This window comes from Helianthus annuus, chromosome 16, assembly GCF_002127325.2.
Source record: "Helianthus annuus cultivar XRQ/B chromosome 16, HanXRQr2.0-SUNRISE, whole genome shotgun sequence".
Lineage (NCBI taxonomy): Eukaryota > Viridiplantae > Streptophyta > Magnoliopsida > Asterales > Asteraceae > Helianthus > Helianthus annuus.
This window is the reverse complement of record NC_035448.2, coordinates 191,380,441-191,441,388: the sequence shown is the minus strand read 5'-3', so window position 1 is coordinate 191,441,388 and position 60,948 is coordinate 191,380,441. Positions and strand designations below refer to the sequence as shown.

Here is a 60,948-nt window from a genome sequence, read left to right as displayed (position 1 = left end):
TCGCTGGACACGGCCCCGTGGTGGGCAATGGAAGCTTCTACCAGTTTGTCTTTTATGCTGCTTCTTGGGCACGGCCCCGTGCTGGCTGAGCACGGGGCGTGTTCAGGCTTCTGTTTTCTCTTCTTTGCTTTGGAGGATGCCGTTGAGGGTCCGGGTAGTCTTCTTTTATTCCTTTCCTTGTATTTATGCTAGAATTAGTTGTCTTTTTGCTTCTTTTGTGAATTTGAGCTCATTTCATCCTGAAAATATAAAAGGAAGACAAAAACACTCTTTTTCCAACATTAGTACTTAAAAAGGGTTAGTTTTATGCCTTAATTGATGCGATTTATATGTTGCATTTTACACACATCACCCTCAAGGCCAACCAGCAGCTCAAGCACCCGCGGTCAATGCTTGAGTCTGCTTTGCATGTGGTGATCCTAACCACTTTGCAAACAGGTGCCCAAACAGGGAGGTTAAACAAGAACCCCAACAGCCTCAGCAACAGCAGCAGCCTCAACAACAGCAGCAAGTAGCCCATGCCCGAACCTTCAACATCAATGCCCGTCAGGCTCAGGCAGACAACAACGTGGTCAATGGTACGTTCCTTGTGAATGGTATTTATGCATCGTGTTTGTTTGATACTGGAGCCGATAACTGCTTTGTGTCGTTTGAATTCGAGAAGCTCCTTAGTCGTAAGCGCTCTTATCTTTTGTCGTCATTCGAAGTCGAAGTTGCTACGGGAAGAACTGTCGCCGTTAATTCTGTGCTCCGTGATTGTACCCTCGAGCTCAACAATCACATCTTCCCAATCGACCTTATTCCGATGCAACTCGGAAGTTTCGACGTCATAGTAGGCATGGACTTTCTTCGCGAAAACCATGCTGAAGTTGTGTGTTTTGATAAGATGATTCGATTCTCGCTCGCAAATGGTGATCTTCTATGTGTGTACGGCGAAATAGCGTCGAAAGGTCTCAAGCTTATGTCGTGTATTCAAGCCAGCAAGTATCTCCGCAAGGAATACCGAGCTTTCTTGGCCAACATTGTAGTACAGGAGAAGGAAAAGAAAAAGAAAGTTGAAGTCAAAGATGTACCAGTGGTCCGTGAGTTTCCTCAGGTGTTCCCTGATGATCTCCCTGGATTACCGCCAAGTCGTGATATCGACTTTCGTATTGACCTCATTCCTGGAGCTAACCCGGTTGCCAAAGCTCCTTATCGTCTCGCTCCATCCGAAATGCGGGAACTCTCGAACCAACTCCAGGAATTGCTTGAAAAAGGCTTTATTCGCCCGAGCACTTCTCCTTGGGGCGCACCAGTCCTTTCGTCAAAAAGAAGGATGGGTCGTTCCGAATGTGCATCGATTATCGGGAGTTGAATAAGCTAACAATCAAGAACCGATACCCTCTGCCCCGAATCGACGACTTATTTGACTAGCTGCAAGGTGCCCAGTGTTTCTCGAAGATCGATCTGCATTCTGGTTATCATCAATTGCGGATTCAAGAGGAAGACATCCCCAAAACCGCTTTTCGAACCCGGTATGACCACTATGAGTTCGTTGTTATGCCTTTTGGTCTAACTAACGCACCCGCGGTGGATCTAATGAATCGCGTGTGTAAGCCCTTCTTAGACCGTTTCGTCATTGTGTTCATCTACGACGTCTTGATGTATTCCAAATCGAAATCCGAACACACGCAACATCTACGTTTGGTTCTCGAGTTACTTCAGGGGAACCAACTCTATGCCAAATTCTCCAAGTGTGAATTCTGGTTGGAGGAAGTTCAGTTTCTGGGTCACATCGTAAATAGTCAAGGTATACACGTCGATCCCGCGAAGATTGAAGCCGTCAAAAGTTGGATTACGCCTAACAACCCATCTGAAGTTCGTTCTTTTCTCGGACTAGCGGGCTATTATCGACGATTTATTGAAGGATTCTCCAAAATCGCTGTTCCGCTTACCGCTCTCACCCATAAAGACAAACCTTTTGTATGGGGAACCGCACAAGAGACTGCCTTTCAAACCCTCAAGCACATGCTGTGCAACGCTCCAATTCCTACGCTGCCCGACGGAAGCAACAACTTCATTGTCTACTGTGATGCTTCTAACCTTGGCCTTGGCTGTGTCCTTATGCAACGGGACAAGGTTATAACTTACGCATCTCGTCAGCTCAAGATCCACGAGAAGAACTATACAACCCATGACCTCGAGCTAGGCGCAGTTGTCTTTGCATTAAAGATTTAGCGATACTACCTGTATGGTACCAAGTGTACGATCTTCACCGATCACAGGAGTTTACAACATATCTTCAACCAGAGAGAACTTAATATGCGTCAATGCCGATGGGTAGAACTCCTCAACGATTACGACTGTGAGATTCTTTATCACCCAGGCAAGGCAAACGTTGTTGCCGACGCGCTCAGCAGAAAGAGCTATGTGCTCAGCATCCGAAATGTTCAAGCCCAGCATAACCTCGAATCCCTCATCCACGAAGCTCAACATGCTTGCTTCAATGAGTGTACATTGAAGAGAGAGAGAATCTATCACGATGGAGCTCAGCTCGTAAGCAAATCCGATGGGATCTTCTATTTTCTCGACCGAATTTGGATCCCTAAGCGGACCGATTTGCGAAAGATTATCATGAATGAAGCCCACAAATCCCGATACTCCATTCATCCCGGTGCCGACAAAATGTACCAGGACCTTCGTTACAAGTACTGGTGGCCGGGCATGAAGCGAGATATCGCCCTCTATGTTGGAAGTTGTTTAACTTGCGCAAGAGTTAAGGCTGAACATCAAAGACCTTCCGGCTTACTCGAACAACCGCTGATACCTATATGGAAGTGGGAGAGTATAGCTATGGATTTCATAACTAAGCTCTCGACCACGCCATCAGGTCACGACAGTATTTGGGTCATAGTTGATCGTCTGACGAAATCAGCCCACTTTTTGCCAATACGAGAAGACTACAAGGTGGAACGACTAGCCCAAATCTACACCGACGAGATCATTTGTAATCATGGTACGCCTCGTGACATTATCTCAGACCGTGACGCTCGGTTTACATCGAGATTATGGGAAACGTTTCAAGCAGCGCTTGGCACGTCGCTTAATCTGAGTACTGCATTCCATCCACAAACCGATGGACAGACTGAAAGAACGATCCGTACTCTTGAAGACATGCTCCGTGCGTGTGTCATAGATTTTGGTGGTAGTTGGAACAAACATCTGCCATTACTCGAGTTCTCGTATAACAATAGCTATCATGCCAGCATCCAAATGGCACCATTCGAGGCCTTATATGGTAGGAGATGTCGTTCGCCTATTGTGTGACACGAGATCGGTCATTCTCAATTAACCAGTCCCGAGATCCTGCAAGAAACGACAGACAAAATCCACCAGATTCGAGACAACTTGGTGAAAGCTCGGAACAGACAGAAAAGTTACGCCAATAAAAGACGCAAGCCCCTTGAATTTGAAGTTGGCGACTACGTACTCCTAAAGGTGTCACCTTGGAAGGGTGTAGTCCGATTCGGCAAGAAAGGGAAACTCGCGCCTCGATATGTTGGACCTTTTAGGATTCTGGAAAGAATCGGAAAAGTCGCCTACAGACTCGAACTACCGGAGGAACTTAGTAACGTCCACCCGACTTTCCATGTGTCAAACCTCCGAAAGTGCCTAGCTGACCATGATTTAATCGTACCGCTCGACGATCTTCAGGTCAACGAAATGTTACACTTCGTGGAAAAGCCCGTCGAAATCATGGATCGCCAAACCAAACAACTCAGGCGCTCTCGCATCCCTATCGTGAAAGTCCGATGGGAAGGCAAACGAGGCGTGGAGTTTACTTGGGAACTCGAAAGCGACATGAAGGCCAAGTACCCGCAGTTATTTAGATAGATCTGAAGCATCAAATGGGTAAAATCATGGTGATGTACAGCTTTCAGCCTAATTTCAGGACGAAATTTCCTAAACAAGGGGAGGCCGTAACACCCTATATTTTCGAATGTCAAAGTCAAAGTTAAAGTTTGACTTTTATCTGTAATTAGTCTATTTTAATTTTTGTATTATGTGGAGTAAGTGTTGTCTAATCTAAATAATCGAATGTTAATCGAATGATAATCGAAATGTGAATCGTTAATCGACTTCGAATAGTAGGAAGTATCAATGCGATAAAGTTAATTAATCGAAAATCAAGCCAATCGAATCGATCATCAAACTCGAACCTTGAATTATGCGAACTTTGGTATTGTTATACGTGTGTGTGTGCCTTATGTGTTATTTGTGCGTGTTTACTTTACGTTGATATGTGTGGTGATCAATCAAATCGAATCGAAACTCGAAAAGCAATCGAACTCAATCGAAACCGAAACCGAAATGTGAAACTAGGATGCTTATGTTAGATATAGTAGTTGAGACTGAAAGTAATTTGATTAGGAAACTGTACCATACTCGAATCCTCGTTCATCGAAATCGAAATATCAAAAATCGTCGCAAAGCACTTGCTGATCGAACAGGACATCCTGATCGAACAGGCCAGCCGATCGAACATGCTGTTCGATCGAGCAGCCCATTCGATCAGTAAGCCTGGTCGATCGGTTACCACTTTCCTCTTTTGGAAGCCTATAAATAGGGCTGTCATTGTCTTCATTTCCACTTTTGGAAAGCTCTGACCGAACCAGTCCTTGTTCTTCACCTTTTCTCAGATTTCTCTCAACTCCGGTAAGTTTTCACCCTAAATCTTATACGTTCTTAATCATTACACGATTCTACACCTTTCTATCTTTCAAAACTTGGATTCTAACCGTGAAATCACCAAGATCTAAGTGTTCTTGGATGATGTCATCATGGTGTTCTTGAAGAACCTCATACTTTGGCCTCATTCAACCGTGAATAGCTTAGATCTAACCGATTTCCACATTAACAAACTAAAATCTATCATAGATCTTAACATTTCACGGTGTGGAAGGTTGAAAGACGGATTTTCCGACTTTCTTTCAACTCTTTTACACTCAACACCTTAGAACCGGTAGAAACGGAGCTTGAACCAGCTCACTAATCATTCTAACAACCACGTGGTTCAAGGTTCAGATTCTAAATACGAGGTTCACCGATTTCGGGTTAAACGTTAAACTACCGTTCCGAACAGTTCACTGGCCGGACTTGGGTGATTCCTGCCCGAACCAGTGAAACAAGTAAGAACCCATGTTCTATGGTTCAACTCGTTGTCAAAATACCTCAAAATCATATCAAAACAAACCAAAACAGCCAAGTGTTAGACGAAAGGCCGACCAGGTCAGAAATGCTAGCCGAACGGCTAGGCTGTTCGAGCGAACAGTCCAGCCAATCGGACCTACCAGCCGATCGACCGGGCCAGCTGATCGGCTAGCACATGGCCCCACACTTTTCCAACTTCATGAAGTATAATATTGACGATGTGATGTCCGATCGAATATGCTACACGATTGATAAACATTACTCTTCGGATCATGAGATATTATGCTTCAACACTAAATCACTTTTTAACTCGTCTGACGCATTGGAGTGCCACCCGATCGAACATACCGTCCGATCGAGTGACACCCTGCTAAGGACCATATCGTGAAGTACCTAACTGATCGGTGGGACTAACCGATCGAACGAACCGTTTGATCGACCGACCTGAAAGGTAAGGATACTTCAATGTTTCCAAATAATGCTGCAAAAACTTCAAAAGTTTAAACCATCAAACACAAACACGTCCTTCTCAAAGGAAGAAACAATCCACTTGAACTGTCCAAGCCGATCGAGCCTCCCGGCCGATCGAACAGACTAACCGAACGGTTACACCAACCGAACGGATAGTGCTGTTCGATCAAACATGCTATTCGATCGACCAGACCGTTCGATCCACTTACACTTGTTTGCAATTCCGCGTTACTCATCGTTATACTGTCGAACTATTCAGGCTAACCTACTATCAGCGCTCCCTTCAATCCATAATCAATCACTGTGAGTATACTCGATCCCTTTTTGCTTTAGCACTTTTGGGTGTTACATACGTTACTTATCAAATCACAATCAAACACAAACTATTTGAACGCTAACCGATTGCATGTATTACGTGACTGAATGAATGCTTGTTTATTATGTTTACACATGGAATGTTGTCTACCTGCCTTAGCAACATAGTACTATAGTTTGGACTCAGCACCCGTTCACACGGGGGTTGTTAAGGACAATTACTTGCATGGATTACGGTGGTAATCATGTATTGCGAACTGTCTTGGACAGTCAACCCGCAGTCGTTGGTACCGATGGTCCCATGTCGATAATTAACATGCTTCGTTTTCCTCTGTGTACGTGTTGGTTATGCGTAAACTATTCGAACTCTATATGCTATTATCAAACTTGTGTACTCACCTTTACATTGTATGTATTGACTTTATTCTAACGTATGTGACAGGTGTTTAAGGTGTATGCTTGCGAGGGAAAGCGAGGCTAGAATAAAGCTCTAGGCCCCCAACAAATAGTTGTCTGAGCAAGTGTCTAGGGCATAGCTGTCTGTAGATCTTATCCAGATGGGTCTTAGAACAATTGAACAATATTTTATGTATTTGGTTTTGTAATAATTAAAATCTGAGTTGTCGAGACAAGATTTAATTGTTTGGATGTTATCTGTAATAACTTGTTATATATTCGGGATACGGTATGGGACGTATCATTTTAAACTGAATTTGTATTGATAGTTGTTGTGGAAAACTTCTGGACAATCTGTTTCACTCAGTGCCGCGCCCCGATGATTCCGCCATCGGTTGGGGTGTGACAGGTCATCCTTCTATCAAGGTTCTAAAGACACTTGGAAAGATTATAGGATGTGATAAATCCACTTGTTATTCAAAGTTTCATTGTGAATCTTGCTCAATAAACAAAAGTCATAAACGTCCATTTCAAATAACTCTTTTGTCACCACAAAACCATTGCAACTTGTCTATAGTGATGTTTGGGGACCGACTCGTAAATCTATTGATGGCTATTGCTATTATGTAATATTTGTCGATTATCACACCAAATATGTGTGGATTTATCCCATGCGCCACAAATCAGATGTCTCCGCCTTCTTCCCACAATTTAAATTAATGGTTGAAAAATATTTCCAAACACCACTAATATCTATCTTTTCGGACAATGGTGGAGAATATCAAGCTCTCATTCCCCTTTTTCAATCATTAGGGATCTCTCATTTTACCACACCCCCCCCCACACACACCCGAACAAAACGGTACCGCCAAAGAAGACATCAACACATTCTGGAGACCGGCTTGGCCCTCTTAAGCTATGCGTGCATGCCTTACAATATTGGTCTTACGCCTTTCAAACCGCGGTCTACCTAATTAACCGACTACCCACACCCATTCTTGGAAACACTTCACCATTTCAAAAATTACACACAACTTCTCCCAACTATACTAAAATCAAACCGTTTGGGTGCTTATGCTACCCATGGCTTCTTCCCTACTCTCATTCAAAACTTCATCCACGATCCTCTCGTTGCGTATTTCTTGGATACTCCACCTCAAAATCTGCATATATGTGTCTCGATTTATCTACAAAACGGCTTTATCACTCTCGGCACGTGCAATTTGTGGAGTATATCTTTCCCTTTCGTGACACCCACACAACACCCCCAATCGTCATCCCTATCACGGATTTCCTACCCACTCATCGTACTGTACAGTACACTCCACCACCCACACCTTCCTCATCTCCAACCAATGTCTTACCCACACCAAATTTACTTCACTTACATACCCATACAACTCCATCGCCTATTTTCCAACCCCCTTCCCATGCACACCAACCTGTTTCAACAAACCAAACATCATCTACCAATGGATCCACGACCAACCACTTCTCTCCCCCCTTACATCAACACCCAACATCACCTACACCATCCATGAACCCTTCAGAGAAAACGAAACTCCAACCTCACCTCTCTCGGCTTCTACCACTCCCATAGTCGACCTCCCCACCTTTGCTCACACACCCCACGCACCAACTGATCCCACTACTTCATCACCTTTAACCTCATTCTCTACAACAACCAACCCCACTTGACCTAGACCAGCTAGGGAGAGAAAAGCCAACCCAAAATATTTTGGTAGCAACTTTGTAAACCACACCACCTCCCACCCTCTACCTCCAAACCTTGAACCAACCACGATCTCTCAAGCTCTAAAAACCCACTCTGGAGATCGGCAATGGATGAAGAGTTTAATGCGCTACTTCATAACGGTACATGGGAACTTGTACCTGCATCCTCCCACTCTCCTATTGGCTGCAAATGGGTATTCCGAGATATATCTGGTTGTTCTTTCTCCTCCTCCTTCTCTATGTTCCTTACCTTCCACCTACAAAAGCAAGAATGCAATCTCGAGTATGTCCCTCTTATCAACGTAAACCCGACGGCTCTATTGATCGGTACAAAGCTCGTTTAGTGGCCAAGGGCTTTCATCAACAACCGGGCAAAGACTACTTCGAAACATTTAGCCCGGTCACTAAACCCGTCACCATACGATTAATTTTGTCACTTGCTCTTTCAAAGAATTGGTCCTTACGTCAACTTGACGTTAATAACGCCTTCCTGCATGGTACACTTCAAGAAGATGTTTACATGGTTCAACCACCGGGGTATACCAACAAGGACCTTCCAAATCATTTATGCAAACTTCGAAAATCATTGTATGGTCTTAAGCAAGCACCTCGAGCGTGGTACTTAGAACTCACCAACTTCCTTCTACGTCACGGCTTCAAAAAATCCCAATAGGATGCATCGCTCTTTATTTATAATCATAACGGTGTAACCTTATATTTTTTGGTCTATGTAGATGACATTGTTTTGACAGGGAACTGCTGAAAATCCATAGAACAATTTGTGGACACTCTATCAAAACGTTTTTCGATCAAAGATCTCGGGCCACTTCATCAATTTCTGGGAGTTGAAGTGATAACCACCAACCAGGGCTTGTTTTTATCTCAACACAGACATATCTCGGACCTACTCAAAACTGTCCACATGGAAGCTGCAAAAGATGTGGCCACTCCCCTTAGTGCATCCGAGCCCCTTTCACCTAATGACGGCTCGGCACCCACTGATCCAACACCATACCGCAAAATTCTTGGCTCGCTTCAATATTTGTCGTTCACTCGACCGGATGTGAGTTTTGCGGTTAACAAGTTGTCACAATACATGCATGCCCCAACGACAAAACACATGCAAGCACTCAAAAGAGTTCTACGTTATCTTAAAGGTACAATCCACTATGGGTTATTCTTTCAACGAAACACTCCGCTTGTTATCAATGCCTTTGCCGATTCAGACTGGGGCGACATCAATGATGGAGGTCGATCAACATCAGCTTATCTTCTATACCTGGGTAAGAACATAATCTCGTGGAAATCCACACGGCAGAAAACCGTATCCCGATCCTCCACCGAAGCCGAATACAAGGCTCTCGCCAATGCAGCGGCGGAAGTTGCTTGGGTTCAGAACCTTCTTCATGAGCTTAATATAACCGTTTCCGAACCACCCAAGCTTTTTGCGACAATTCCGGAGCTACTTATTTGTGTGCTAATCCGGTGTATCATTCGTGCATGAAACATGTAGCCCTTGATTACCACTTTGTTCGAGAGAAAGTAGCTGCCGGGTCCTTGCGGGTTTTTCACATTAACACAGCTGATCAACCTGCTGACACCCTAACAAAACCACTCACAAAAGGTCCGTTTCAAAAATTCAGGTCCAAGATTGGCGTCTCAAACGGCGACTCCATCTTGCGGGGGCGTATCACGAATAATCCTCCTTGATGATATCTACATCCACAAATCTCGCCATCTGCATTATTGTGTGGTCAATCATTGTGGTCATCATTACCTTTTTCATATTTAACATCCTTGAAATCCTATTTCTACATGTATATATATATATATATATATATATTATTGTAAATTGTCTTGTATGACACATTGAAATATAGAAGGAATAACCTTGATACCATACCCGTTAGCTTGAAGGGGGGTGACAACCACTAGAAAGGAATGTATTCAAATTTTGAATTAGGTTGACTAGTGTTTACTGTTAGAATAGAATTTATATTTTTGTAAATGAGTGTATTACTCCTAATTTTACGTAATCCATGTGTATATATGGGGTGAATATTGTGAATGACAAAACACATCTTTTGACTTCCTCAATTTACAACCCCTAATTTCAACGCTCAAAATTCTTTACCTTCTCGGAAAAGGGTTCTTCACACATAAGACGAAATTTCTTAATTAATTATTTTCCATTGCCTCCGACTTTGAGTCCGTGTTTTTGTTTCTTTAAAATACATCCTTAGAGCATTCACATCCATCCCACCATATTTTCACCTTAAATTACATTCACCACCTTATTTTTCTTTATGCAAATGGACGGACCTCCATCGCTTACGTCACACTCTGATGTAGCTTGCCGTCATAAGTCTCATAAAGGTGAATCCTATGAGATACAATTACTTATCTTCATTGGCTTGGTTGTTGTCATAAACTGTTAGAATCATTTTTTATCATTCTAGGTGCACTTTAAAAGATTAAATGATTTTTTTGGCAATGTAATAATAAAATTATTATTAATCTGGTTGATCCGCTAGGTTAACTACTAGATTACCAAGATTCAAAACACTTTCATTTATCTATAGTTTGTCAAAGAAAAAAAAAAAAAAAAAGCTGATGGATGTTAAATTTTCTTTATCAAGGTCTCCTTGGATCGTCCTTCAACCGCATGCTCTCGTCTGCCATCTCTATAATCTGGCGTCGCAACAAGAACAAATCTCCAAACCTTGAAGGACGTCTCGACCCTGGTGTGACTGTGTTCTCTTACAAGGAGCTTATAAAGGCCACCAAAAATTTCAGCCCTTCTCGCAGACTAGGGGAAGGCGGTTTTGCAGCCGTTTACTATGGTGAGAACTTAACGAACTTGTTCTTGTTCTTGTTCTAGGTGCTTTAGAATTATAAACATTGTTTGTAGCTGATTTTATACATAATCTTTTTTATCAAGGTAAACTCAAAGACATGCGAGAAGTTGCAGTGAAGAGACTACATAAGAAAAACCACGAAATAGTCGAACAATTCATGAATGAAGTTAATATCTTGGGACATTTACGACATCCAAACCTTGTTCTATTCTACGGTTGCACCTCTCAAGAAAGTCGAGAGCTTCTCCTTGTTTATGAGTACATTCCCAATGGCACCATTACCGACCACCTGCATGGGAAACAAGCAATTCCAGGCCGGCTAACATGGCCCATACGTTTGAAAATTGCCATTGAAACCGCCAGTGCACTAGTGTATCTCCATGCCCGTGATATCATACACCAAGATGTCAAGACAAACAACATTCTTCTTGATAACAATTTCAATGTCAAAGTAGCAGATTTTGGTCTCTCAAGGCTCTTTCCGGTTAATGTTAATTTTAATATTGTGTTAGCAGATCCTCAGGGAACCCCAGGATACGTGGCTCCTGAATATTACGAATCATTTCAATTAAGTGATAAAAGTGATGTTTACAGCTTTGGTGTAGTCTTGATTGAACTAATATCATCAATGGCGGCAGTCGATAAACTTCGGCCCAGAGAAGATATTTATTTGGCAAATCTCGCTCGAAACAGGATCCAAAGATGTGAAATTGATCAATTAATCGACCCGGCATTAGTATCTGATTCGAATCCTGAAATCAAGGTCATGATCACATCAGCAGCAGAGTTGGCGTATCAATGTTTACAGTTTGATTTAGAGATGAGGCCTACAATGAATGAGGTGTTGGATTTGTTGATGGAAATTCAAGCCGGGAGAAGAATGGATGTTGGCGATTTGGAAAGCGTGAATCCACCACCCCTATCTGAAATCAATGATTCAGTTGTTTTGTTGAAAGAGTTCCCGCCTTCACCGATCTCTATGTCAAAGTGATAACGTTCAGCGAACAGTTCGTGAAAACAAACCATTTTCATTAAAATATTTTTTTGTTTCTAGGGCTGCAAACGAACCGAACGTTCAGCGAACAGTTCGTGAACCGTTCGGCGAGAAGTTCGTTTATGTTCGTTCGTTTAATAAACGAACGAACATGAACAAGAAATTCCGTTCGATTAGTTAAATGAACGAACATGGACAAAGGTCTCGTTCGTTCAATTGTGTTCGTGAACGTTCGGTAAGGTGTTCGTGAACATTCGTTCATTTGCGTTAGTTTATGTTCGTATGTTCGTGTTTTAATTAAAGATTTTTATACTTTCATATATTTTATCTATACTTTTTATAATATTAAACTTTTATTTATATCATTGCCCTAACAATTAAACTAGAAAACCCTCTTTCACCTTGTTTATGCACCATTTCCCTTTCTTTTCTCATTATTTACATCGACGAATATGATCTACCTCTGTTCCACAATTAGGGATTTAAGTTCTAGTGCTACTCTCTGGGCCATCCACCTTTATCCTTCATCGCATTCGCCAAATTTATTTGTGTTCGCTTGTGTTCGTGAACCGTTCGTGAACTTGCTCATTTCCTTAATGAACGAACACGAACATAAAATCTCGTTCGGTAAGTGTTCATGAACCGTTTGTGAACACTTTTATTTCCTTAATGAACGAACACGAACAAGGCCTCGTTCGTATTCATTCAGTTCGTTTACAGCCCTAGATGCAACTAGTTTGACCCATTTCATATTAAGGCATGTTAATAGGTTTGTTCAAACTTTCAACTGGTTGGGCTCATTTGACACATTTCCCTTCGAGCTAAATTTCGCAGTTTTATGAAACATGAAATAAATAACCCAAATCGACCCATTGATGATTAAACGAGTCAAAGTTGCTACCTTAAAGTCTATAAAGGTTAATTTGTTTCTGCAACAAAGCTGGTAGTTCATTGATTCTTATGGAACAATCACAAACAACCAACAATGTTGCAAACACTGTTTGTTATTCCTGTGATTGTAGTTGTCTAATATCTCAATGAGTCAAAGGAGGTAAGTTGTCAAGAAACGCAAGTTTAAGCATGCTCGTCCAACAAGATGATCCTTATCGATAACCATACTAGAAATTAGGGATGGGTTTTTTTTCCCAAATACCCGTACTCGTACATGTACCGTACCCGTACCGATTTTAGGTATTTGGTACATGTATCGGTACCCAGTTTTATTGATTTTGGTATTCGGTACTTTCGGTATTAGTACGAGTACGGGTACGGGTAAAAACGGTACTGGTACCGAATTTTATGTAGATCTTTAAAAGTTCTTTTATGTTATATTTTATTTCGTATTATTGTATTTATAGTACTCGTATTGATTTTACCTATATGGTACCCGTGTCGTATTGATACCCGTACCAATTTTACCTATTTGATACTCGTATTATATTGGTACTCATGTCAATTTTACCTATTTAGTACTCGTACAAGTGCTCAAAAACTAAATAAAAACAAAATGGTACCAAAGCGGGTACTGTACCGAAAATATCCGTACCAGTACCCGTACCGTACCTATATATTTGGTACGGTATATGGTACCCAGTTTTGTTCAAATTCTATACTGGTATTTTCGGTACCGGTATGGGTACGGGTACTGTACCAATCCCATCCCTACTAGAAATAGTCAACAAACATGCTATGGTTATTCTCTTATGTGAACATGATGTAGTTATAGACCATGCCAGATTCAAACTAAAAGGAAGTCACAGTTTCATAAGTAAATACACATAACATAGTTTGATTAACCTCTACGGGTTAAACAGTCAATTTTACACTATGCGATGACAATCCTTAATCCTAACCAAGGATATTAAGTAGCATTATAAAAATACCAGCCTTCATAAAGACGTTTATGGGCGTACAAATATTAGCTTTGCAGAAGGTGATGCTCGCGGAAATGGGAGTAGAAGCATGTCTTTAAGCATCTTCAGTTCTTCATCAACGGAAACATTGTCATTAAGCTCAATCCGTACCTTCTTTAGCACAGGGGACATGGCCATGACGAGTTTCACAAATTCCATCTCAAGAGGTAAGTTATTAAACATTTTCATCTCTAACGTCTCAAGATGATCCAATTTCAAATCCGAGTAGTCTTTGGAATCAAAAAAGTTGCTGGAAGTTTGTTGAACCGGCAGCTTCTCGTTATCACACATCTGATCAGAAAAAGAATGTCAATAAAATCATTCAGAGCCATTATCATAAGTAAAAAAACTAATTAACTACCAGAAAAACAATTTTCTCTAACACCGGGGAGCTCCTGATCATACAGATGGCGGAAGATATTTCGATTTGTTCCATAAAGCACACATCCAGATGTAGATGTTTGAGATGGGCTAGTGAAGTTGGAAGCTTGTCTGGCATACCACCTGCAGTCAAATACTTTGACCAAATACCAAAGCCAAAATTAGCAAACAAACACGATATTCTTACATTACGTATCAATATATAATCTTTAACCTAAATACTACCTTCATATAATACTTTGAGACCTCCAAAGTCTTAAGCAGAGGCACACACCGAAGAAGATCAACAAATGTCAACTTGTTTCCTCCTGATGCAAAGTCAACGCTTTCTTGATACCCATTCTGCATTAACAATTTAACGTACGTTTATAATAACATGAATAATTGAAGGAGCTTCATAAATGGCTGGACTTTAGGGGTGTAAACGAGCCGAGTGGCTCACGAGCTACTCGAGATCGGCTCGAGAAAAAAGTCAAAACGAGCCGAGCTTTATCGAGCCCGAGCCGAGCTTGAGCCTATAATAAAGCTCGTTTGGTTATCGAGCCCGTGCTCGAGCCTGACATGTGAAGCTCGTTGAGCCTTGTCGAGTCTTAGTGTAATATTATTTTTTTTATCAATATTGAATAACATTTACCCCTTTATTTAACGTTGTCTAATAAACGAGCCGAGCCGAGCTTACTTAAACTTGTTTACGAGCCGAGCCCAAACCTAAAAATAACCATGTTTAGTAAAGGAGCCTGAGCCCGAGCTTCACTTATCGAGCTCGCAAGCCTAAAAGAGTATTATTTATATTATTTTTATTTAATATATTATTAACATATAATAAACAAGCCGAGCATGAGCTTGAGATATTACCAACGAGCCGAGCTCGAGCTCTGATAAGTAAATCGAGCTCGAGCTCGGGTTCGACTCGGCTCGTTTGCACCCCTATGGTTGGTTGTAAGGACCTTACCAAAATGACTTCATCGAGTAGCGGGCAATGGGAGAGGAACTCTTGAAGCATTTCAGCAGAAACCTCGACATTCGTAAACAATATCCTCCTCAGCCTACTAAACCCATAAAACGTTAACGGGAGTTCAAAACCACAGTTTTGTAGATGTATGCGTTCTAATCCTTGCAGTGAAAAGAACGAAAAGGGTAGGTTGTAGCATCCGTCTTTAATAATAAAGATGACTTCTTTCACAACATTTTGCCTTGAAAGACATCGTATTATTATCTGGTCAAAGTCAGAAAACAATTTCAATTGACCAACAGAAAAATTGAGCTCGAGTATTGTGGGACCGTTGTGGCGAGTCAAGACGTGGCGGATGGCCCTGGTAACCTTAAGTCTCTTCTCGACGACTTCACCGAGATAACTAGATGGCCCTTCAGCCAGATTGTCTGTAAATGCAAGTTTAGGCACTTTCTCCCAACTGTACCGCCATTTCTTTGACAAAACACTCGTTCGTAGTGCGTCTCGGAGTGGCATTAGACATAGAATATATTCAATTATGTTTTGAGGAAGGGTGCTGATGATATCCGAATTTAGGCAGTGAGTTCTTGTTGGGTTTTGATACTCCATAATGATACTGATGCTGCTGCAACAAGGTAGAATGCAAAAAATTAAACAAAATCCTAAATTTGTTACTTTATAACAACAGTTTATCAACGCATTACCTCTTTATCCTCCAAAGTAGGTTGACCTAAGGTAGGGGTGTTCAAAACGCCCGCGGCTCGAGGCTTGCTCGAAAAAAACTCGTTCGAAAAAAACTCGTTCGAAAAAAGCTCGTTTTGTTATCGAGCTGTGCCAAGACAGCTCCTTTTGTAATCGAGCCGAGCTCGAGCCAAGGGTGCTCGGCTTGTGACTCGACTCGTGGCTCGGCTCGATGGCTCGACTCGTGGCTCGTAAGTGTGTATATATACTAGAAATGTGTGTTAATTTTTTTATTTTTATTTGCTATGTTATCAATATTTGTAAAAAAAAAATTAACAAAAACTTTAAAAGAAATTAACGAGCCGGCTTGATCGTACTTGGCTCGAAGTATTTACAAGCCAAGAACAAACAAACCAGCCGAGCTGGCTGGTTTAAGTTTGAGTTCGAGCTCGAGCCCAGCCTGGCTCGGCTCGGCTCGATTGCAGCCCTAACCTAACCTAACCTAAGGACACGAGAACCGTGTTAATGGGTCAAAAATCTTTTTTTTTCTACTCTCTAATCAGATTAATGGCAACTGGGGTGCTGAATATGAAGAAAAACTTACTAAAACAAATTAGTAGGTACTCGATTATCAAATTGTTGAACTGAATTTAACAAGTTGTACAATTTGGAAGAAAGAGTGAATATGAATTACGTACCTCTGGTCTAGGGTTGAAGCGAAAGAATCAGCAAGCGATCTGAGAACAACTTGAAGAATTCCCGATTTGGGGGTTCATCGTCATTTCTCGAGTGTGTCATCAAGATTACATTTGGAGATTTCAGCTTTCAGTACTGAGTGGTCCACTAGCCATGGAGCAGACCCATGTGCCATCTTAACAGCGTGGTGGGTTTCTTTTTGGTACATTATTTTCATTTACCTTTTTGTTTATTTTTTAATGAGCTCTTAGTAGTTCATGCATTTTACTCGTTTAGCTTTTAATGGTTTAGACATTTGTCTCTGAGAGTATGTTTGGCTAAGCTTTTCCAACCAACTTATTGACTTAATCGATAAGCCAATAAGGAGTTTTAGGTGCTGTTTGTTTTTGCTTATATTGTCTGAAAAGAGCTTATGTCTGCGGGCGGGCAGACATAAGCTCTTGAAGACTGTTTGTTTAAAAAAAAAAAGAAGATCTTAAAATAGCTTTTGTTTGCTTAAAAAAAAAGCTATGAATCATTGCTTCAAGATCTTCACACACATCTTCACACACCATCTTCACACACCACCAACCCTTCTTCTTCTTCCTGCCACCTCCACCTCCGCCACCACCACCGCACCACCTCCGCCACCACCTCCACCACCACCATCGTCAAAACCCACCACCAATTTAGGGCTGTGAGAGATTGGGCGAGAGAGAGAGAGATCTGTGAGAGAGAGAGAGATCTGTGAGAGAGAGAGAGCTGTGAGAGAAAGAGAGCTGTGAGGGAGAGAGACCGTAGTGGTGTGATGCAAGCTGGCGACCAGAACAAGAGGGCGGCGGTGATGGCGGAGGGCGGCGGTTCCGGCGGTGATGATGAAGAATCGCGGCGACAGGTGGTTCTGTGACGGTGGTGCACCGTTTTCAGTCAATAAGAGGGCGGCGGTGATGGCGGAGGTGGTGCGGTGGTGGTGGCAGAGGTGGTGCGGTGGTGGTGGTGGTTGTAGAGAGAGAGTTTCTAGAGAGAGAGAGCAGAGAGAGAGTTGTGTGTGTTGTGTCTTGTGGTGTGTGAAGTTGTTTTTGAAGGAAAAAAAACAAACCCTCTTCTCCTTGCAGACTGCAGACATTTGGGCCACATCTTCTCTTGCAGATGCCTGCAGATGTGGTTCGCAGACTACAGACATTTTACATCTGAAAAAACAAACAGCACCTTAGTGTTTGGCTAACATAAAAGTCCTTTTTAAAATGACTTTTTGAAAAAAAATGAAAAAGAGTTTTTGAGAAGTTAACATGTTATGACTTCTTGATCAACTTATAACTTTTTAAACATCAAATTACCAAATTACCCCTTATTTTAACACCCTTATATGAAAGAATATCCTTTTTAGTCATTTTACATCAATAAACTAAGCCAAAAACTTTTTAAAAAACAACTTATTGACTTATTTTCCACTCCATAAGCTAATCCAAACACATTTTTTAAAAACTCATTTTCAAAAAGTCATAAGTTAATAAGTCCTTTTCCCAAAAGTCCTTTTTAACTTATATAAGTTTAGCCAAACATGCCCTGAATGGTTAAGACCTATAATCTGAATTGGTCAGATATTTACCTCTAAATGATTAAGCATTATACAGACTCTTAATGATTCAAATCTCTTGTTGGTTCAACACTTAATGGTTTAGATTTTTTATTGATTCACCACTTAATTTGAAACAAGCCCTTGCAATTTTTTTCTTAAATCTCCAATCTCTAACGCTGAGTAGTGTACTCTAAAACATGTTTTAACTATATTAAAAAAATAAATAAATAATACAAAATCCTCGTTGGGACTTGGAACACAATGGCATTTTCAAATATCTTGCAAGTATATAATTTTATAATTTTGTAAAAGAGAGAGATTGAGATAATGTAGGTAAAAAGGAGAAATAATTCGATAGAAAGCGTTAGATAGATAAAAGCATTCATAATGAATTCTTTTTTTCTATCCATATAATTATACTAAATATTTGTATTTTTTTATTCTTTTCAATTAAATAATATTTTTATATTTTTATTATTACATTAATATTCTTCTTCACTGACAACCACTTTCAAAAATATTAAAAAAGTTATAAAAGGTGAACAGTGTTACCATATATTGACAGATGAACAGTAATATTTTCTCTCTTCTTCACATACAACCACTCGCAAGTCGCAAGCATTCTTTATAACATAACTAACTCACTCATATAAATTTAAGAAATTCATTGTGAATGCTCTAATCTAGGTAAAAAAAATAGAGAGAAATAGATAGATAATATAGGTAAAAAAAAGAAACAAATAATTTAATGTTACTATTTCACCAAGTCACGGATTGAATTAATTTTATTAAGTGTTCACGAAGCTATAGAAACCATTAATATGTTTAATGGGTATGTAAATACTTTCTTCTCAAGTCAAATAAGTTTGAGTGTAAAACTTTTACATCCAATGTTAAATTGGTCATGCATTATCCTACTAACTTGTGACTTCTAACTTTTAGTGAGAATCGTCCAAATCTCTCATATTGCCAAAATACATCAGTTTTTTTTTTCTCTCTTCTTCATTACATCAACTTTTTTCATGATTTTGCCTTTAAGAAAAATGTACATATGTGCCAACTACCGGTGGTGAAGCTTGAGATGTCCGACCGGGGGTCGAAAACGTATATACCTAAAAAATTCTATACGAAAACTACATACTGGGCACTATTGAGCGAAAGGTTCGAAGGGCCGGGCGCCCCCACTATGCTGCGCCCCTGCCAACTACGGATTTATGTTGCAAAACAGACATGAACCTGCCTTGTCGATGGATATGGGATGCAAGATAATCAAATGCTGAAAAAATCTCAGAAACAATATTAGGCCATCTTAGATCTACAAAATAGTCCATAAAAGCACAATGCTTTAACCAAGAAAATTAACTAGCATCATCAATACATTAGCCTTCATAAACAACTTTACCGGCGTCTAATGATTAATTTTGCTGAAGGTGAGGCCCGCGCAAATGGGAGTAGAACCAGATCTCTAAGCATTATCACTTCATCATCTATAGAGACACCGGCATTAAGATCAAGTTGTACTTTCTTTAGCACGGGTGCCTTGGCCATGACGAGTTTCACAAGATCCATTCCAAGAGGTAAGTTACTCCTAGTCATTTTCATCTCCAATGTCTCAAGATGATCCAACTTCAAATCTGAGTAGTTTTCCGGATCAAGAAAGTTGGTGGGAGTTTGTTCAACTCCCAGCCTCTTCTTATCATACTTCTAATCACAAACATGTAAAAAAATGTAAAGAAAACAATAAAGAACCTCCAAGACAAATAATAATATAAACATTTACCATCAACACAAGTTCATCCAACAATGGGGAGCTCATGATCATACAAAGGACAGAAGAAATCTCATTGTGTTCCATCAAGCACACATCTAAACACAGACATTTGAGATGGGCTAGTGGAGTTGGAAGCTGGTGTGGCATGCCGCCTGCCGATAAGTACTTTAACCAAATACAAAGGCCAAAATTAGCAAACAAACAAGATATCCTTACATTAGATATAATATTTAACCTATACATTACCTTTGTATAACACCTTGAGATAACCAAATTTTTAATCAAAGGTGCACACTGAAAAAGATCAACAAATGTGAACGCGTTTCCTCCCGATGCAAAGGCAATAATTACTTCTAATTGATATCCAACCTGCATTAAGATACCAAATATGTACCTCTATAATAACATGTTTCGTATAAGATTGCGGGTTATATGGACCTTACCAAAACGAGTACTTTCAGTAGCGGGCAATTGGAGAGGAACCGTTGAAGCATTTTAGCAGAAACCACAACATTCATAAAGACTATACTCCTCAAGCTACTAAATCCATTAAAAGTTGATGGAGGTTCAAGACCACAATTTTGGAGATGTATATGTTCTAATCCTTGCACCGAAAAGAAAGAAAGAAAGGGGTAGGTTGTAGTAGCCGTCTTCAATAGTTAAGGTGAGATCTTTCACAGTATTATTTCGCGTTGAGAGATGACTTATTATCGGGTCAAACTCGGATAACATTTCAAGTTTAACTGACCCCTTGAGCTCAAGTATTGTCGGACCATTGTGTAATAACAAAACATGGAAGATGGCATTGACAACCTTATATTTATTCATATGTGTGCAAGCACATTGACCATTGTGTAATAACAAAACATGGAAGATGGCATTGACAACCTTATATTTACTCATATGTGTGCAAGCACATTTAGATGGTAGTTTGACCATATTGTTTGTGAATGTAAGTTTGGGCATGCCCCGCCAACAATATTGCCATCTCTTTGACAAAACGCTCGTTCTCAGTGCATCTCGGATTGGCATTAGACTTAGAATGCTTTCGATTATTTTTTGAGGAAGGCAGCTGATTCTATCCAAACTTAGGCCTTTCGTACTCATCCTTTTCGACTTCCTACAAATCAAAAAATAATTAAATCCAACACTTGTACAATTCATTTAGTTTGGCTCATGAGTAAAATAATCTAGCTAAAAAACAATAACCGGATCAAAGAATTATACAAATTCATTTAGTTTGGCTCCAAGGGCGTAGCTTTCAAGGGGCCGGGAGGGGCGCCTGACCCCCCGAACGTTTCACTCACTAGTGTTATATGTGTACGTTTCGTGTAGAATTTTTTAGGTATATACGTTTTCGACCCCCGGTTTTATAATTTTTTTTACTTATAGAGAATTTTTAGAATCGGTGACTTCCGACCCCCCGGTGGAAATTTTCAAGCTTTGCCACTGTTTGGCTCATGAGTAATATAATCTAGCTAAAAAAACAATAACTGGATCAAAGAATTATACAAAATAATTAACCTAAGGGAATTAATCAGCTTAAAATATTTAATCAACCACATAAAACTTTACCTTTAACACTTAAAACTCAACTAAACAGAACTGAACTTCGTCACAGATTGCTTTCATGCTTTGTTTCCTCAACTCAGTTTTCTGAGTTTTGATTGATATTACGAGAGAATATATAGGGAAGGAAAGCTCATTAGATAAACAATAGAATATCTATACTATATTATAATGCATGAGGGAGGGGTATTTTAAGATACCCAAAAAATAAGAACTTTTCCCCCTCTTTATTTATAGAAAGACCCCTAAAATGAGGGTAGTTTAGTCTTTTAAACACTATTTAATTTTTAGCCCCTAAACTTATTACAATTAAATCCCTAAGTTTTAACAAAATTATAGGTCATTAGTTACACCCCCCCCCCCCTTCACAACAAACTTACAATTCTTTTACGTATTCTTGTCATATCTTATTAACTATAATGTTTTAAAAAAAAAAATCCAAAGATGGCATGACGACCTATACATTTTTTTCGACGTCTCGGTAGTTGTCATGTTTAGTATCAACGTGTGGATTGAAAGATACAAGTAGATGATGCCTTAGCGTACAAGTGATTATAGCAAAGAAGCAGAATAAGTAAATGAATAAACTTTATGTAATCATTTTAAGAGTTCAATTTATTGAATCTACCATTATCAAATAATTGTGTCATGTTTGTAGTTGATTATTAGAAACTATAAAACGTATTATAGTATAGATTCAATGACTAAATATTAATTATATTGCAAAACTCTAACAACATATGTGAATATTTCGGTTTTGTATGGATATTATTTGACAAAGTAAAAAATGATTAGATATATGCTATTTATTAGCATGAGTTTGACTCACTCAAGAATAAATATTCCAATTTTGTATAGATATTATTTGAAAAGTCAAAAATTGACTAGATATATATGCTATTTATTAGCATGGGTTTGACTCATTTTAAAATGAATATTTATCACATGTTGGTATAGATATAATAACAAACTTTCTACGAAAAAGGATGGCAAAAAATCAGATGGGAAACAATTTTTAAAATTTAAAATTCTTTACACTATAAATATAAATCTATATACTTGGTTAATATGGTCAAATAGTATTGTTTAATATTTGCTTCTGTGTGATTTTTTTCTTTGCATCGGATGTGTATGCTCTATACCTGTTATAGTTTCATACTTTCATTTTTGTTTTATTTATTTTGAAAAACTAAAATTAAACGTAAGTTGGTCTTTTCACTTTCTAGCTTGCTAAGTTGCTTTATTGGATATTCTATGATCCATGTATTATCTATGCCATAATACCATATCCCGCTAATGCCTGATTTTTTTTTTATCTTGCAGATTGAAGTAGTTTGGGTGATATGAGTGTTGGTGGAGATTAGTGCCACAGAGGAGAAGACTTCAGGTGGTATACTGTTGCCATCAACAACATGGTCAAAACCTCAAAGGGGTGGCATTGTTGTTGTAGGAGAACGCAAGACAGTTGGAGAACACAAGGTGTGTGAAGGTAATGCTTACTCCTTTTAGAACTCTAATACTCTATATGTGCATATACGGTAGGAGTGGGGGGAGTAAAGAAAGGACAGATGGTGTAAGGGGTAGTGGTCCGCACCACCATGCAACAAGCCAGTTTGATGGGAGTGAAGTCTAATTTGATGATTATGTTGTTGTGCTCGTCATTTGATGTGGTGGAACATTATTGTTGGTTATCCCTTGGTTCCTCACTTAGATAGACTTTTCATTATATTATTAACTACATATATCTTTAGGAAAAGAAAAACTCATCAGCTCTGAATGATGTGAAACGGTGATATGATAACAAATTCCATGAATTTCGTGAGTGCACTAACGAATTAGCTCTCTAATTCAGAAGCACCTTCAATTCCAGGAAAAATGATCTATGTATGATCCAGTTCTCTAACTTTGACAGGTAACAAACTCATTTAGTATTTTCTTGAAGTCCTCCATCTAAGAACATGTAATAAAATGATCTATAATCTCTTTAGCTTACTCGTCTAATTAAAGTTTTCTTATATGATGTAACACTAATGATTTGATTGGGAAGACATAATTATCATGAAATTCTATTGTACAAACATCCCGTGTAGGGATGAGCATTTGGTATCAAATACCGATCCTGATCCCGTCCTGTACCGATCCCGATCCTGAAAATACCGTACCGATTTTTTCGGTACCGGAAACGGTATCCACTTTTTGGCATTTTCGGTATTGGTATTTTCGGGATCGGGATGGTGTCGGTACCCAGTTTTGGCGAAATACGGGACGGGATCGGGATTTGCTCATCCCTAACCCGTGTACATATTAATATTTTTAATACATAATTTTTCTCTTATAGTATGGAAGTACTTGAACGGCGTAGCCTACACTCAAAAAAAATCATAAGAAGTTAGACAAATTTTCTTGTGAGGCTTGGAGCAATCTTTAAGATCATTGGTTGATCACGAGTGTACCAACTCGAGAATTCATAAAAGGAGGCGGCTAAATGGGCGGAGCTGCAAGTTTAAGTATTGAAGAGCTGCACCAACTCCAGAATTCACTTGAAGCTAAATTTAGTCGGATTGTTTCCAAAAAGTTTAGTTGTTTTGTATTAGTTAATATTTTTCATTCGGTCTTGTGAAATTTGCACATTTTTTGGTTTTCCAAAAGCTTTCAGGTTGAATTTATCTATTTGTTTATTATATTAAGGAAGGGTATTTTACATTGTTCTATAAAAGTATGCATTTATTCAAATGCTGCAATTTTCACTTAGCAGTTACATTTTTTTTTGTATTAAACTGCAACTTTTTTTATTAAATTGTTGAGGGTTATTTTTACTATACATAATGCTTGAGATAAGGGCATTTTAATATAACTAACAGTTGAGAACTTTTTTTTTGTTTTAACACGTAAGGTACAATCTAAATTAAGGGTAAATTAGTCTTTAAACATTAATTTTAACAAAAGGCACAACCTACATAATGTATGAGATAAGTGTAGTTTTAATTCCGACATTTTTAACAAAAACATAGATAATTAGTTAGTACTTACACTTTATCCTCTTATAAAACACTAATTACTTCCACAAATTTCGAACGATCATAATTAACTCCTTCAATCTAACCAAATAATTAAAACGGATAACCAAAAACCAATTGGTAAATAAAATTGACCAACCGATGACTTCGGTTGAGGATAAGAACCAAAACAACTGAACCATACATACCACAATGAAATGGACTAACAAATGATTTCGCCAATGGCGTATATCCACCAAAATGATGTTATAATAAATATTGTACGAATAAGAAAAACTACCAGAAACGAGTATCACAATGCAAAGTGTCGCTCCCGCCGCATCGCGCGGGCACCCTGCTAGTAAATTTAAAAAATAAATTCAACTTTTGAATTTAAACCATCCAGTAGCCTAGCGAACCCACATTGCTTGCAGCCCAAACCAATTAATTTACGAAACTTCAAGATAACCGGGCCAAACAATTATCATGGGCCAACATCTACAACTCATTATCTTTTTTTATTGTTATTATTATGAATATTTTATTTTTGTCCTTTAACTCTTTTTGTTTTTTTCACTTAACCCATTTTCGTCTCTCTCTAGGCTCCCCCCCCCCCCCCCCCTATATACACAGACGTTTTAGAAACATAAAAGAACTAAATGACTTAAAATATGTTATATAAACTTAAAAGGGCCAGTCTAACTTAAGATAAATGTAAAAAGCGTAGAGCTTGCATGAGTTTACTATCAAGGAATTAAATATCATATTTTAAGTATTTGAAAAAAACAACGTTACAGTTAAAAATTATTTTTATTTGATATCACTATCAACACTGGAGGGGTATGGTCTCAGATCTCGCGTCAGCATCGACCGCGAGTGACCATTACCCTTATCAAAACCCCCACTAGCTAACAACCTACTTGTGCCCATGCGAGAACGCGTCGGCACAAGGGTTGAATCCAATCTATCTAGTAACGAATGAGGACTTACATGGAACATGAGAACGGTAGAGTGATGCGACATAGCATCACATCTGGTGTATGAAAATGGAAGTATTCACAGCGATGCGGCCTCGCACCGCATCCAGTGAACACTTCTATCAATACAAGAAAGCCTTACCTTAGGCATAGAAGAAGATGAACATAACGGTGCGGCTGGCACCGCACCATATGGGCATTTTCGTCACGACAAGGGATGCAGGCAAATAGTCTCCGCGGACGACGATGCGGCTAGCACCGCATCTCGCGTATTCCTTGATCACAAGTAGGAGACGCGATAACTTCAGACGTTACCGCATGCAGCGATGCGGCTTGCACCGCGTCCTATGCACTCAACAAGTGGGACTGACACCACAGTGCAAGTGGCACCAATGGCAGTTACCTGTCAGAGCTACGTAAGCAATGGACTGACGTGGCGTAACCCCCACAACCGACAAGCCTGACACACCTGCAAAGGTGCAGCACGTCGTCAGTCCATCCATCATCATCCTCCTTCACTCCTCGGCTATAAATACCAACCCCAAACCAGGTTTGAGGTATCTCTTCACAACTCTCTCACGACTACTACTATCTTACTTTGCTTCCCAAGCAAACTACTGATTCTCACGCCGGAGAGTGGTAACAAGGAGCACCCCCCACCCCATCCTCCTGTTTACGAGTCACGGCTTGTTTCCTTGTGCAGGAGATCAACCACCGGTGATCCAGCCAGCGATCCTCGAGAGGAAGGGATTAACCCTTCTTGACGAGACCAGTGTGTTAACCCTGCCCGGTTAACCATTGTTTCATCATTGGCGCCCACCGCTACTCTTAGCATTTTCTCAACCATCCTTTTCCCTCTCTCAAGATCATGACTGATCACCAAAACAACACTGCGGATAACCAAAATCCCCCATTCCCACCTCCGGTAGGGGTCAATGCCTCGACCTCCCAACCCGGACACATCGGCACGTCCACACAAAGGAGTCCCTCCTTTATGTTTGGACATGACTTATCACAGTTCGCATCTGTGATCCCACCAGGCATGACCGTTCATACCTGGTACGAGCAGCAGGCAGCCCTGCTGACAGCAGCATACAACCGCGCTTGTACGGAAGCGAATATACAAGTTGGGCCTACCCCAGCACCGCACACCCCTGCTGAGCGTATTTTACAATACGACGGCAGAATACATTCACGCCCGGCTTCAAGAAGCCGACGTGAAGACCGCGGATCGTCTTACTGTTCGGTCCACACCCTCAACGAGGACGATTCCTCATACGGGTCCCACACCAGAGAGCCAGTGCATACACGCCTTGGCCCCCATGGCGAGGACAGGAGGCGATCAACCTCCCGACGCGGCCCAGGCATTCAGAGCCGATTGGGCCCACAACCATACACCGAAGGGTACGGTCATACCGACCCTGACGACGGTACCTACCGTGGGGATTCACATGACACCAGCAGCAGACCGGGAGGACGCAACTACGTTCCTCCCAGTCACCCCCGCAACACATACCTTAGGGCAGCTAAGCGCCCAGCGAATGAACCATACAGGCCAAAGGCAGCGGCCGAAAATTCCAAGTTCGGCACGCGGATCGCCAACGCCCATGTCACCACGACCAAGTTCCCTTTCAACGTCGAGAAATACAGTGGTTCGACCGACCCGGACGACCACATGAACATCTTCATGGGCGCGGGCATCAACGGCAAGTGGGATGAACCCACTTGGTGTAATTTTTTCCCCCAGACCCTTACGGGCCTGGCCAGGGCATGGTTCGATTCTTTGCCAGTGGGATCACTGGATTCATTCGAGGACTTGCGTACCAAGTTCCTCGCCCATTTTAGCCAGCAGCGACGCCACGAACGTGATTCGTTGGACGTCATGAACATCTGGCGAAGGGACGACGAATCTCTCGAAGCATTCGTCGTCCGTTACAATAAAGAGTGCCTGGAGATAGGTGACGTGGCAGACCAGATGGCATGAAACCACTTCATTCGGGCCGTCAAAGACAGAGAGATGATCATGACCATCTCTGGCAAGGAGGGCTTGCCCAAAAAATGGGAGGATGTCATGACCGCGGTCAAGACATACGCCCAGACACAGCGGTCACTCGAACCGCACGTGGCAAAGGCAAAGCCCCAAGCCGAAACGTCCCACCAAGGGTCCAAGCGTAACAATAAACGCAACCGGGACGTTGGAAATCGTGATATTTCCAAACCGTATTTCCCGCGAACCAACACGTTCGACCCAAGGAACTACAACCCCGCCCGAGACAGTCGGGCATCAAAAAAGGATTCTCGGGACCGCAACTGGACCGAGATCACCATGTCGCCAAGTGAGGTCCTCCTTGCGGACCCACAGTTCTTGCGACCGGCCCAACTAATGAAGTCCAAGAAAAATCAGGACCTCACACTCTACTGTGAGTACCACAAGGACTCGGGCCACACCACCAACAACTGCATCAGTCTCCGGCTGGAGATTGAGCGGGCCTTAAAGGAGGGGAAACTGCAACACCTTCTGCTAGGTGGGCAGAAACCCACCAAGCGCATCACCCCTCATGGCGAAGGTACCTCCTCCGGGAAGAGAACCATGTACGTGGCTTCCACCCACATGATCCACGGAGGCAAAGGTAGGCCGCGCAAAGCGGCGAGAAGGCCGGACAATGACTGGAAGGACGAGCAAGTCGTCTTTCCAAAAGTCCGAGGCGGACCGCGCGACAGGCGCGCCGTCGTTATTTCAGGCCAACTGGCACACTACTGCACCGAGCGTTTATTCATTGACCCGGGCAGTACTTCTGATATAATCTACGAACAATGCTTCAACCAGTTCGACCAGGAGGACAAAGATCGGTTGCAAGCAGTAGATTATCGATTGGCTGGGTTCGCAGGGAAACTGTCTTTCCCCTGGGCCAAATTACTTTTCCTGTGCGTCTTTCCAGCGGAAATCGCACAAGGACAGAAGAGGTAAACTTTATGGTTTTACCTCACACCTCCAGATATGACGTACTCCTCGGGAGGGAATCCCAAGGAGATTTCAATATGATTACGTTCGTCCCCCACTCTGCGGTTGGTTTCCCAACCGAATCGGGGGTCGCGATAATCTATGCCCGCAGGGACGTCATGATGACGGACGAAATACGTCCGACCAAGGTCGCAAGGCCCACTCCCAACGACCAACCAGAAAAATGGGTTCTCAACGCGAGATACCCAGAACAAAAGGTCACATTGGGTCACGCCTTATCCCCGACCACCAAAGCGTACCTGAAGCAGCTTCTCTTCAGGAACCAAGACATCTTCGCGTGGACACCCGCGGACATGACCGGGGTCCCACGCGATATTGCGCAACATCACTTGAATACCTTGCCAGGTATTAAGCCAGTGATCCAAGGCCAACGCCACCTTTGGTCAGCTAAAAATCAGGCGATGCAAGAGCAGATCGAAGAACTGCTCTCCGCAGGCATCCTGCGGGAAGTTAAATACCAGACTTGGTTATCCAACCCAGTCATGGTAGAAAAACCGTCCGGGGGCTGGCGCATGTGCGTCGATTACAAAGATTTTAACAAAGCCTGCCCCAAGGATTGTTACGCGCTTCTAGAAATCGACGAAAAAGTCGATAATCTCGCACCATTCAGGTGGAAGTGTTTCCTCGATTGCTACAAAGGGTACCATCAAGTACAAATGGCAATCGAGGATGAAGACAAAACGGCATTCCGGACTCCCACCGGAAATTACTGTTATACAAAGATGCCGTTTGTGTTGCGCAACGCGGGCTCAACCTATCAAAAGTTGATGAACGACACTTTACGCGGGCAAATAAGCAAAAGTGTCGAAATCTACATGGACGACCTGGTCGTCATGAGCATGGAAGAGGATACCATGCTCACGGATATTGAAAGAACATTCCAAACTCTGCGAAGCGTTAACATAAAGCTCAATCCAGGGAAATGCTCGTTTGGAATGGAAGAAGGTAAATTCCTTGGGTTCATCGTGACTAAAGATGGATTCAAGGTAAACCCGGAGAAAGTCCAGGCGATCGAGCGCATGCCGTCGCCTTCATCGATGAAAGATATGCAACGGCTAGCCGGCAGGCTAGCGGCACTCAACAGATTCTTAGCCAACCATGCAGCTAAGTCGTATCCGTTCATCAAGACCCTGCGGAGCTGTTCAAAGAAAGAACAATTCCAGTGGACCGCAGAGGCTGAACAGGCCTTCCGGGAAATGAAGGAGTGTTTGATACAACTCCCAACTCTAACCGCACCACGCAAGGATGAGCCACTCATATTATACCTATCCGCCGCGGATAACGCGGTGGGTGCGGTATTGATAGTGGAGCGAAAGGGGGTTCAAACACCCATCTATTACATCAGCAAGATGCTCAACGACCCAGAGACGAGATACTCAATAATGGAAAAATTGTTGCTAGCATTAGTGCACGCTTCAAGACGGTTACGACGCTACTTCGTAAACCACGTCATCACAGTGCTAACCAATTACAGGATCGGCCCGATCCTATCCAAACCCGACATCTCTGGGAGATTAGCAAAATGGGCAATCGAGCTGGGCGCGCACACGATACACTATAAACCGCGCCCCGCGATTAAAGGCCAGATCTTAGCTGATTTCGCCGTCGAAGTACTGGTGAATCGCATCCAAGAATGCGAAGAAGCACAAACTCCTGCACCAACGCCATCCTCCTCAGAAACATGGGCACTATTCACCGATGGTGCCTCCAACGAAGAAGGTGCGGGTGCAGGTCTGCGACTCGTCAGCCCTGACGGCCAAGAGCTTACACATGCAATCCGCCTCGATTTCAAAAGCACAAACAACGAGGCAGAATATGAGGCCCTGTTAGCGGGACCACGTTTAGCAGTCAAACTCAGCGTGCAACACTTGGAAGCGCACGTCGATTCTTTGTTGGTTGCGGGATAAATACGCGGTGACTATGCCGCAAAAGGGGACATCATGATCCTCTACCTTGAACAAGCCCTGCAACTAACATCCCAATTCGCTTCGTTTAATATCCGACATATTAATCGAAGCGAAAACAAATCCGCAGATGCACTATCAAAACTTGCATCTACCAGCTTCCAACACTTGGCAAAGGAGATACGCATCGAAATTCTGCAAAATCCTTCGATACCCCTGCGCCAAGTCAACGTCATTCAATACGGTTCAACATCATGGATGACACCTATTATCGCATATCTGCAATCAGGTGTGACTCCCGAAAGCAAGTCAGAGGCACGCAAGCTACAATACAAAGCGTGCCATTATCAAATGGGAGACGTTATCTTGTACCGCAAATCATACCTAGGGCCACTACTACGATGCGTCAACCCCCAGGATGCCACATACCTCATCCGAGAGATACACGAGGGCATATGTGGCATACATGCTGGACCACGCATGGTAGTGGCCAAAATCATGAATGCCGGGTATTACTGGCCCGGCATGCACCTGGACGCCGTCAAAGAGTTGCGCAAGTGCATCGACTGTCAACGTCATGCTCCAAAAACCTTGCGGCCAAAGAACAACTTAGTCCCCGTCACAACCGCATGGCCCTTTCAGAAATGGGCAATTGACGTTGTGGGACCATTCCCTGACGCTCCGGGTGCGGTCAAATTTATCATAGTAGCGGTCGATTACTTCACAAAATGGGTAGAAGCAAAACCGCTCGCCTCAACCACTGCTATGATAACAAGAAAGTTCATTTGGGAACACATCATCTGCCGTTTCGATTTACCAATGTGCATTGTCACCGATAACGGCACCAACTTCGCTACCGACGAATTTCAGAAATGGCTAGAAGAACTACATATTGAGCACATATTCTCATCAGTCGCACACCCGCAAGGGAACGGCCAAGTTGAGAGTATCAATAAAAGCCTAGTCGAAGGGATCAAGGCACGGTTGGGAACGGCCAGGCGTGGCTGGGTCGACGAACTCCCAAGTATCTTATGGGCTCACCGTACAAGCCCAAAAACAAGCAATGGGGAAACACCCTTCAGCCTAGTCCACGGCTCAGAAGCGGTGATCCCCGCAGAAGTAGGTCTCCCCTCTCCTAGGATGTTGGCTATTGAAAAACTAGACAACAACATGGAACGCAGGATCGATTTGAACCTTTTGGAAGAAAGGTGCGAAAACGCTGCCATCAACGAGGCCAAATATAAATCCAAACTTGAAAAATACTACAACACGCGCGTCCACGTTTGTACTTTCAACCCATGAGACTACGTCCTACGCGACAATGAGGCATCCAATGCCGAGCGCCCAGGCAAACTTGCCCCCAAGTGGGAAGGACCCTACCTCATCAAAGAGGTCTTAGGGAAAGGCGCGTACAAATTGCAAACGCTAGAAGGCGAACCTATCGCACGAACATGGAATGCACAACAGCTTCGACGCTGTTATATGTAAGCCATGTTCTTACATTTCTCTATGTAACCTACCGGGCCGCAGGCCATTCGCAAATAAATAAATAAGCAAGTTTATACATTATTGTTTATTACTACTATTACAAATGCGTGTTCCACTTTGCGGTATCCCAAAAACAGATTGGCAAAGTCTTCATTCGCGATACCCATACAAAGTGGTGACCACACACAAATATTGCAATAGGCCAGTAGAAGGCAAAAAGACTTGCATATTTATCCGGCCGGATAAACAAGTTTTTGTTAACACAACACAATTCCTGAGCCCAAAAAGGCAAACAATGGAATTAACGCGTTACTCATACGACAAAAGTATGGAGTACACTTGACCCCATTCACAAATGGGTAGAGTTCCGGATATATAAGCTTTTACAAAGCTTACACAATTCTAAAACCCTAACGCGGTAAATAACAGAATTGACGCGTACTCATACGACAAAGGTATAGAGTACACTTGACCCCATTCACAAATGGGTAGAGTTCCGGATATATAAGCTTTTACAAAGCTTACACAATTCTAAAATCCTAACGTGGTAAATAACAGAATTGACGCGTACTCATACAACAAAAGTATGGAGTATACTTGACCCCATTCATAAATGAGTAAAGTTACACATACATACGTTCAGACATGCAAGAATTAAAAACACTTGTACAAACTGAACAAAAAACTTTATATTCAAAAAATTCAAGCACCCACGGGATGCTTAATGGATTTACATAAAGTTCCTATTCTATACAAGAGGAAAACAAAAAGGAGGCACACTAGCCAACCTAATGTAACACTCTACTTAAAATAAGTCATATTTTAACCAACTAGATAAGAAAGACCATAGTCATTTAAAACGTTTAGTACATAAGTATTTGAAAACTACCACTAAACTTTAAGGACACATAAGTAATTCTTTCATTACAAAAGTTTTCACAAAATGAACTCCTAAAACAAAAGTGAAGATCATCTTCTTGAAAGTGTTCGGTTCATAAGCCTTGAGTTGATCACCATCCGCTTGATTGACTTACTTGGAATCTGGAAATTTAACAAAATACCAAGGTTAGAATCCCTCAAATTTCACATAATTAAATGTGCGTTTAAATCGGGTTCAAAATATGAACCTAAACAAAACTTAACATTTCTAGCCGGTCTCCACCGTAAATTACGGTGGTCACCGTAATTTACGGTGAGAGCTGGATGTTTAAGGTTCTACCGTAAGGCAGTAGAAAACTGCCGTAATGAATTGGCCTCCACCGTAAATTACGGTGGTACCGTAATTTACGGTGGCTTCTGCATTTTCCTCCTACTTGCTGTTTTGACCCGTTTGTACCGATTCCTGCACTTTTCGGCCATCTAAGTGCAGCACGGAGTATTCCTTCGCAACAAGTACGACCCATTTCGGATCCCTTGCTTCAACACACACGCTCCCATTACCGGTTTGCGTGATTCTACTATTCTTCCCATTACCCCATACCCGGGTTTATGGACTACGGATGAGGTACTTCCGTTACCCGGTTTGTACCCATCAATTATTTACTCATTTGGGGTTGCCATTATGAAATCCATCATTTTAGACAACCAAACCAACACGATTCTAAATTGTTTAAACTAGCAACCAATAATAAGAAATCTATATCATCATCATTATAGTAGCGTCAACTACGTACCTTAAAGCTTTCCCTTTAAGCGAGCGTCCGTACCGGCTTGACTCCCCGACGCCTCACTCGTATTGCCTAAAAACATACAAGCCAATTATCATTAGAACCATTCGGCTCATAACTAAGCTTGTTACTTTACCAACACCACATTAGTGTCGATTAGTGTCTTTTAGGCATTTTATCAAACATCTTGTGTGCATGTTTCCTTACAATTTGTAACTAAGCTTAACATTCATCATTTAGCCATGATAAACATCAACATAGGCAATTTTTCTAAATCATTACACCAATAATCTCTGAATTTTGTTCATAAAGCTTGAATTACTCTAGGACACATCCAAATCCTAATGTTTCATACCTTTCTACAAAACCCACATATCACCTCTAATGGTGATCATGAATTTTGCAATAATTAAACCAAATTTCAGCAAGGAATCTACTAGAGTTCATCCTTATACACTATTTCAATTAAAACAAACATCATGCATGACCAGATTTGAATCCTATGATTTTATCCAAAATCTAAGGTAGAACCAAGTCATGAAATTTTACATACCTTACGATCCCTTAGTCAAGGTGATCACAAATCTATATTCAGATTTCAATTTGGACTCGATTTGCACCTTCAATTGATGAATTTTGGTGAATTTTAGGGTTTGAGGGAAATCCCCTCTTGTTTCCTGGTTCTGGTCGATCAAACACACACTTAGGTGTGTGTTTGGTGTATTATTTTACTAGTAATAAATTAAGTTCCAGAATTGACACATTTGGTCCCTCAATTTAACATGGGTTATAAAACAAGGGTTTTTGGTCATGTTATGTTAAGACCTCTACTAACTAGGTTATCTTTCCTAGTCTTTTACCTTAACTTACTACTAGTATTTTTTTATTAAAGTATAACATTAATATTTTTCGGGGTGTTACACCTAAACCCCCCTTAAAGAGGGTTTCGTCCCCGAAACCTGTTTATGTATATGACAGAAGTTCTTATACGTACCGAAAAGTGTAGGGTGTAGTCGTTTCATTTCCTCTTCAGACTCCCAAGTGGTGTCCGATCCTTTTCGGTGTTCCCATTTGACTTTTACTTGATAGACCATCTTGTTCCTTAAGCTTTTCACCTTACGGTCTAGAATCGCAATAGGTTTCACCGCATAGTTGAGACTATTATCTATCTCGATGTCGTCATAACGAATATACGCGGTTTCGTCAGCTAGACATTTCCGGAGATGTGATACATGGAACGTACTATGTATCCCACTCAATTCTGGGGGCAATTCGAGACGGTAAGCCACCCTACCGACTCGCTCGATGATTTTGAAGGGCCCGATAAACCTTGGGCTTAACTTCCCCCTTTTTCTAAACCGGATTATTCCTTTCCATGGTGATACCTTCAACATAACCTTATCACCAACTTGGAACTCAATCGGTCTTTTTCGTTTGTCCGCATACGCCTTTTGTCGATTTTGGGCCGCCCTTAGGTGGGCTCGGACTATATCGATCTTTTGGTTCGTGAGTCCGATTACATCTTTATGTTCAAGTTCACGCGGACCAACCTCACCCCAACATACCGGAGTTCGACACTTCCTTCCGTATAGCAATTCATACGGAGCCATGCCGATGCTTGCGTGGTAACTGTTATTATATGAGAATTCAACCAACGGTAGGTGAATATCCCAACTACCCCCGAAGTCAATTATGCACGCCCGTAACATATCTCCCAACGTTTGTATTGTTCTTTCACTTTGACCATCCGTTTGAGGATGGTACGCGGTGCTAAGAAACAATTTGGTTCCCATTTGTTTTTGGAAATCGCGCCAAAAATTTGAAGTGAACCGGGTATCCCTATCGGACACGATGGATATCGGCACTCCGTGGCGTGCTATTATCTCATTAGTGTACACTTCTGACATCTTCTCTGACGTATAAGTTTCTCGGATAGGGATGAAATGGGCACTTTTGGTTAGTCTATCCACAACTACCCAAATGGCATCGAAACCACGGCTAGTTCTGGGCAGCTTGGTTAGCAGGTCCATTGTAATTTGTTCCCACTTCCAAACCGGAATATCTAATGGTTGCAACTTGCCGTAAGGTTTTTGATGCTCCGCTTTGACTTGTAAGCAAGTCAAACATTTCTCCACGTATTTAGCCACATCCCTTTTCATCCCCGGCCACCAATAGTTTTGCTTCAAGTCCCTATACATCTTAGTTGCCCCGGGATGGATCGAATAGCGAGACTTATGTGCCTCGTCAAGCAAAAGACTCTTAACACCACATGTGTTTGGGACCCAAATCCGATCATTTCGGCATTTCATCCCATTACTTCCTTCCGTAAGGTCTTTTACCATCCCTTTTATGCGTTCTTTCTTCCAATTTTCTTCCCTTAACGCTTCGGTTTGGGCTTCTCGAATTCGGTCGAGCAGGCCTGAAGTTACTACTAACTGCATAGATCGTATTCGTATTGGAACGCATTCGTCCTTTCGGCTAAGGGCATCCGCCACCACATTAGCCTTTCCGGGGTGGTAGTGGATCTCGCAGTCGTAGTCCTTCACCACTTCTAACCAGCGTCTCTGCCTCATATTTAACTCTTTTTGATCGAAAAAGTACTTCAAACTTTTATGGTCAGTGAAAATAGTACTTTTCACACCATACAAGTAATGCCTCCAGATTTTCAAGGCAAAGACCACGGCTGCCAACTCGAGATCATGAGTTGGGTACTTTGTTTCATGCGGCTTAAGTTGCCTAGAGGCGTAGGCGATCACCCTTCCCCTTTGCATTAGTACGCACCCAAGGCCTAGGTGCGATGCATCCGAGTAAACTACCATATCCTCCGTACCATCCGGTAAAGTCAACACCGGTGCACAGGTTAATTTTTCCTTTAATGTCTGAAATGCCTTTTCTTGGTCGCTTCCCCAGACGAACTTCTCATTCTTGCGGGTCAATTTGGTCAACGGCGTTGCGATCTTGGAGAAATCCTGAATGAATCTCCGATAGTAACCTGCCAACCCCAAGAAACTCCTAATCTCGGATGGATTCTTTGGAGGGTTCCATTTTGACACCGCTTCCACCTTCGACGGATCCACCAATATTCCTTTGGCACTTATGACGTGCCCTAGGAATTGCACCTCTCGTAACCAGAAGGCGCATTTTGAGAATTTAGCATACAATCTTTCCCGCCTTAATACTTCCAATACTTCCCGTAAATGGTCAGCGTGCTCCGCCTCGTTTCTTGAATAAACGAGGATGTCGTCTATGAAAACAATCACCGATCTATCGAGCATCGGCTTGCATACCCGGTTCATGAGATCCATGAAGGCCGCGGGCGCATTCGTTAATCCGAGCGACATTACGAGAAACTCGAAGTGTCCGTATCGTGTCCGGAATGCCGTTTTTGGTACATCACTCTCCTTCACCCTCAATTGGTGGTAACCCGATCTCAAATCGATTTTTGAAAACCAGCTAGCGCCTTGTAATTGATCGAATAAATCGTCAATTCTCGGGAGTGGGTATCGATTCTTTACCGTGAGTTTGTTTAACTCCCGGTAATCAATACACATCCGCATGCTCCCGTCTTTCTTCTTTACAAATAGCACGGGAGCCCCCCAAGGAGACATGCTAGGCCGGATGAATCCCTTCTCTAGTAAATCTTGCAACTGAGACATTAACTCTTGCAGTTCTGAAGGTGCCAACCTATACGGTGCCTTAGCAACCGGTTTAGCACCCGGGGTTAGTTCAATCCCGAACTCTATTTCTCGCTCTGGTGGTATTCCCGGGAGATCCTCGGGAAAGACATCTTTAAAATCACGCACCACAGGTACGTCTTCAATTTTGGGCATTTCTTTTTCGACGTCCCGCACATAAGTTAGATATGCCTTACACCCGTGTAATATACACTTGCGGGCTTCTACTATTGAGCATATCACGGGATTACAAGCCTTCTCCCCATAAATGATGACACGCCTTCCGCTCGGAGACGTTAGGTGTATCTCCTTACGTAAGCATATCACCTTAGCATGGTAGCGGGATAGCCAATCCATTCCGACGACCACTTGAAATTCACCCATGGACATGGGTATTAAATCAATGGAGTATTCCTCATCATCGATATTCAATTTGCATTCCCGACATACATCACAAACAAGAAAACATTTGTTATTACCTACTTCTACTTCCATTGGCATAGGTAATTTTGTTAATGTAAACATGGGGTTTTGAATAAATCTATGTGAAACAAAAGACTTATTCGCACCTGTATCAAATAAAACACGTGCGGGGATCGAATTTATAGTAAATATACCTGTAACCACGTCGGGTTCCATTTTTGCTTCCGCAGCAGTGATTTGGAACGACCTTGCCTTAGCCTTTGGGGTCTCATCCCTAGAGTCGGCACTCTCCTTCTTTCCCACCAATTCCGGACATTCTGACTTTTTATGACCCGGTTGGTAACATTTATAGCACACCGTTACTTTGTCGGGGCAATTTGCAACCCCATGCCCTATCTTGCCACATGCCACGCAAGGTTTGTTCTTGAAATAGCATTCACCTTTATGAGTGCGTCCACATGTTTTGCAACTCGGAGATCCTCCTTTTGCACTTCCTTTCTTCGAAGATTCAGCTACCTTCGGCTTCTTTGTGGGACTCGGGTTTTCATCCAAGGCCCTCCTTTCACCTCTTTCAACTTGCCTTTTCAGTTCAATCTCGCGTTCCCGCGCCGCATTGATTATATCGGTAAGGCTTTCATAATGTGAGGGAGTCATGAACTCCCTATATTCAGCCCTAAGCATGGTGTGATAATAATAAATTTTCTGTTCTTCAGTTTTGACCAAGTCATCACAAAACTTGAGCTTATCCATGAACATTCCCGTAATCTTATCGACGGTTTCACCCTTTTGCCTCAATTGCATGAATTCTTCCTTTATCTTATTTATCACCGCCTTGGGGCTGTGATGTTTGAGGAATGGTACTTTGAAAGCTTCCCAAGTCATCGCCCTTATTGTTTCAACACCCCTTTCGTTTCTGAGGTTGTCCCACCAATCCTTGGCTTGACCTCTAAGTTGGCCAGTTCCATACGCCACGAAGTCACTTTCATCACAATGCGTTCGTTCGAAAACACCTTCAATATCGCTTATCCACCTTTGACAAGCAATTGGATCTACCTCTCCATTGAAAACCGGGGGCTTGCACGCCATAAACTTGTTGTAAGAACAACCCTTCTTTTCCTTAGCCTTGCCCCTATCACTGGTAAGATCTTCTCTTAGTTCACCAATTCTTTCTTCCATAGTCGAAAGTAAGGTGTTTTGCATTCTTTCCACAAATCTTGGTAGACTGACTTCGATGGCCCTACCAACTTCCTCGGCAATCTTCTCTTTCAACTCGTCGGTAGTGAGGGATAGAACATTGTTACTAGCACCTCCCGACATCTTCTTACTGAAATGTTAAAATGATCCGTTAAATAATCTTGTTCAATCGCTCTCATGCTCTTACATGAGACTTCGTACTTATTTTCCGGCCAAGTATATAACTTTGCCTTATCATCTATACTAAGTGTACTTCCCGGGTTCGAGTATATCACTATACTCCTCCCATACACAATAAATCGTTACCCTTTTTAATCTTTTTAAATTTAATTTACTTTAAGTAAATTCTTACCGGATGTTGATCAAGCCTTGAACCGAACACAATTCTCTTTAACCTGGCTCTGATACCAACATGTAACACTCTACTTAAAATAAGTCATATTTTAACCAACTAGATAAGAAAGACCATAGTCATTTAAAACGTTTAGTACATAAGTATTTGAAAACTACCACTAAACTTTAAGGACACATAAGTAATTCTTTCATTACAAAAGTTTTCACAAAATGAACTCCTAAAACAAAAGTGAAGATCATCTTCTTGAAAGTGTTCGGTTCATAAGCCTTGAGTTGATCACCATCCGCTTGATTGACTTACTTGGAATCTGGAAATTTAACAAAATACCAAGGTTAGAATCCCTCAAATTTCACATAATTAAATGTGCGTTTAAATCGGGTTCAAAATATGAACCTAAACAAAACTTAACATTTCTAGCCGGTCTCCACCGTAAATTACGGTGGTCACCGTAATTTACGGTGAGAGCTGGATGTTTAAGGTTCTACCGTAAGGCAGTAGAAAACTGCCGTAATGAATTGGCCTCCACCGTAAATTACGGTGGTACCGTAATTTACGGTGGCTTCTGCATTTTCCTCCTACTTGCTGTTTTGACCCGTTTGTACCGATTCCTGCACTTTTCGGCCATCTAAGTGCAGCACGGAGTATTCCTTCGCAACAAGTACGACCCATTTCGGATCCCTTGCTTCAACACACACGCTCCCATTACCGGTTTGCGTGATTCTACTATTCTTCCCATTACCCCATACCCGGGTTTATGGACTACGGATGAGGTACTTCCGTTACCCGGTTTGTACCCATCAATTATTTACTCATTTGGGGTTGCCATTATGAAATCCATCATTTTAGACAACCAAACCAACACGATTCTAAATTGTTTAAACTAGCAACCAATAATAAGAAATCTATATCATCATCATTATAGTAGCGTCAACTACGTACCTTAAAGCTTTCCCTTTAAGCGAGCGTCCGTACCGGCTTGACTCCCCGACGCCTCACTCGTATTGCCTAAAAACATACAAGCCAATTATCATTAGAACCATTCGGCTCATAACTAAGCTTGTTACTTTACCAACACCACATTAGTGTCGATTAGTGTCTTTTAGGCATTTTATCAAACATCTTGTGTGCATGTTTCCTTACAATTTGTAACTAAGCTTAACATTCATCATTTAGCCATGATAAACATCAACATAGGCAATTTTGCTAAATCATTACACCAATAATCTCTGAATTTTGTTCATAAAGCTTGAATTACTCTAGGACACATCCAAATCCTAATGTTTCATACCTTTCTACAAAACCCACATATCACCTCTAATGGTGATCATGAATTTTGCAATAATTAAACCAAATTTCAGCAAGGAATCTACTAGAGTTCATCCTTATACACTATTTCAATTAAAACAAACATCATGCATGACCAGATTTGAATCCTATGATTTTATCCAAAATCTAAGGTAGAACCAAGTCATGAAATTTTACATACCTTACGATCCCTTAGTCAAGGTGATCACAAATCTATATTCAGATTTCAATTTGGACTCGATTTGCACCTTCAATTGATGAATTTTGGTGAATTTTAGGGTTTGAGGGAAATCCCCTCTTGTTTCCTGGTTCTGGTCGATCAAACACACACTTAGGTGTGTGTTTGGTGTATTATTTTACTAGTAATAAATTAAGTTCCAGAATTGACACATTTGGTCCCTCAATTTAACATGGGTTATAAAACAAGGGTTTTTGGTCATGTTATGTTAAGACCTCTACTAACTAGGTTATCTTTCCTAGTCTTTTACCTTAACTTACTACTAGTATTTTTTTATTAAAGTATAACATTAATATTTTTCGGGGTGTTACACCTAAACCCTATTTTGTACCGCTGGTTCCCGCATCTCCTCCGGCACCACCAGCGGGATCTTCCTCTTCCGCATCCGGATAAAGCATCCGCAGGCGATCAACATAGTCCGCAGCCTCCAAACAATTGTCCAGTTCCTCTACACAGGCAAGGGACGTATCATAAAAGGAGACTTCGGCCGCTTTAAGAAGCGACTCGGTATCCACATCCCGAAAGCCGGATCGCTCTTCGATATCACCGCCTATAGACATGACGTTCATATGGGAAATACAGCGGTTGTAACCAGCTTTAAAACCAGCGTCACGAGCACGCTGCTTGACCAAGTCCAAGCCAGCTGCGGTCTCAGGGGCATCCATGATAGCCTCAACAATCTGCAATAAAAAGATCATAAGTCTCGTATGATAATCCAAGCAAATATAAAGGCAACGGATACTTACACGCGCGATACCGTGAGTCCGCAACCACTCACGGTCAGCCTTCAGCTGGTCAAAAGAGGACACCAAGGCATCCTTGGCCTCAACAGCGGCATCAGCCCGCTCCTCCGCAACAGACACGCGGGCAGTAAGTTCTGTAACCGCGACCTCCCGAGCCTGAACCTCAGCCTATCAAAAAACAGAAAACAGTTTACTCGATAAACATTTTCAAAACAATGAAGGAAATATACAACAGAGGTAACGAAACATACCTGAAGGCTGGCAACAACTTTATCCAAACGAATGCGCTCCGCATTCGCCTCTTCAAGAGCTATGGAAGAACGGCTCTCCTTCTCTGCGGCCTCTTCAAGGGCCTTTGCAGCACGCGCCCCGGCTTCCTTGGCCTCTTCAAGCGCCTTTAGGGCCTCGGCCTTCGCCTGCTGCGCTTTAACCGCAATAGCCTCAGCTGCAGCTTTTTCCTTGCCCAAGGCAACGTTCGCTGCCTTGGCATTCGTTAACTCCTGCCGAGCACGAAACAGAGTGTCATTCTGCTTAGCCCAAGATTCATTCCACTTCTTACGCTCATTGGACAACCTTTCGTTCCAACTCTTGCGTTCATCAGAAAGAAGTTTGGCAAGAGTACGCACCTGTTTCAGCTGAGCAGCGGCAGCCCACTCCGCGGTTTGCTTCTGCTTCTCAAAAGCAGCTATATCCTTCTCAAGCTGCTCCGCACCCGCACGAGCAGCTTCGACCAACTTTTCCGCTTCAGCCCGCATGCGAGCAGCTTCTTCCTCGCGGCGGCCCAACACCTTGTAATCTTCCAAAATGGCATTCGCCACAATGGAAGATCCTATTAACATTGTTGAGAGCTGGTTTATACGCAGCTCACGAGGTGCGGCTCGGGCACGTTCAACTTCGAAGGGGGTGCCCAGACCACCCAGAATCTCCTTACATGCCGAAGGGTCGTTGGAAATATCATCCCCCTGCATGACAGTCCAGGGGGGTCGGTGATAAACAGTACTTCGACCCTGGGTATAGGTGCGGTAGTAATACTCCAATTCAGACTCTTCAGGCTGAATTGGAGGCCCATCATAACCCGCACCACCGGCAGACGAACCGGTACCCTTCTCACCAGCAGGAGACCTCCGCGGCTCAGCATCATGCTGCCGCACCTCCGCATCAGTTTGTTGCGGTTCTGCACCAGACTGTTGCTTCCCAGAATCAGCAAACCGCACACTCAAATTATCTCCCTCATTGGGAGAGATTAGATTGTTGGACGAGTTAACGGTATCGAATATCTGGGTCGCAACCCTCTCTGCGGTACCCTCTTTCCGCAATGGTGACTCAGGCACCACCTTGACAGGAGGTGTCGACGGTACCTCAGTCGCACCCGCACCCGTGGCACGCGGGGGTGACTCCGGAGCATTAAAGATAGAAAAATCTTCATCTTGAGGCTTTGCAAAAAAAAAAAAAGTCAAATAGCTGTCAAAACAAGTTATACATCACACTTGAGACTAGCTAAATAAAACTTACCAACAGTAACCGCAGGTTTTTTCGACGTCGGAACAGTCCTCTTAGACTGCAACCTCCGACGTTTCGGTCCACCGGCACTAGCAGCCGTCTCTTCTACTGGCCTTTTCCCAGCACCAGACTGCGAGCCCGCAGCTGTACCCAAACCCTCAAGGGTATCAGATACTATCACATAATCCAAGTATCTACGAAAAGAAGAGTGAGAGATACCTGCAGCCTGCGGTACCAAATGAGGCACAATAGGGACCTCTGATATTTTCTTTTGGCGAAAGCGCACGCCTTTCACCGTCTGCCTCTTAGGCACACCCTTCGCATCAGGGTCTCATAAGGCCCCAAGATCACCTGCATGAACACCATGCAAGAGGTGAGTCATTGCAACCATTATTGTTATCACAAGAATAAAGGATTCCTAAACATACCTTTGCCCCGCGGCAACTCAACTGCTAATGCGGCTTCAGTAGGCACCCGGAAGTTATCTCGAATGATAACATTAAACTCCTCCTCGCCATCCGCACAAACAACTTTTTCCACCTGACCCTGGAAATCCGGGGCAAACATCCTCCATACGGGAGCATCCTCTGATAACAAACGCACAAGTCAGTAACGCATACAAGGATAAGAAAGTTAAACAAATGAAAAGTACGTACCACCACTTTTCTCCCGCACTACGGGCTTCGACTTCTTGTTCCTCCTTGTCAACATCATGCGCAACACCCACAACTGGGTGTTGGTCAACTTCACAGACTCAATGGTCTGCAACTGCGGAAACCACTCCACCGTCTTCACACTAGGGACCCCAATGGTCTCTGCTATGATCGTCTCGGTCACGTTCCGAAACGTCATCTTTGCAACAATGGCAGCAGCCTTGATGTAAAAGAACTTCTTCTTCCACATCGTCAACCCCTTGGGAGGAGTCATCAGCTTGGGACTACCCTCTCGCTGACGGAAAGAAAAGAACCCCAAGGACACCGTCAGTTGATAAAACCGTCGGAAATCTCCAACGGTAGGCTCTATACCAAGAGCACGAAATGTAAATTCGAAATTTCGAATCCGGATCATACCAAACGGACTCATTTGAGAAATGTGGACCTTGTACCACTCCAAAACCTCGACAACAAAAACGGTCAAAGGTAACCGGAGATTGCAGTCACCAAAAAAGTCTGCCCACATGGTCACGTAACCGGCCGGAGCGTCGGCACCGGTGTCACCTTCCGACGGGTAGACTGCCCCATATTCAGAGGGCATTTGAACGTCAAGCATTAGACGATCAAAGCTCTTCCTGGTCCACTTTAACGCCGGTAAACCACCACCGGCGGCTCCCTCTTCTTCTTCCTCCACCACTACCGGCTGTTCAGGGTTTTCACCCTCCACATTGTGTGGACTTGACGGTTCAGCCATCAGGTATATCGAGGAAATAAAAGAACGTTAGTGGAAAAACTAAAAACCTCACCGGAACTTCAAAGAAATATCGTCGGAGAAGACAAAGAACAAGTTTTCTCTCACCGGCAAATTTTTTAAATTTCGAACAAGTAAGGGGAAACCACGAACGGTTTCCCCTTATATATCCATCGCAATTAATGCGGAGGGAGAAAACGAATCATCACGTTCAAAAAGAGCGAATTGCGTGACACCACGTGTCAAGCGCCGTTTTCGCTGACGGTTATCACGCGCGCGTGGCCGCCCACGCGCCTGACATAAGAGACGTTTACACTCTTTGCTACAGTGCATTTAATGCCTCGGGCAGTGCAAACGTCCTTTCGTTTCAGCACATGCCAGGAAGATCTCACCAACTTCCACCAACTCACACGTGAGATCAGCCACGTATGCAACAAAAAGCGACTACATTATCCAATTATAAGCGGCATTCGGTTTCTCTGGTGTACCAAACCATAACCCTTACCGCATGTCGTTTTTTAACATACCCCTAAAAATAGGTAAAAACATATATCTCTACACTATAAGGGGGTATAATACCTATCCGCACTACCCACGAGCACACGTGGAGTATGCGGACATGACACACACGAGCCTGTTCAGGTGTGTCAGATGCTCAGAACCAACATTGTTCTTTGGAATGAACCGCATCTTAGACACAGGTAAACCGCATCGCCTTCATTCTCTTCAAGCTTCAAATCCCTCCTGTCCGGTTCACAACCGCAGAGGGTACACGAACACCTTCTTTAACAAAAGGAAGGAAGGGAATGTACGCGCACGCACATCAGCAACCCTGTCTCCTGAACCTTCAAGAGCTACATCCAAGCAACACACCCGCTTCGAGCGAATATGGGAATGCAAAACCGCAGACACTCATGAGTAGCTGCGGACATAACCATAGCTTCCGCAGACTGGTTGCTACGGAAGAGCCAAGCTAACTCCACATCACCGAGCGAAGCTACTTCAAGGCAAACTCGGTATTGGAGCGGGAAGGTAAGTGGCTCCAAAACGAACGCAGATAAGCGATCTAAACGAGCCCTTGTCGAACAGCAAGCGTCCGAACAGCGGTAACAAGTCTGCTTATGACTTTGTTTGCCCGCCTATGGGCCGCATAGAATAAACAATGGTGGGCATACCCTTGCCTATGACCATGTTTATTTACCCATAGTACAAATCTACATTGTTCGACCAAACATGGCCAACAATGACGCAACGAGGTAACCGCAAAGGACGTGCGGTTACTAGAGAGCTATGACGACGAACACGAAAACCCAACAAAATTGAAAACCTGTGCATACCTTCAAACCACCATCTCAGAGGTTGGTTCGAAGTTTGTGCGGCATTACTAACAAAGTCTCCAAGAGACCTTCGGCACAACAACAGGTGGCAAGCCACCTGGTGACATAAATCGGCTGAGAATTTCGCATCAGACGAAATTCCTTCACCGATACGGAAGAGGCGTCAGATGACCCTTCCAGACCTCCAGCTTGATTTACATACAGAAAAGACCACACATTGTCTAGGATCTTCTCCAGACTCCAAACTACCTTCCAAACACCATAGTCCAGTACTCCTCCCACATACAACTTGTATGTGGCAGCAACACTAGACTGGGGGGACTTGAAGGGGTATGGTCCCAGATCTCGCGTCAGCATCGACCGCGAGTGACCATTACCCTTATCAAAACCCCCACTAGCTAACAACCTACTTGTGCCCATGCGAGAACGCGTCGGCACAAGGGTTGAATCCAATCTATCTAGTAACGAAGGAGGACTTACATGGAACATGAGAACGGTAGAGTGATGCGACATAGCATCACATCTGGTGTATGAAAACGGAAGTATTCACAGCGATGCGGCCTCGCGCCGCATCCGGTGAACACTTCTATCAATACAAGAAAGCCTTACCTTAGGCATAGAAGAAGATGAACATAACGGTGCGGCTGGCACCGCACCATATGGGCATTTTCGTCACGACAAGGGATGCAGGCAAATAGTCTCCGCGGACGACGATGCGGCTAGCACCGCATCTCGCGTATTCCTTGATCACAAGTAGGAGACGCGGTAACTTCAGACGTTACCGCATGCAGCGATGCGGCTTGCACCGCGTTCTATGCACTCAACAAGTGGGACTGACACCACAGTGCAAGTGGCACCAATGGCAGTTATCTGTCAGAGCTACGTAAGCAATGGACTGACGTGGCGTAACCCCCACAACCGACAAGCCTGACACACCTGCAAAGGTGCAGCACGTCGTCAGTCCATCCATCATCATCCTCCTTCACTCCTCGGCTATAAATACCAACCCCAAACCAGGTTTGAGGTATCTCTTCACAACTCTCTCACGACTACTACTATCTTACTTTGCTTCCCAAGCAAACTACTGATTCTCACGCCGGAGAGTGGTAACAAGGAGCACCCCCCACCCCATCCTCCTTGTTACGAGTCACGGCTTGTTTCCTTGTGCAGGAGATCAACCACCGGTGATCCAGCCAGCGATCCTCGAGAGGAAGGGATTAACCCTTCTTGACGAGACCAGTGTGTTAACCCTGCCCGGTTAACCATTGTTTCATCAAACACCATTCACGTTTTACAAGTATATAATATTTAGTTCAAACAAATGTGTATTTATAATATTTAGTTCAAACAAATGTGTACAAGTGTATTTATAATATTTAGTTCAAACAAATGTGTATGTGTATTATTATTAATTTGATACCATCATATATTTGTTTTTTCTATTAAGGGCTTAAATTGTACCAATTTCTTCTTCGACAAAGCGTGAACACTTGACCTTAAGACCAAATTTTAGTTAGAATTTAGTTAGTATGTATATAGTAAATGACAAGAGTAGCCTCCATTCCTTTTTTGTGGATTGGTCAAACCTCTATGGGACAAAAAGCTTTAACTTTTAACCTTTGAATTTAAACCTTTTTTGCTTCATCCATTTGTCTCGGAGCTAACCAACTGATTCGCCACCCCTAGAAAATAAAAATTGACATTGCACTGTTAAATTCACCACAACTTTAGTCTATGGAAAAGTTGATATTTCAAAAAAAAAAAAAAGTAATATATATTTTATTTACTTTCTAAGCTTATTAAAACACATATTTACATTATTTTTATTTATATAGTTGTTACTACAAAGATAAACTGTAAAGTAAAGAGAATGTGTTTCTTAATTATTGATGATACCCTTGTCCTGTGAAAGTTCCATGGTCAAGAGGGATTACAGAGTGTTGTGACAAAGCATACTAGGGGAAGTACATTGAAACAAATAGAGAAGCATGAAGTAACGAGGAGACGATAGAGCTAAGTTAGGTGAGATTGATTATTAGCATTATCCGTAACCGTTACTAAAGTTATCGGTTATTTGGTTCGATTTATTCGGTTAATTTTACAAAGCATACTAAGGATATCGTCGTCCTCTAGCAGCCGGCCTCGACATCCCACTTTCAATAATATTACCTACATAAATAATATTACCTATAGATCGCCAGCTTATTTCAGATTGTCAGCGTTGGACGATTCTACTAACAGTAAAAGTAACCAGGGAGAAGATGACCTAATATCAGTTAGGATATATTAGGCCTCCTTTTAAGGGTTCTTTTTTAAGTATAAAATGATGTAATCAGTTTTTGACCGGGAATAACAACCTTTTTTAAGTTTTACTAGGTGTGCACTTTAAATATGTTCTAAAACATTATTATGTTAACGATGAATTGAAAATCTTTTTTTAAGTAAAAAATGAAAAAAAAAATATACGTTGTATTTTTATAGTATAAATATGTTACTTTTTATAGTAGTAACCCAATAGAAACGGTAATTCACTTTAAGACTTGCCATTAATTAGTTAAAGACAAGAATATTTATTTTTTATATATTTATATGTTACTAAACATGTCATACGTTTTTATACCTCTATAGCTATAAATTAAGTAAAATTATTCGAGTACCTATTTCGTTTTGTCGTATCATACAAGAAATTCTTCTAATGTGTCAATCAATTACTATTTTTATTCATGAGTGATTTTTTGGTCAAATATCCATATTTTGTTTATCTAGTTACTATTTTTATTCATGAGTGATTTTTTTATGTTAAATATCCATATTATGTTTATCTAGTTTTCACATATCTATTTTTATTTCTTATTAATGAGTTATGTTTGTACGTTACAAGACATACATGACATTTATGATGATACATACATTAAGTCATTCTCATTCACGATATTTATCGGTGTATTTTGTAGTTGTATATAGGTGTGTAATGACCTTAGATGGGTGTGAACCACTCAGATCATATCGACTAGTTAAAACATTGAATCGAGTTAGGCTCAAAGGAGCTTGAGCTGCGCTTAAGCCTATATTATATATATATTTTTTAAATCAAACGAGTTTAAGCCGAGCTTAAGCCCAAACTAAAGATTTATTAATAAATGAGATCAAGCTGAGCTTTATACGTTTAGCTTGTTATTTTAACTTAGTCACGTCCTGAGTAAAAGCTCATGATTTTTATATATGCATGTAAAATATTGTTTTGTTCTCTTAACTAAAACTAGGATAACATGCAAATGTTAACTAATGTCAAGCTAAAACAATAACAAATAGTTATTATACTAAACGTGTAAACCAATATCAATATACACTACTAGAATATGGGACAATTTGCTACAGAAATTTCCTACACAATTTTTTTCGTCACAGATTACAACACCTTTATGACGAATTTCCTACTAAAAAAATTTTCATGATTTTGTTACAAATTTTTGATGCATCCATGACGAAAAACAAGAAAACCCTAATTAATTGACAGTTGCGTCACAAATATGTGAGAAATAACCTACAAAAGGTTAATTATTATTCTTTACCGAATAAATATTTATATAAGCCAAATAAATAAGGGAAAATAATATCGTTTCCTACAAATTTGTGACGAAAAATAAGAAAACCCTAATTAATTGACAATTGCGTCACAAATCTGTTAGAAATAATATCGTTTCCTATACATTTATGACGAAATATTTATTTTTTAATTTACTTAAACCATCCGTCAGAATTCCGTCACAACTTGTGACAAGTTCCCTACAAAAAATAAGAAAACCCTATTTAATTGACAGTTGCGTCAAAAATCTGTCACAAATAATCTACAAAAGGTTAATTTATAATTGTTTACTGAATAAATATTAATATATGCAAATTAAATAAGAGAAAATGATAGCATTTCATACACAATTCTACAAAATATTTATTTATTAATTAAAATAAACCATCTATCGGCATTGCGTCACAACTTGTGACACATTTCTGATAAATATCCTTGTATCAATACAATTTTCTACGCATTTATGACAAAATGCTTAAATCCATTGCAAATTGTCATAAAGGCGTAGGAAACAATCCATGTATCAATACGAGCTGTTTTCCTACATCAGGTGTTTGTCATAAATGCGTAGAAAAACCAGTTTTATGACGCATTTCCTAGGAAAACTGGTGTAAGAAGTTTCAGATTTTCTAGTAGTGATATACATCATGTTAATTTATGTTAAAATCTACTAAAATATTAAGCTATGTATAGTTGATATACAAATGCTAATTAGCAAATAATTAAATGTAAATGTTATAATTAATTGCGAACCCATAATGATTGGATACTTTTATAAAAGTTATAAGGTAATGTGTACATATAATAATCATAATGATTGATAGATACTTTTATAAAAGTTACAAGGTAACGTATACATATAATATCATTACAAAAGTAAAAGGCTTTTTGAAAAGAAAAACAAAATGTGTTTGTAAAAACGAAATTTTATTCTAATTTTTGAAAAGAAAATAAAATGTGTTTATGAATACTAAATTTTTTTTATAAGAATATAACAAGGCTTGATTTTATTTGTACAATTTAAAACTTATTTTAACATCCTAACATATATACAAACCATATATGTGTATAAGGACCATATAAGACGTCATGAAATGTCTTGTACGAGCCTCTTGTACGACATATATATACTTATACGAGTCGCATTTTTCAACGAAATGTCAGCTACATGACCAATATATACTTATACGACCCGTGTATACATGTCAGGGAATGTTAGCTGTATACAAGTTGTACATAATTACATATAGCAAGACCCGATATAGCAAGTTGTACATATATATCACCAATATACAAGTTGTACATATGGCAAGACCCGACATATAAACATAATAAATATAAATATTTCTAATGTTTATTCTCCTATTATTTTATTTATGATTCTCATATTTAAACCTCCACTTCTCCTCTGACTCTTACCTCTGTTTTAAACGAAATCACTCGTCACTTTTCCGGCACTTCTTTTTTGTCCTCCTGTCTCCTCTGTTCTTCACAAACGACAATACACTGCAGGTTTCTCATCAGTTCTTTTTTTTTTTTTTTTTTTGTCAAGTTCACCCATATAACTAGTTACATACACAGCTTCATTAATCTCATCAAAACAGAGTTATACCCACAGGCAATTCTTCATAAGGTCAGCAATTGTTTAAGTGTTTATTATTATTTTTACAAAACTGAAGATCAATAACCAAAGTTACATATAATTTACCCTGTTTCTGTTATTTAATGTAGGCACAAGTTTAAAGAATCACAGTAATTATGTTAATATATGCAATTCATTAGCGGTAAAATTTGTGTATCGTTTGATTGCCGAAAAGTTTGGATCTGCATGTAAATGTTTATTTAAGTTCTTGTTACGTGGTTTTAAATTTTTTTTTAATTTAAACAAATGGTATTTGGTTTGCAGAGAGAGTTTTCTGATTTGGAGATAAAATGGAGACAAAAGAGTTTAATTATGTCCAAGGTAACGTAATGGTTTAATTAGCTTTTTGCAAATTTTAGTTTTGATTGACAGTTACCATGTGTGAATCTGTTGGGATTTGTTGGATAATTGGAAAGTTGTATTTCGTTTGGTTGCCAAACGGTATAATAAAATGGGGATGTATTACAAATAGGGAAACTGACAAAAAAATAAAAATAAACGATTGTTTGCAGATTGCACCTACCTCACACATACTCTAATTTTATTGTTAGTTTATACATTTTTTATCCGCCATAAAAAGGACATGTTTCGATCACAGTATTAAGGCTATAGGGTGTGAGAGGCATGTTTGGGTCATCAGTTTTGTTTTTAACTAAATTTTAGTATCGGTGCTATGCGATACAGTACCGGTTCAGTACCAGTACCGATCTCGTCCCTAAAACGAAAGCATTTTAATTTCCAAATATTATATTAGTATTTTCTTACCGGTACTAATCGAACACATACGATACGGTATTCAGTTTTGATTTTAACTATATTTTAGTATCGGTACCGGTTCGGTACCAGTACCGATCTCGTCCCTAAAACGAAAGCAGTTTAATTTCCAAATATTTATATTAGTATTTTCTTACCGGTACTAATGGAACACATACGATATGGTATTCGGATTTGATTTTAACTATATTTTGGCATCGCTACTATACAATACAGTATCGGTCCGATACCAGCACTCATCTCATCCCTAGAACGAAAGCATTTGAATTTCCAATTATTTTATTAGTTTTTTATTTGTGTTTAGTGGCTAGTGGAACGTTTTAAAGATATACTATTTATTTTTCAGCTTAATCTTCTTGTCTTTTTCCTGCTTATGTATCATTTGAGTTGGTTTAATTTTTTTGGTAAGAAAAGGTATCATTGGCAGCTTTATTTGTTAATTAGTTATTGACTACATCAGGATTTATTTCCATTTGGCTTTTTGGAAAGTTGTAGAATGTCATATAGAACTAGTGACCAAATCTTTATTATAATTGTTTGGTAGGACAATAGGAGAGCCATTTTGTCCCTACATATTTTGTTTTTAAGCAATTAATTTGGTCAGTTGATCTACATCTGTTTTTTCTATATAAAATCAGCATTGTCCCATTTCTCTTCACACCTTCCATTTATGTGTCATATGAGTTGGTGTCACTCGAGTTTCAGATACATAAATAATACATAAAAACGGTTATAATATACTATAGAACATATAAGAAAAAGTTTTTTTTTATACCCGTATGTCGCGTGTACATGTGGGTCCGCCCCTGATCTTCTAGCTGATTTTAGAACAGTAATGATTTTATTTCCGGTTTTTACCATGTTATTACTTATTAGCATAGAACTTGTTTTTCGTATACATGTATAAAAGAAATTGTGGTTTATAACAAGTATTTACATTTATTTGAATCTGACAACAGTGATATTTGACACAAAAGAACCAAAATCGACCATGAAAGCGAATCCTAGAAGATATACCGACCCCTTCTTAGCTGATAAGGAGAACGACAAAGTCAACTTGTGGAAATGCGATAAAGTCAACTTCGCTACTAATGTTGAAGATGAGAAGTTCGAAAAGTCAGTAGAACCTTCTATTGATCCGGCAGGGTCCTTAGAGAAGGCGGAAGAATTGTACATTGATAAAAATGTGACAGAATGTCAACTGCATGTTGTTAAGGATATATGTGTGGATGAGGGACTATCTCATGGGGAAAAGATCGAGTGTGGTAAGGAACACCATGAGTTATCATGCAGCCCTATTGCTGTTAATGAAGATAAACATGATGAGAATATTGTTGATGATGTTGGTGCTCACTTGATACCTTCTAATTGTGCCTCTGATAAGATAACGTCGTTTGTAGAAACTAATATTGTCGAGAGCAGCGAAAGTTGCGGTCCTGAGAATGCAATGCAGAATGGTGAAGAGAAATTAGATTCGGGTTCTAATTCATCGAATAACTCCGTCAAAATCCGTGAGTCGCCTATCAACGATATCAATGATGTTGATCAACAACTTTCTGAGGTTTGTATTTACTATTAGAGTATGAGTTGCAAGATTTTATGAATATAATGTTAGTATTACATCTGTCTTGATTGAAGAATTGGGTAATGGGTCAAAACATGTAGTATTGGTTGCAACGGGCCGGGCCAGATTGGGTTGGCCCACTAGCTCCTTTTTATCCATCTTTTTATTTTTAACCTTTTGTATAGATAATTATTGCGCAAAAAGATATATTATTTAGAGTCGTAATCTAAATCTTTGAACAAAATGATTTGACAGACCTTATGCGTTAAAAAGGTATACTTTAGGTGACTTTCAACCCGTTTGCCATGTTCCCTCTCAAGCTAAGGGTGTGTGTGTGTGTGTGTGTTTTTTTTTTTTTTTTTTTTTTTTTTTTTTTTTATGACCCTGTTAATAACAACCCGCATCAACCCATTAAGTAAATGAGTCAAAACTGCCACCTCTAGCAAGGCGTTATTTTCTTCAATGAAGTTTGTTATAACGTCTCTAATTTATGTACTCTATTTAATTTGTTTAGGTACATAGCATTGGATCTGAAGCTAAAGAACCAAACAAAACCAGCCAAACCATTGACATATCAAGCGAAATCAAGACAGAGGAAAACACCATTTCAAATTCTGACAATGTGAAACTAGCAACCGTTAACGTCCCTCTTGAGCCACTGCTAGAAGCACCCATTGCACCCGACCACCATGACATGAATCCAAATAACATCACAGTTGCGCCACGTGGCGGTGGCGAGGCAAGTTTCTCCTTAGCAGGACTAATAACATACTCCGGGCCTATTACAACTTCTGGTAGCATATCTCATCGATCAGATGGCAGCAACAGTAGTGTCAGATCCTTTGCCTTTCCCATGTAATAACAACCACACTTCCTTCTTTTCGTATTTCAAAAAGTGTTTGAGATCGCATATTTTCTTAGCCATCCCAAACACTTTCTTGGTATCTGCTTGTTTACAAAATAAGCAGATACCAACGCGGTTACTTTCAAAGCAGATAAGCACCCTTTAATAATACTTTGTGTTTGCAGATTACACAACGAGTGGAACAGCAGTCCCGTAAGAATGGAAAGAATGGACGAGAGACAGGCGCCAAAACATAGGGGATGGAGGCAAAGCCTTATGTGCTGTAGATTCTAAGTTATGCATACACAATCCAAATTCTACACTATTTATTATGGTAAATATGTAAAAACACAATATCTATCGATTAGTGTGGTTTTCGACTTTTAGGCATCTTGTGAGTTTGGTCCGCGATTAAGGTTGAAACGAGGTGTTTACATTATCTATTTTTAGTTCACATACTTGTGTGTGGTACCAGAGGTTGTCATTTTCATGTAATTAATTAATGAAACTTAAGGTGTAATTTTATATATATTTAAACTGAAAATTTGTGAGATTGTTTTCTTTATTGTGGTCCTTAACCTGGGAGAAAACCGTAAAATTGGGCTTGTTGGGCTTTAAGCCATTAACAAGTGAAATAGAGGTTTTGGGCCTAGCGAGAAATGCTTCAGTCTTTCCTCTACTTCTCAAGTTCTCATCTCACGGTTGCTTACTTGAAGAGTTGAAGTTCATGCACTACGATCATTTGACCGGTCTTAATTATCGTAAAACAATTTGTATGGTCTTAATTAACTTATTTACGTAATTAGCTGTTTTTAATAGATAGTGAGGGTGGAGATACAATAGGAAGTTTATTTGGCTAGGAAGACTAGGAAGTGATCTTGACCATCCATTTAGTTAATCAAAGGCTAAGATTAAATGATGGAAATTGAAGTGAAGAAAAGAGGCGCGCGAGTTTGTTTAGGGGCATTCTAGTCAATCCAAGCCAATAGTTTCTCTCTTCTCCAATTTCCCCCCATTTTTTAAATGATAATAACTCTTTCATACGACATTATTTTTTTATAAAAATTGCACCAAAAAAACGAGTGTTTTTTATCTTTAAAACGAGTATACTATTGCTATATTTTCAAAAAAAAAAAAATTAAAACCCAGTTGCGTAAAACGCAATAGAAAAACCCCCAGTTACGTAAAACGCAATGAAAAAAAAACCTAAAAAATGACATTTTTCTAAAACGCAATGCACCAAAAACACAAAGAAATGTCTTATTTGTAAAACGCAATGGCCAGAAAACACAAAGAAATGTCTTATTTCTAAAACGCAATAGCCTAAAAACTCAAAACAAAATGTACTTTCTAAAACGCAATGGACTAAAAACACATTTGTTTTACCTAAAACGCAATGCACAAAAAACACAAACAAATGTCTTATTTCTAAAAGCAATTGCCAGAAAACACATAAAATGTATGTTTTATAAAACGCAATGGACTGAAAACACATAAAAAAGTGTTTTACCTAAAACGCAATGCACAAAAAACACAAAGAAATGTCTTATTTGTAAAATCGCAATGGCCAGAAAACACTTAAAAATGACTCGTTCTAAAACGCAATTGCCTAAAAAACAAAAGAAAGTGTTCTATGTAAAACGCAATGGACTAAAAACACCTAAAAAGTGTTTTACCTAAAACACAATGCACCAAAAACACTTCAAGAATGTGTTTTTCTAAAACGCAATGGCCAATGCAGAACTGTGCTGTGAATTGTCTGTGCTGTGAACTGTCTGTACCAATGCAGTTTACGAATGCAGTTTCCAGAGGCAATTTACAGAAAATTAATTTTTTTGATGCAGTTTACGAATGCAGTCTCAACCCCAGCCAGGGGCTCTGCCCCTTGGACCCCGCCAGGGGCTGCCGCCCCTGAAACCCCGCTACCAGGGGCGCTGCCCCCGGACCCCCGCCAAGATCGTAAAACGCAATGACTAAATCAAAAACCCAGATCGTAAAAATGAAATTAAAGAATTTCTTACATGGATCGAAGTGATTTCTTCAACAATTGACGAATTTTGAATGATTGAAACATTTATCAGCGCTCGAATCGAACGGATCGAGTGATTATCTTCAAAATCACCGGAAAAAACGAGATTTTGTATGAAATTAAACTGGGTTTTCTTCAAAAAAGCTGAAGAACACGTTGATCGGGTGTTTGAATCATTGATTGGTGACGAAAATCACACTATAATGTAGTGATTATTGAGATAGAAAGTGAAGAAATGGTTGAAGATGGTGGGTTTTGAAAAGGAAGAAGAAAGGGTTGGATTGACTAAAAAACCCTTTTTCTTTATTTTAAGTGTTGCCACATGTCCTAATCCTATTGCTTCCTACACTTCCTAGCCAAAATAAACTTCCTATTTGATATTTTCCCTTTATACTAATATCATGTTAGTGAAGGTTTGTTTTAATTGAATTATTTACAAGTATCTCTCGACTAGGTTAGAACCCCGTGTAATACACGGGTTGAATAAATATAATTTTATATACCAAATAATAAAAAAATATCTTTAAAAACCTCATTTATTACACGGGTTAAATAAATGTAATTTTATATACCAAATAATAAAACGATATATTTTTTAAAACCTCGTTTATTACATGAGTTGAATAAATGTAATTTTATATATTAAATAATAAAAAAATTATATCTTTTAGAACCCCGTGTATTGTACGGGTTGGAGAGGTGTATGGAGGAGCGGGGTCTTGAGGAGGAGGAAGTTTGGGTTTGGGAGGAGAGTAAAAAGGATCTGGAGAATCTTATGTGGTTTAAAAATCGGGATTTGCATCAAAAGGCAAGAGTTAAATGGGCTTTGTCGGGGGATGAGAATTCGGCTTTCTTTCATAGATGTATTAAAGGAAGAAAGGCGTCTAATGCCATTCCGGGGTTGCATGTAAATGGGGGTTGGGTCTCCAAGCCGTCCCTTGTTAAAAGGGAGGTGCTTGGTTTTTATAGAAATCTTTTTAAAGAAAATTATTTGCATAGACCCAGTTTGGTGTGTGATAATTTGAAACAGGTCCCCACGGAGAAGGTAGATGAATTGATAGCGCCTTTTACTAAAGAAGAGATTAAAGAGGCAGCTTTTGATTGCGGTGCTGACAAGGCGCCGGGCCCGGATGGCTTTAATTTCAGATTTATTACGCATTTCTAGAGTCTTTTTGAGGAGGATTTCGTGAGGATTTTTAATGGATTTTTTGAGTTGGGTACTATCAGCAAAGAATGCAGCACTTCTTTTATCACGTTAATTGCAAAAACTAAAGTGCCGGTGGGATTAAAAGATTACAGGCCGATCAATCTTATTGGAGTTATTAGCAAGATTATCTCCAAGGTCATTGCAGCAAGAATTAAAAAGGTGATTGGGAAGGTGATTTCTAATTCTCAATCAGCTTTCATAAAGGAAAGATTTATTTTAGATGGGCCTTTAGTCCTTAACGAAATCATTGGATGGGTTAAGAAAAACAGAAAACAAGTTTTTCTCCTGAAAATTGATTTCGAAAAGGCCTACGACAACGTGAATTGGGAGTTTTTACTCTCAATTATGAGTCAGATGGGGTTCCCCTCGAGATGGTGTATGTGGGTTAGAGGTATTCTCCAGTCGGCTAGATCAGCGGTGCTTGTTAATGGGTCTCCTACTTTTGAGTTCCAATGTCATAAGGGTCTGAGACAAGGAGACCCATTATCTCCATTCTTATTTCTTGTAGTTATGGAGGCTTTGGCTTGTATGATTTCTAAAGCATGTAGAATTGGTGAATTTGAAGGGGTTAGAATTTATAATGGAGGGCCAATTGTTTCTCATATGTTGTATGCGGACGACGCTTTGATTTTGGGTTGTTGGAGTAAGGATAATGTGGAGACTATTAATAGATTGTTAAGGGTGTTCCATTGTTGCTCGGGTTTGAAAATCAATCTGCATAAATCGACTCTCTTTGGTATGGGGGTTGTTGATACGGAGGTGGGGTATATGTCTTCTTTATTGGGGTGTAAAGTTGGGGCCTTGCCTTTTGATTATCTTGGTATTAAGGTTGGAGCTAATATGAATCGGATTTCCAATTGGGATACGGTAATGGATACTATTCGGAGTAGATTGACTTCTTGGAAGGCTAAACTTTTATCTATAGGGGGTAGGTTAACTCTTATTAAATCGGTGTTGGTTAGTCTTCCGGTGTATTATATGTCCCTATACAGAGCTCCTTTGACGGTCATTGAAAATATTGAAAAAATTATTCGTCATTTCTTGTGGTCCGGAGGAAAAGATAGTAGAGGTGTGCATTGGGTTTCTTGGGAGGTGGTTACAAGGCTAAAAAAGGATGGTGGGTTGGGTATCACAAAAGTTGCTGACGTCAATACGACACTTTTAGCAAAATGGGCTTGGCGTTTTAAAACCGAAACGGATGGGTTTTGGAAGAGTATTATTGATGGTGTGCACGGGGGTAGGAGGACGTTCCTTCCTATCAATAATGATTATTCGGGCTGTTGGAAGACTATTGTTAAATTCTTGGATGGTTTAGAAATTAATGGGCAAAGTTTCAAGAGTTTACTAAGAGGAGAGATTGGGAATGGGGAGTCTATAAGATTCTGGAAAGATTTATGGTGGGGATCGAGTGTTCTTATGGTTCGATGGCCGAGGCTTTATGAAAAGGAGAGTGATAAGAATGCTCGAGTGGGGGATCGGTTAAATTGCTCGGGTGGAGTAGTGTATGTAGCTGAAGATTGGTCGATTGAAGCTACTTCTGTGGAGGCGATATCTGAACTACAAGATCTGAATGGTTCTCTGTCTCGTATGCAGTTTAAAGGGGGGAACGACGGCTGGAGTTGGAGTTTTGACAGCAGCGAAAAGTTTTCGGTGGCTTCTGTCAAAACATGGCTTCGGTCAGCTTGTAATTTGCAGCAGACTAAAAGGTTTAAATGGGAGAAGTGGCTTCCTGTTAAAGTTAACATGTTCATTTGGCAAATGGAGCTAGACCGAATCCCGACCCGACCGGCCTTAGTGAAAAGGAGAATAAATATTCCGGATACTTCTTGCCCTTTTTGCGCTGCAGAAGACGAAACGACGCTGCATTTGATGGTGAATTGCGGATTTGTTTTTGGCGTTTGGAGTAAGGTGTGGAGTTGGTGTAAGATTTATGGTCGGCATGCAAATTCTATTGTTGATTTGCTGCAGCAAGACTATGCTTCGTCCAGGTCTAAAGTGGAAAGAAGGATTCTTAGGGGTGTCATGTTGATTACTTGTTGGGAGATTTGGAATGAAAGAAATAAGAAGGTTTTCCAGGAAGAGACGCCAAGAGTTTTGAACATAGTCGCTCGTGTGAAGGCCCTCTCGTTTATTTGGTTTAAACATCGAGCTAGGTTTAAAAATATTGAATGGATTGATTGGACGAAATACCCTTTGTATATATTGTAAGGTTTTGTTTTTGGCAGTCTTCGTTTTGAAGTCTTGCCGGTTCTAATGAAATTTACCGTTGAAAAAAAAATTGAAAGAGCTTCCTAATCATTTTTTTTCCTTTTTTATTTATTAAAAACAACAAAATCCAATAGAATAAAAACTATTTAAATTGAAATTACATAGAAAAGTTATAAACCAAATTTCTAATAAAAAAACTACTACAATTGAAAAAAAAAAATAAGAAACTGCTAAATTTAATTTTTGTGATAGTTGGCTCGGATTGCTTCTTTCTTTCCGCTCTTCTAAAAATTACTTGATCCGGTGGTAGATGTAAGAATTCTTTCTCAAGGAACTTCGTATCTTTTTCAATTTATTTTTCCATTTCAAATTATTTTCCTTTTTTCATCTGTGCTTATTTTTTTAACGTTATTAATTGAGAAATTTTGTCGTCCAAGCTTTCGATGTGAGATTTTACCTCAGGATTCATTATAGATATAGACGAGGAGGAGGTTCATCAGGCTCTCTCGCTGCCACCTTGCTCTTATCTCTACAGGACAAGTGAGGTAGCTCATCCGTTTCGTCACAATCTAAGTCATCGTCAGTGTCGTTTAAGTTTATATGGGAACGAGCAGCCCATGCACCTTGAGACGAATTTGGTTCATTCATCCTTGGCAGTGACTTGGACCAATTAGACGCTCGACCGATTTTCATTGGCAGTACAAGATGCCACTTTGATGATTTCCTAAGTAGATCCCAAGATTTTACCATCAAAAACACGAAACCGTTACTGACTTTATATTGTTTATAGACCTCCATCATGACGTCCACATCAGTTTAACCACTTGGTCTATTAAGATTGTTGTCTTTACCGTCCATTTATCGAATATGGCGGCGGGACCGCGGTAGACATTCAACCCATTGCAGCATGAAATTATTCACAAACACGACTCCAAAATGTGGGTCTGTTTTGGTCATCACCTATTAAAAAATGAAAGTTAGTTTAACGGAGAAAAAATAATATACGTTATTAAATATATGAAACATTTGTAAAAGAAATAATTATCGATGATGGGATCTTTGACAAGTCAAGTCACACTTGTGAGATTTTAAACTCATGCTCACTTGTTTATTGCTCGATGGTGTTTTGACTTAGTCCTTTATCCCCTTGTTTTTTGGTTTTTAAGTTTGGAGGTGGTTGCTTGTGTTAGATTAAATGTCTCGGGTGATGGTTGGGTTTCGGTAAGGGTTGTGACATTTGTGTGGATGAGAAGAAGTCGGGTGTACATTTGTGGGTTGTGGGGTTTGTGATATTATCGGTCGATAAACCTCGTGCATGCTTTGATTGAGATAATATGAGTTGTATGGATCAACAGGTTGACGATTTGCTGTTGGATGAGTTCTGTTTG

General features: G+C 40.6%; 5 protein-coding genes and 2 long non-coding RNA genes across 15 annotated transcripts; 4 read left to right on the top strand and 3 right to left on the bottom strand.

The window, feature by feature from the left end:
- Nucleotides 1-10,662: 10,662 nt before the first annotated feature.
- On the top strand, nucleotides 10,663-12,017 carry LOC110917564 (LEAF RUST 10 DISEASE-RESISTANCE LOCUS RECEPTOR-LIKE PROTEIN KINASE-like 1.2). The gene is made up of 2 exons (XM_022162089.1): nucleotides 10,663-10,949; nucleotides 11,048-12,017. Exons 1-2 carry the CDS (start codon nucleotides 10,724-10,726, stop codon nucleotides 11,953-11,955), a joined length of 1,134 nt encoding a protein of 377 aa, XP_022017781.1. The 5' UTR covers nucleotides 10,663-10,723; the 3' UTR covers nucleotides 11,956-12,017.
- Nucleotides 12,018-13,695: 1,678 nt separating this feature from the next.
- On the bottom strand, nucleotides 13,696-16,776 carry LOC110915020 (F-box/FBD/LRR-repeat protein At1g13570). Of its 4 annotated transcripts, none has more exons than XM_022159639.2 (5): nucleotides 16,584-16,776; nucleotides 15,205-15,826; nucleotides 14,478-14,594; nucleotides 14,233-14,388; nucleotides 13,696-14,162 (listed from the first exon to the last, which is right to left on the bottom strand). In XM_022159639.2, the coding sequence occupies exons 2-5, from the start codon at nucleotides 15,811-15,813 to the stop codon at nucleotides 13,860-13,862; spliced, it is 1,185 nt and encodes a 394-aa protein (XP_022015331.1). In that variant the 5' UTR covers nucleotides 15,814-15,826; nucleotides 16,584-16,776; the 3' UTR covers nucleotides 13,696-13,859. The 4 variants fall into 4 exon arrangements, with proteins under 4 accessions (XP_022015331.1, XP_022015332.1, XP_022015333.1 ...); XM_022159640.2 differs by having other exon boundaries at nucleotides 15,205-15,829; nucleotides 15,909-16,771; XM_022159641.2 differs by having other exon boundaries at nucleotides 15,909-16,771.
- A 2,648-nt stretch (nucleotides 16,777-19,424) lies between these two features.
- LOC110917561 lies at nucleotides 19,425-20,479 on the bottom strand. Of its 2 annotated transcripts, none has more exons than XM_022162083.2 (4): nucleotides 20,354-20,479; nucleotides 20,157-20,279; nucleotides 19,920-20,075; nucleotides 19,425-19,843 (listed from the first exon to the last, which is right to left on the bottom strand). In XM_022162083.2, exons 1-4 carry the CDS (start codon nucleotides 20,426-20,428, stop codon nucleotides 19,538-19,540), a joined length of 660 nt encoding a protein of 219 aa, XP_022017775.1. In that variant the 5' UTR covers nucleotides 20,429-20,479; the 3' UTR covers nucleotides 19,425-19,537. The 2 variants fall into 2 exon arrangements, with proteins under 2 accessions (XP_022017775.1, XP_022017776.1); XM_022162084.2 differs by having other exon boundaries at nucleotides 19,425-19,840.
- Nucleotides 19,630-20,725, top strand: LOC118488023. The gene is made up of 2 exons (XR_004883287.1): nucleotides 19,630-19,716; nucleotides 20,372-20,725. It is a non-coding gene; the product is annotated as an uncharacterized LOC118488023 (long non-coding RNA).
- Nucleotides 20,726-32,759: 12,034 nt separating this feature from the next.
- LOC110917560 lies at nucleotides 32,760-40,803 on the bottom strand. 3 transcript variants are annotated; one of them, XR_004883286.1, is made up of 4 exons: nucleotides 40,666-40,803; nucleotides 40,119-40,184; nucleotides 33,540-33,605; nucleotides 32,760-32,907 (listed from the first exon to the last, which is right to left on the bottom strand). It is a non-coding gene; the product is annotated as an uncharacterized LOC110917560 (long non-coding RNA). The 3 variants fall into 3 exon arrangements; XR_002580656.2 differs by lacking the exons at nucleotides 40,119-40,184; nucleotides 40,666-40,803 and adding an exon at nucleotides 34,087-34,224; XR_002580657.2 differs by lacking the exons at nucleotides 32,760-32,907; nucleotides 33,540-33,605 and adding an exon at nucleotides 39,339-39,486.
- Nucleotides 40,804-50,716: 9,913 nt separating this feature from the next.
- Nucleotides 50,717-54,672, top strand: LOC110915019. 3 transcript variants are annotated; one of them, XM_022159636.2, is made up of 6 exons: nucleotides 50,717-50,804; nucleotides 50,874-50,925; nucleotides 51,199-51,255; nucleotides 52,668-53,269; nucleotides 53,787-54,127; nucleotides 54,302-54,672. In XM_022159636.2, the coding sequence occupies exons 3-6, from the start codon at nucleotides 51,225-51,227 to the stop codon at nucleotides 54,408-54,410; spliced, it is 1,083 nt and encodes a 360-aa protein (XP_022015328.1). In that variant the 5' UTR covers nucleotides 50,717-50,804; nucleotides 50,874-50,925; nucleotides 51,199-51,224; the 3' UTR covers nucleotides 54,411-54,672. The 3 variants fall into 3 exon arrangements, with proteins under 3 accessions (XP_022015328.1, XP_022015329.1, XP_022015330.1); XM_022159637.2 differs by lacking the exon at nucleotides 50,717-50,804 and having other exon boundaries at nucleotides 50,815-50,925; XM_022159638.2 differs by lacking the exons at nucleotides 50,717-50,804; nucleotides 50,874-50,925 and adding an exon at nucleotides 51,023-51,122.
- A 2,176-nt stretch (nucleotides 54,673-56,848) lies between these two features.
- Nucleotides 56,849-59,560, top strand: LOC110920261. The gene is made up of 3 exons (XM_022164481.1): nucleotides 56,849-57,097; nucleotides 57,176-57,262; nucleotides 57,311-59,560. The coding sequence occupies exons 1-3, from the start codon at nucleotides 56,849-56,851 to the stop codon at nucleotides 59,558-59,560; spliced, it is 2,586 nt and encodes an 861-aa protein (XP_022020173.1).
- Nucleotides 59,561-60,948: the final 1,388 nt, after the last annotated feature.

Bases quoted from the DNA above. Each gene is read 5' to 3' on its own strand.
- LOC110920261 (XM_022164481.1), top strand. From the start codon at position 56,849: ATGGAGGAGCGGGGTCTTGAGGAGGAGGAAGTTTGGGTTTGGGAGGAG. The intron at 57,098-57,175 runs GTGCTTGGTTTT...AATTTGAAACAG, and splicing joins CGTCCCTTGTTAAAAGGGAG to GTCCCCACGGAGAAGGTAGA. The intron at 57,263-57,310 runs GCGCCGGGCCCG...ACGCATTTCTAG, and splicing joins TTGATTGCGGTGCTGACAAG to AGTCTTTTTGAGGAGGATTT.
- LOC110917561 (XM_022162083.2), bottom strand. From the start codon at position 20,428: ATGAATGTTGTGGTTTCTGCTAAAATGCTTCAACGGTTCCTCTCCAAT. The intron at 20,076-20,156 runs GTAATGTATAGG...ATTTGGTTAAAG, and splicing joins TCTCAAGGTGTTATACAAAG to TACTTATCGGCAGGCGGCAT. The intron at 19,844-19,919 runs GTAAATGTTTAT...GTTTGTGATTAG, and splicing joins TGGATGAACTTGTGTTGATG to AAGTATGATAAGAAGAGGCT.
- LOC110915019 (XM_022159636.2), top strand. From the start codon at position 51,225: ATGGAGACAAAAGAGTTTAATTATGTCCAAG. The intron at 53,270-53,786 runs GTTTGTATTTAC...TAATTTGTTTAG, and splicing joins TTGATCAACAACTTTCTGAG to GTACATAGCATTGGATCTGA. The intron at 54,128-54,301 runs GTAATAACAACC...TTGTGTTTGCAG, and splicing joins AGATCCTTTGCCTTTCCCAT to ATTACACAACGAGTGGAACA.
- LOC110917564 (XM_022162089.1), top strand. From the start codon at position 10,724: ATGTTAAATTTTCTTTATCAAGGTCTCCTTGGATCGTCCTTCAACCGC. The intron at 10,950-11,047 runs GTGAGAACTTAA...TTTTTTATCAAG, and splicing joins TTTTGCAGCCGTTTACTATG to GTAAACTCAAAGACATGCGA.
- LOC110915020 (XM_022159639.2), bottom strand. From the start codon at position 15,813: ATGGAGTATCAAAACCCAACAAGAACTCACTGCCTAAATTCGGATATC. The intron at 14,595-15,204 runs GTAAGGTCCTTA...TTGTTAATGCAG, and splicing joins TACTCGATGAAGTCATTTTG to AATGGGTATCAAGAAAGCGT. The intron at 14,389-14,477 runs GTAGTATTTAGG...ATTTGGTCAAAG, and splicing joins TCTCAAAGTATTATATGAAG to TATTTGACTGCAGGTGGTAT.